We start from the raw sequence: 71,788 nt of genomic DNA, 5'->3' as shown, positions 1-71,788 counted from the left end.
GTTAATAGATGGATTTGCAGGTGGTTGAAACTTGTCTATAACACTTTTAAATAGTCTATTTAGTTATGATGATAATGTAAACATATGTAAGAATATTTAGAATTATCTGACAATCCTTTCCCACTTGCCCTGGCACTTTGGTGTTTGGTGAACATTTTGGTGCCAAGTAGTCTATTGAGAAATAGATCTCACGCTTTCTTCTTTCTTTCTTTCCTTCTTTCTTTCTTTCTTTCTTTCTTTCTTTCTTTCTTTCTTTCTTTCCTTCCTTCCTTCCTTCCTTCCTTCCTTCCTTCCTTCCTTCCTTCCTTCCTTCTTTCTTTCTTTCTTTCTTTCTTTCTTTCTTTCTTTCTTTCTTTCTTTCTTTCTTCCTTACTCTTTTTCTTTTGTTCTTTCTTCTTCCTTCCTTCTTTCTTCCTTTCTTTCTCTTTCTTTCTAACAAAGAGAGGTAAAAAATATTCACTTCATCACATTGCCTGGGAAGCCCTTTTCTCGCATTGTGTTCAACATGGCCTAATATAATAAAAAATGTAGGTTTTCTAGGCTTTTATTCTGAGCAGCACAGTTGAAATGTTTATATTTTATAGTGTTAGTATTTTGTTCACTTATCATTTATCCTGATTTAGAAAAGTCATAGCACAAAGAATTTATGTTGAGTTGCATGCTTATAAATACGTAAATGGTATTAAAAATCAAGGTAGGTCAAGCTTGTCATCCTGTTTAGGAGACTGAGGTCAGGAGGAATGCTGTTTGAGGCTAGCCCAGGCCAGAATATTTTGTGAGACCTCTTCTCAACCCATAGCTGGGTCCTGAGGCACACATCTATCATCCTTCTATGATAGGAGGCCTACAAGAAGTAGATTGTGGTCTAGGTGTGACTGGAAAGAACTGACTATCTCAAAAATAACCAGTGTAAAAAACAAGGACAAGGGGCTGGGAAGGTGGCTCAGTGATAGAGTTCTTGCTTTGCATGCATGAGGCCCTGGGTTCAATTCCTCCGTACCACATAAGCAGAATAAGTCTGAAGTGGTGCTGTGGCTCAAGTGGTAGAGCACTAGTGTTGAACTGAAGAGCTGAGGGACAGCGCCCAGGCCCAGAGTTCAGGACCCATGACTGACAAAACCAAACAAACAAAAAAACCAAGGACAAGAACAACAACAACAAAACAAACAAACAAAAAACCCCAAAACAATTGAAGGTTTGTCTTAGCAGTAGCTAAGCAAATGGAGGCCTAGCAAATGGAGGCCTCAAGTTCAAACCCCAGACCTGATGATGATGATGATGATGATGATGATAAGTGTGGAATGAGGGACTCATGCCTTATTCAAGTATGAGAAGCATTTTGTATGCTATTTAGTGAGCAATCTTCATTGTGCAGAATTTCATCCTTGCATTGAATGTGAATCCTTTCTGTGGCCACGTTAGGTCAAAATGGCTTCACAGAGATGAACATAGCCAATTTTCACATAGATCCAAGAAACCACAGGGCCTGTCGGAAGTGAGTAGAACTTCTAGGATGAAGAACAGCTAACAGGTACTTTACTGCTCCTCACTGTGCACTCTACTGCAGTCATGTGGCTGATACCTTAGCAGTGTACTAAACTTGAGTTCTTCATCTATGCAAGCTCTAGCCTCCTAATCTCTATAAACAACCATGCCAATAACACTTCACCTCCCAGGGTTGTGAGGATTAATTGGCAAGTGCCTGGAATAATAAGAGTTCTAAGCCAGGAGCCAGTGGCTCATACCCATAATCCTAGCAACCCAGGAGGCTGAGATCTAAGGATCACGGTTTGAAGCCAGCCTGAGCAGGAAAGTCTGAGATTCTTATATCCAATTAAGCACCCAAAAAACACCAGAAGTGCAACTGTGGCTCAAGTGTTAGAGTGCTAGCCTTGAGCAAAAAAGCTCAAGGAGAGCTACCAGGCCCTGAGTTAATCCCCAGGACCATCAAGGGGAGGTGGGAGGGGAGAAGAGTTCTAGTAGCCACCATTAATATACTTTATCTCATTTAATTCTCCCAATAAGTCTTTTTGGAGATGTTTGGTCTCAGGTTTATAGCTCAACAAACAGGCCTCTAGCAATGAAGGGAATTTTCCAGTTGCCTGAACCTGGGTTTGAGCCTAACTTGCACACTTCCAAATTGCCTTTACCACAACTATGGCACAAGCATGATTCACATGCTACCTGCTCCACCTGCAAATTCTTCCTGCATTTTAAAATTCTTGCCAGAATTAAGCTCTCCTCATGCGCTTGTTCATACCTTTTACTTGGCCTCCTGGACTGCAGGAATTTAATCTAGCTTCGTGTCATTTTTAGGATTGGTTTACTCAGGACACACCCATGGGTGGTGGTGGGAGAGTATCAGCTATCTAGAAACAATCTACTGTTCCCTGGCATTGAGCCCCCACCAAGTGAAGTCACCCAACTCTAGAGCCCCTTCCCAGAACACTCCCACCACTCCTTTTCCTTGGATGAGTCCCCAGGGACGCGCTGAAGTATTTGTTACATTGAATGGAATTGAATGGAGCCAGGAGATTCGGACTCTAGCTCCTGTCCTGCAGTTACACTGATTTGTATAAGTCATTTCAGCTCTCTGGATCTCATACTCTGTAAAATGGGATGGAGCTGTGTTTGGAATGAGTGTTTGTTGAAGTCTCATCAATCTTAAATATTCTGTGCTTTTACAGCTATAGCCACAGTGCTAAGCATAAGCCCTGTGGCCAGATTAAGTTGTTAGTAGCAAGCACTTCCAGAGATTCCATTTATTGTAATATATGGTCATGAATTGTAACAAGAAGGGGAAAAATGGACATTGAAAATAAAATATGCTATGGTTGGTTTTGCATTTTAAGGAATGCCATATTTATTAAAAAGAGACAAGACTATCTAGAAAAATACTTAAAATTTTTTTGGCAGTACTGGGGCTTGAACTCAGGTCCTCACTGTTGCTAGACAGGCACACTTGATCAATACCCTACCCCTTTTTGCATTTGTTTATTTTTGAGATAGTGTCTCATTTTTGCCTGGGGCTGACCTGGACTATGATGCTTCTGTTTTTGTTTCCACGGTAGCTAGGATGATAGACTCATACTACCATGTCCAGCCTGAAAAAATGTGAAAGGTGAGTCTCTGTCACCAAACTTCTTATAAAATTAAATTTGTTATGATTCTATTTTTATTACTTTTGTTCATTTATTACCTATGACACTTTGTTTTAGTCTTTCAGTGTTGTTTTAGAATTTAGAGCATACATCTTTAGGTCATAGTCTACCTTCAAGTGATGTGCTATTTTAAATGTGTATAAGAATAAGAAAATAATATACTTCCATTTTTTCTCTCCTGTCTTTTGTACCATTAATATTATATTTTATTTTTGCATTTATTGTAGTTCTACATTACCTTGTTAATTTCTGTTGAACAGTTTTATTCTTCCCTTCCATCCCCTTCCTTCCTTCCTTCCTTCCTTCGTTACCTCCCTCCCTTCTTCCTTCCTTTACTACTTTCTTCTTTATTTCTTTAATTTCTGCCAGTTCTGTGTACTGTCCTGAGTTTCCAGGCTAGCACTCTACCATTTGAGCCACAGCTCTACTTCTGCTGTGTGTGTGTGTGTGTGTGTGTGTGTGTGTGTGTGTGTGTGTGTGTGTGTGTGTGTGTGTGTGTGTGTGTGTGTGTCTCCATTGCGAGGCCTGAACTCTGGGCCTGGGCTCTGTCCCTGAGCTCTTCAGCTCAAGGCTAGTGCTCTACCATTTGAGCCATAGTGCCACTTCTGGCCTTTTCTGCTTATGTGGTGCTAAGGAATCAAACCCAGGACCTCATGTGTGCAAGGCAAGCACTCTACCACTGAGCCAGCTTCCTAGCCCCCTCCTTTTTTGGCTGGTTAATTGGAGATAAGAATCTCACAGACTGTCCTGTCTGGGGTTCACTTTGAACTTCAGTCTTCAAATCTCAGCCTCCTGAGTAGCTAGGATTATAGGCCTGAACTACCAGCTCTGGGTCACTTTCAGCTTTTTGGTGGTTAATGGAAATAAGAGTCTCATGGACTTTCCTGTCCAGGTTGGCTTTGAACCTTTACCCTCAGATCTTAGCCTCTTAAGTAGCTAGGAATACAGGCATGAGCCACTGGCACCTGTCTTGAACAATTTTATTTTAAACAGATATAAATCAGAAATGAGGATGGCATATCAAATGTTCTTCATTCTTTTGTATAGATCTCTTTTTTCTTCCTGTCTAGTGATGAATTTTTTCATTTTTTCTTCTGAAAAAAACTTTACTTCTTTGTTTGGTTCTTATATGATAGTTTCAGTGGGTATAGCATTTTGGGCTTGCATTTTTTCCTTTTTTCCCCATACTTAAAAAGATGTCACACTTTTCTCACTTGCATTATTTTCATCAAGAAATCTGTTATCCTCATCTTTGTTCCTTCTACTGTTATTTATTTATTTATTTATTTCTGGTCCTGGGGCTTGAGCTCTGGACCTGGGCACTGTCCCTGGGCTCTTTTTGCTCAAAGCTGGCGCTCTACCACTTGCGTCACAGTGCCACTTCTAGTTATTTTTCTGTGATTAATTGGAGATAAGAGTCTCATGGAGGGGCTGGGAAGGTAGCTCAGTGGTAGAGCGCTTGCCTTGCATGCATGAGGCCCTGGGTTCGATTCCTCAGCACCACATAAACAAAAAGAAAAAAAACCGGAAGTGGCACTGTGGATCAAGTGGTAGAGCACTAGCCTTGAGCTGAAGAGCTGAGGGGCAGCGCCCAGGCCCAGAGTTCAGGCCCCACGACTGGACCCAAAAAAATAAAAAAATAAAAAATAAAGGGCCTATGCAATGAGGAGTTCTGAAATGTAAGCATCATTTGTTTCAAGATAAGTCCACCACTGCCTCCCAGAAGGAGAGAAGATGAGGGGAAGGGACATCAGTTACACGCTGCTGCTGCTGTTACCAGCGGTCAGATGTCCCAAACCAATCTTTGGGCTGGTGGTATGGCTCCATGATACAGCACTTGCTCAAAACACATGAGGCCCTGGCTCCATCCCCACAAATGAAATAAAGTAAAACAAACTCAAATCAAAATGAACTCTTTCTTTTTGAAAGGTTTTAGATAGATCCTTTGGGGATCTCCCTGCAGTGTCCAATAGTAGAGTACTTTCCTGAAAAGCCAAAGCCTTATCTTCCAAGTCAGGTTGTGAACTCCCAGTTGGTTGTTCTTTTTGTTGGGGCCATAGGGTCGTCCATGAGATTCCTCTGAGGACAAGTCTTTTTTCTAAAGTCATTGATCAAGTGGGGCGTGGTGATGTATACCAGTAAATTCCACCTGTTTGGGAGGCAGAGACTGTAGGATGGCAGGCTGGCTTCAAATGTTGATCCTCAGATCTCAGCCTCCAGAGTAGTTGGAATTACAGGCGTGAGCCACTGGAGCCTGGCCAAACTTCATACCTTCTAATCCCCAAAGTTCAGGATGCAGTCACGTAGCCAGTGCTCTGAGGCAAGACACCAGCTACCTCTTCCTCCTCTGTGCACTGCTATCACCAGTAGCAGGAACACTGGTGGAAATGGAGCATTTCTGATCCCTAGTCTGGCATCTGATAGCAGTTCACTGTGTGTACTTGAGAAACTCTTTGCCATTCTGAGCCTAGCTCCTTTGGCTCACGGAAATGAACCAGCTGCTCTAGATATGCTCATGGATTTAGTAAGTGTGTATTTGAGCTCCTAATGTACTGGGGAATCACAGTAGCTCTCTCATTCTTTGGGATTTCTTCATCTAACTCCACCTCACACCTTAACAGTGATCCATCAGTCTTGGCTTCTGAGACAGAGGGCAAAGCATTGCCTTCTCTTGTGAGGAACTGTGATGGAATGGGTAAATTTCCTTTGAAGGTTTCATTGTTGTCTAGACTGTTTGTGCATGTGGACCTGGTCTGTCTGTCCTGGAGGCACTGCCTGACCAATGACAAGGGAAAGGTTTATTTGTAGATGCCAGGATGTCCCCCATGACCCTTCTCCATCCACCTCTGGGACAGGAAGCCCCAGGAGGAAAAAACAAAAGATGAAACACTGGCTGACTTCCCAGCCTCCAAGTGCTCAGCCTACTGTGCTCTGGAGCATGGATCCTTTCTGCCCAATGGATAGAGACCTTCTGCAAAGGCTCCTTTCTCGCCATTGGGCCCCAGGCCCTCAGTTCCTTTCCTCGGGATCCAGAAGGACTTAGGTGACGCAAAAGAGGAGGAAAGAAATGAAGACCAAATGTCTGGGAAAGGATGTGTGATATTCTTGTCCTGAACTCAGGGTTTGGAAGGGATGGAGGAAAGGAGGATGAATTAGCAGAAGGGGGAAATATTCTCAGGGGTTAAGGAATCGGATGACCCACCTTCTCTGACCTTTATCTATTTGTTACTATGGCCGCATTGGTTTCAGGGAGGGAGTAGGAATGGGAAGAGATTTCCAAACCTTGATTGTTATTTATGAAGTCATTTGGAATTTTTTTTTTAACCTGTGATGCCCTCTTGCATCTGTCACTCTTTTCTCAACAGCTTAGCTCACTTGCCTGAAAGTCACCAAATTGTATTTAACATGTCAGCTGTCATGCAGCTGACATCCATAGAAATTAAAAAAAGAAAAACGAAGAAAAAAAACAACAGGCACTTCCACTAGTTCATCAGCCTTCCTGCTAGGTTCTCTGCCTGAAATTACTCCTTATAACCCACATGGTGGCTGGAACGCAGTTTCATAGATTAAGGAGTATGTGTGTGTGTGTGTGTGTGTGTGTGTGTGTGTGTGTGTGTGTGTGTGTGTGTGTGTGTGTGTGTGTGTGTGTGTGTGTGTGTGTGTGTGTGTGTGTGTGTGTGTGTGTGTGTGTGTGTGTGTGTGTGCATGCGTATGGTCAGGACCTTGTGCCTGTTAGGAAAGTCATAGATTAAGGAGTATGTGTGTGTGTGTGTGTGTGTGTGTGCATGCGTATGGTCAGGACCTTGTGCCTGTTAGGAAAGTGATCCACCACTGGACCTCCACTATTAAACTTTTTCTTTGACAATGGAATCTTTTAAATGGAATATAGCATTCATACAAAAGTGTACAAATAATTGTTGAATACAATGAATTTCTGGAAAGTGCTCCACCTTGTAACTACCAGCCATGGGGAGAAATGGACCACTACCAGTATTGCAAAGGATTGTCTGGGCCCATCCCATCTTCTTCACAGTGGAAAGGTAACCACTATCTTGATTTCTACCATTATAAATCAGGTTTGCTGCTGGGTACCTGTAATGCCCTGTGATCCTAGCTGTTCAGGAGCTTGAGATCTGAGGATCAAGGTTTGAAGCCAGCCTGGATAGGAAAGTTCTGTTAGACTTGTAGGTCCAGATAGTCAGCAAAAAGCTGGTAGAGCTGTGGCTCAAGTGGTAGAGTATCAGCCTTGAGAAAGCAACAGCACATAGGCCTGGAGTTCAAGCCCAAATACCAGAAATCAGTTGATCGATCATCAAATTTTCCTGGTTTTAGACTTTAGTAGAACTATGAAGATGATGTTAGTTTTTTTTCCACTTTCATTAGATTTGTAAGGGTCACTCTAGTCATTGCAAGTATCATTTTCATTGCTATATAATATTCCAATGCTTAGTTTTATCTCAATGTCTTTATCCTCTCAACTACTGATGGACATTTTGAATTTTGTTTTGAGCCATTATAATGGTGCTGCTATAGATCATCTTGCACATGGTGTTTGATAAAAAAAAATAGAAAGGAAATGATTATGCAGGCATGTGTGTCATCAACTTTAGTATACATCATCAAACTGTTGTCTAAAGTAGTTATAACAATTACACTTCTGCCGGAATGCACAAGAGTTCCAGTTGCTTTGATGTCCTCATTTACACTTGATATTGCTTGTCTTTTTTGTATAGCTACTCTAATGAATAAGTGGTGGTGTTTTATTGTTGCAGAACAATAAGAGATAGAGTCTCAATGTTGTTTAGGCTGGTCCCAGACTTCTGAGCTTACATAATCCTCCTGCTTCAGCCTCCCAAGTACCTAGGATTGTTTTGGTTTGGTTTGGTTAGGTTGGTGCTGGGGATTGAACCTTAGGCATGCTAATCCCACACTCTAGTATGGGACTACATCTCTGGCCCTCAGAGCTATATATTTAACATTCAGATATAAATACATCACTTCTCTAGATCCTCATTGAAGGGTCCCACACATCCCAGGGGACCATGCAGAGGCAGGCAGGCACAGGAGAAAGGTGAGAAGCCATATTTCCCCCAATAAGGAGCACATAGCATCCTACACCATCCAGGTAGCAGGAGGGGTCTGAGGGAAGGAAGTGAGCTCAGGTGGGATTTCAGGTGGGTCTGGGTGGAGAGAGGGAGGGGCCAGCTGTATGGAGGGAACTCCAGGGATGGGAGGGGCTCAGGTCTGGGTGGAGCTGAGCACCAAAGGTGAGCATAATAATAATAATAATAATAATAATACTCATAGTTAACAGGATTAATCTCAAACTCCCTGATTTGGCATTTAAGATCCTAAGACCTAGTGATTTCTACTGACTTTTGCTTGCCAAATCCCACTTTCTGCCAAGCTTGATTGTGTAGGAAGTTGTGCTATTCTGCAATTATGCCACATTCTTTCATGCTTCAGATTCAGTCAAGTAGGTACATTTTCTTAGAACTTTGATTAAGAAACTTGTGCAGATTGGTCATGGTGGCTCACACCTGTAATCTTAGCTACCCAAGGCTGAGATCTGAAGGATCATGGTTTGAGGACAGCCCATGCAAACTTTCAACAGACCCGTTCTCAACTAATAGCTAGAGGCAGTGGTGCCTGTAGTTCCAGTTATGGAGGGAAGTGTAAAATAGAAGAATCTTGGTCCAGATTGAGGCCTGAGCAAGGCTCTATATCAAAGTAATCAAGGCAAAAAGGGCTGGAGGCGTGGTAAAGCCTTTAACAAGAATAGAACCCTGAGTTGAAATTTCAGTACCACATTAAGAACGAAAGAAAGAAAGAGAAAGAGAGAAAGAATGAAAGAAAGAAGGAAGGAAGGAAGGAAAGAAAGAAAGGAAAGGAGAAAGAAACAGAAAACAATGAAAAGGATAGGAAAAAAGATTAAGAGAGAGAAGGGAAGGGAAGGAGATGAGAGCGAGAGAGGAAGTTGTGCTGCACAAAATCAAAGGAAAAATCTTGTTCTATTTAGAAATGGTAAATTAAAATTAGGCTTTTACTTTATTAAGCTAAATGCTCTACCGCCCTGCCCATTACTGGGCTTGGGTTCTGCACCTCACAAATGGCATTTCAGGAAATGAAACTACTTTTGCCTTCCTGATAGCAGCTAAGTGTGTTAATACGAATGTAAGGATGCATAACATTGACTTGTTTGCATTATTCCCAATATTGATTAATGCTTGACTCCTAATATATAATTTGTTGTAAATGTTCCAACATAATTTCAAAATTGTTATGTATCAAGATAAAGGCTTACTGTGTTTATACTTTAACATAATGAGATTTTATTGGCTTTAGAAGGCTGCTTTTTGCTTTTTTTTTTTTTTTTTTTTTTTTTGCCAGTCTAGGGCTTGACTTCAGGGCTTGGGCCCTGAGGTTTTTTTGCTCAAGCTAGCACTTTAGCACTTGAGTCATAGTGCCACTTCTGGGTTTTTCTGTTTATGTGGTACTAAGGAATCAAACTCAGGGCTTCATGCATGTTAGGCAAGCACTCTACCACCAGGCTACATCCCCAGCCCCTGCAAGTTATTTTGAAGATGGAGTTTAGTCAACTTTTCTGCCTGGGCTGACCTGAACCTGGATCCTGCAGATCTTAGCCTCCTGAGTAGGCATGAACCATTGGTTCGTTCCTTCATTCCTTCCATTCCACCCTCTCCTCCCCACCCCCTTGGTACTGGGAATTAAACTCAGGGTTTTGTGTGTTGCATCCCTTGAACACAAGTGTATTTCATTTTTATATCAGATAGAGTTGAGGCTTATATTCCTTCCCCCTGGACTAACTTTGAGCCCCAGCACAGAACTATTATTGGCTACTTGGACACATTTCCAAGTTACCCTCAGTGCCTAAGGTCACACAACAGTTGGTAGCACAGCTAGAACTACAACCTAGGGCTCCCTGTGCCAACTTCCTGCTCTTTCCCTCAGCCCTTATCCTCTAAGCTCTGTAGTCACAGGATATATAGAAGAAGCAAAGGGTATGGAGCCTAGAGACATGATTTCTAATGTCTGCTTTATCACTTTGGAGCTTTTTGATCTTGGGCAAGAAACCCCATCTTTGAGCCTCAGCTGTCTCATCCAAAAACAGTGGGGCTTAGGACTGGTGATACGGCTCAAGTGGTAAAGAGCCTGCCTAGCAAGAGCAAGACTCTGAGTTCAAGCCCCAGGACTACCAGACGTAGAAGGAGGAAGAGGGGAAGGGAGGAAGAGAAGGAGTGTGGGAGGAAGAGGAAAAGGGTGAGGAGGAAGAACTAGAAACAGCAAACAATGTGAAGTTTGGGGACCACAGAGGAGAGGGGCTGAATTAGAGAGTGTGATCTCAAATGCCTCCAGCCAGGACTGGGGATTAGGCTCAAGTGGTAGGGTACTAGTCTATGTAATGAGCACAAGGCCCTGAATTCAAACTCAGTACTGGCAACAAAAACAAAAAGAAACCACATCAAATGCCACCGGAGGGTGTTACTGTTTCACATATCCAACTTCAGTTTGTTCACTGATAATTTGCTTCCTTTTAACTAACTGTATAATAGAAACATTTATTTGCATTGGGAAGAAAGAATTTTTGTTTCAATTTTCTTGAGCGTTTACCCCCACTTTCTGCTTCTCCTTTTTCTGGTTCTTACTGTGTTGTTTTTGTTTTTGTTTTTGTTTTTTTTGGGTCCGATCGTGGGGCCTGAACTCTGGGCCTGGGCGCTGTCCCTCAGCTCTTCAGCTCAAGGCTAGCGCTCTACCACTTGAGCCACAGCACCACTTCCGGCTTTTTTCTTTTTGCTTATGTGGTGCTGAGGAATCAAACCCAGGGCCTCGAGCATGCAAGGCAAGAGCTCTACCACTGAGCCACCTTCCCAGCTCCTGTGTTGTTTTTTGTAATGGAGCTGTAAATTATGTCCCAGCAACACAAACACACTGTGCATACTCCATTTTCACGAAGAATTGTGTTCTCTTACCTTCCCTTGCCTTAAAAAAAAAACTTTTAGTCCTCTCAATTTGGGTCTTAACTTTCCAATTTTTGTTGAAGATATGATCAAGAGATATTTCATTTATAAGAAATATATTTTCAAAAATAAGAACACAGGCACCTATCACATTATTCAATGGTAAAACAACGTGGCTTATGTTAGGAAGAACATAATGACAAAGACTTTGGCTCATGGTAGAGCATATGGCTTGATAGAGGATTCCAACCATACCAGGTGTGGTGATACATACCTGTAATCCCAACATTCCTGAAGCTGACAGGATTGAGAGTTTAAGGCCAACCTGGGCTATGTAGCAAGACTCCATCTCAAAAATAATAAATAAATAAAGCCCCAAATATTATTTTAATGAGAGATTTCTTATTCTTTATACCCAGGCAGTTTATTCAACTAAAATTCGTGCCATAGACTATTTTCTGATTGGCTGTTGAGATCCTGTCTTTCTCTTCAAGTTGAAGGGGCAGCAGCAGTTTCTTGTAGGAAATAGCAAAGGAGGGGTGACTCTGCCATCTGCTGTTTATTTGTGGTATGTACCCAGCAGTCCTTTATGAAAGTGCCACCTGGCACCCCCATAAAGGCCTTCCAGTAAGACTTGAGCTGGCTACTCAGTAACTAGATAACTAGATAACTTATCAAGAGAAACTTCCAACCCAAAAGCTGGTGGCTCATGCCTATAATCCTAGCTACTCAGAAGGCTGAAATCTGAGGATTGTTGTTCTAAGCCAGCTGGGCAGGTAAGTTCATGAGACTCTTATTTCCAATTAACCAGCAAAAAAGCCAGAAGTAGAGCTGTGGCTCAACTGATAGAGAACTAGCCTTTAGCATAAATGCTCAGGGCCTGAGTTCAAACCCCAGGCTCAGTGGGTATACATGTACATGCACATGTGTACACGTGAGTGCGCGCGCATACACACACACCCCCCACATACACACACACACACACACACACACACACACACACACACACACACACACACACCATCAGTACAGGCAGATAAGATGGGTAAAATGGGAATAGAGACAAATGATGGAGTGGGACTTCATACTACAGAATTGTTTTTATAAAAACGTCAGTTTGATTACTCATTAACTCCAGATTACGAAGAGTAACGGCAAAGAAAAGGAAGAAAAGTAATTTTTTAAAAAGTCCAGAGGGAAAAACTGTGAGAGCTAAGGAAGGGGTGGCATTGTCCATAGTCTTTACCTGACTTATGTAACTGTCACCCCTTTGTATATACTTTTATAATAACAATAAAAAAATTAAATAAAAAGTCCAACAACTCCAGCCTGCTCTGACTTGCTATGAAATCAAGATACAAGGCAGTTCATGAGCCAGGTGGATACTAAACGTTCCTCCCTAACCCCGGCTGGCCACCCCCCACTAGTCCATCAAGAATTCTGCATGGGTGGGGGACCAGGAAGTCTGAGTCCTAAGTGCAACCGGTTTATGGCTGTGCAACCTGGGAAAAGTCATGAAACACCTCAGGATTCTTTTTTTTTTTTCATGTTTATTTCACTCATCTGAACAAAGGAGCAATGGAAACAATCCTTTATGCTGAGCCAAGCTGTGTAGAAGCCGATGTCTGACGTCAATCATCTTACTGAGTCCTTGTGATCCCAAGGTATGGGCACTGGCCTCACCCCTGCTGTTCAGGTGGAGGTACTAAAGCTCTAAAAGTAGAGCTACACAGGGACAGAGCTATAATGCAAAGCCAGATTGTTTAATCTCCAAGATTTTTTTTTTTTGGTGCCAGTGCTGGGGCTTGAACTCAGGGCCTGGGCACTATCTCTGAGCTTATCTGCTCAAGGCTAGCACTCTACCACTTGAGTCACAGCTCTACTTCTAGGTTTTGGTTTTTGTCCTGGTGTTTAATTAGAGATAAGAGACTCGTGGACTTTCCTGCCTGGGTTGACTTTGAACCTCAATTCTTAGATCTCAGCCTTCTGAGTAACTACAATTACAGGTGTGAGCCACCAGCACCTAGCTAAGCTCCAAGATTTAAATCTCCCTAAAATCTCTCTAAATCTAAATCTCTCTCTGTCTCTCTCTCATTCTCTTTCTCACTCTAGCCTTTGCTCTAAAATGACTTACCTTGAAACATAGGCTTAAAATAATAATCATTTTTCTTCTTAGACTACAATTCCACTGTTCAGTAGAATACTACAGCCACATTCTGGTCTTGGACAAGTTAGCTAATCTCTGCTGGGCTCCCACAAAGGTCCTGGTGAGTTGGTTGGTGGCTGGATAATCTAGCATGACCTTGCTCACATATTTGTTAATTCTTTTCCGGTGGTTTCCTGTCCTCCTTCAGGCTAGCTTATGTTCATTGTTTGGTGGTTCTAGGATTCCAAGTATAGTAAGAGAAGAACAAGTCTCCATGACAAGCATAGTTCTAGCCATAGCAAACCTTTATGCTACCAGGGTCAGTGTGGAAGGGCACTTTCAAAAGGTGTAGGTTAAAGGGAAGGGAATAATTTGTAGCCATTTTTACAACCTGTCAAAACTGCTATGCTATACAATCTCTGTTTATTAGCAGAGTTGATCAGATGTGATAAAAAGCTTAGTGAACGTCTATGACTCACCATCCAAATGAGAGGTGTGGTTTAATTATTAGCATGGTATTCTACTAATATCTCAAACTCAATGTCTGATTATTATCTTTATTTTACAGATGAGAAAACTGAAGCTGAGAGAGATTAGGTGGCTTGCCGATGGTCATAAAGCCAGAATCTGAACAGAAGTGAAGGGCTTTCAACATTCCCTCTGTGCTAAGAAAATTAAGCCTTTATCCTGAAACCCATAGGGAACTGCCAAACTATGGAGGGATTTTAGGCAGGGAGAAACACAATCAGATCTGTATTTTAGAAATATCATCTTAAAAGTGGTGTTAAAGATTGACTGGAGCAGGGCGCTGGTGGCTCACGCCTATAATCCTAGCAACTCAGGAGGCTGAGCTCTGAGGATCACGGTTCAAAGCCAACCCTGGCAGAAAAGTCCCTGTCAGACACTTATTTCCAATTAACCACTCAAAAACTGGAAGTGGAGCTGTGGCTCAAAGTGGTAGAGTGCTACCCTTGGGCAAAAGGGCTCAGGGACAGTACCCAGGCCCTGAGTTCAAGCCCCACAACCAATAACAACAACAAAGATAGATTGGAATAGGGCAAGTCATGGCTGTTTGGAACAGAGATGAGGCTAGAGAAAGAGGGACATGAATTTTATTTTTGGTGACAACAGGGCTCAAATTCAGCCTCAGTCTTGCTAAGAAGATGCTCTACCACTTGAGCCACTCCTCCAACCCTTTTTGCTTTAGTTATTTTTCTAGTAAGGTCTTTCATTTATGCTTTGGCCTTCCCAGACTGCAGTCCTCCTATTTATGCTTCCTGGAGCTGGGATGACAGGCATGTAGCATCACACTCAACTTGTATTGATTGAGATGGTGGTGGTGGTGGTGGTGGTGGTGGTGGTGGTGGTGGTGGTGGTGGTGGTGGTGGTGTGTGTGTGTGTGTGTGTGTATGTGTGTGTGTGTGTGTGTGTGTGTGTGTGTGTGTGTGTGTGTGTGTGTGTTGGGGATGTCTCATGAACTTTTTGCCTAGGCTAGCTTTGACCCAAGATCTTTCCATTCTCCACCTTCAAAATTGCTCTGATTACAAGTGTGAGCTTCGACACTGGTCATGAATTTCTTTTTTTTTTTTTTAAGCAGAAAGACAACTTAAAGGAAACAAGACTGATGATAAGGAAGGTCTGAAATGGGGCAGACATAAGAAGATTAATGGTATGATGGAGAAATCTCCCTGAGGGGGAGAGAATAAAAGGAAACGAGGAGTCAGTTTGGGAACATTGACTATCTGACTTTTGACTCCATAGTCTTAGAAGAAAATATAGAAAGGTAAGACAGTGCATTTATTAAAATTCAGTGTGTGAAGACTGTGTATGTAGTAGCATTTGAAGCCTTCCTTTGGGGTCTCCAAAAGCAGTGTGACTTTCCAGTCTCAGCTGGGTTGGAACCTCAGATTGGTTCTATATATTATTCCTGAACTTCTCCCTCTGCCTCCCTCTACCATTTCTGGTCAGTGGGCCTTTGAAGAAAGCTTTTCTCAGTTAGGGTATCAGTAATGTTTGCCTTGATAAGACTATATAACAATTTCAGTGGTGGAAGGAAAAGTGGACAACACCTTCCACAAACAGCACTATAGTTCTTCAAAAGGAACCATATAGCAAAACAGTACTTAAAATTCAATTTCATCCATTCAGTTATCAGTCAACAAATATTTACCAAGAACCTATCCCATTGTAGCTTTGGCCAAGTAGGAGGCTGGGAATCCAGGATTGAAAAGGTCTTTGAAGAAGTCTCAGGCTATGGGAACCAAGGATCTGTGTATGGCCTTTGTTTCTGCAGTCAGTGCCCCTTGCTGAAGACTAAATGGAGAATGCTTGTCTTGCTGGTTTCTAAGACAAATGCCTATGGCAGCGTTTCCTCTTTCTATTGCTTACACAGATGCATATGAACTTCTTGATCCTCCTCACCTCTACCACCTCCTCATGATCAGAGTTGTGTTACCCTGTCTTCAGTTCTTGTTCATCCTCACTCCATTTTTGTGCCAGTCCTGGGACTTGAACTCAGGGTCTGGGTGCTGTCCCTAAGCTTATATTGCTCCAGGGTAGCACTTTGAGCCATAGTGCCACTTTTGGCCTTTTTGGTAGTTGAATGGAGATAAGAGTCTCACAGACTGATCTGCCTGGGCTGTCTCCAGACCTCGATCCTCAGACCTCAGCCTCCTGAATAGCTGGGGTTATAGGAATAAGCCACTGGTGCCTCGCCCTTCCTCACTTCTTGACTCACTGCACTCTGGCTAGTGTACCTCTTATTTCTCTGGCCAAGGTCACCAGAGACCTCCTAATGGCCAAATCCAAGGCATTCCTTTCAATGTCTACCCAATTCCGCTAGGAGGATGGATAGATGACACAGCTGGCGATTCTCTCAGAAAAACTCACTTTCGCTTTCACACTGAAAACAAAAAGAACCTCTGAGGGCTCTTCCCTTTCACTTCTCTTTTTTAGACATTTCCTCCTTTTTGTGCCCCCGAACTGCTGGTGTTCCCAGGAGGTCTATTTTTAGCTCTGACTCTGGGTGAGTGATAGCCTGTTACAATCTATAAACTGTATACTTCCCCAGTCTCAGCTAGAATCTAAGCATAGACACGTTCCACAGGGGACATGGCTTATTGGACATCTCCAATTTGGTGCCTTCTGCTCATTTCCTCTCTTATAATGTGGTCTTTAAGCCATCTGTCTGTTCACTTATCTGCCTCCAATCAGCACTAAATAAATCTTCTATTGGAATATATAGTCACAGAAAGTACTCAAGTTCACAGAAAGAATTCAAAAAAAAAAAAAAACCCAACTCAAGAATGAATGAATAAGATTGTCTGAGAAGAATTTGTCCTTTGGTAGTCCCATCTCCTAAAAAACATTTTTATTATCTGACACTTAAAAAAATTGAGGAGTTAGAGATATGTCTCAGGTCATAGAGTACCAGCCATGAGCAAAAGCAAGCCTTAGATACTGAGTGTGAGTCTCAGTTTTGGAGATGGGGGGGAGGAGAGAGAGAGAGAGAGAGAGAGAGAGAGAGAGAGAGAGAGAGAGAGAGAGAGAGAGAGAGAGAGAGAGAGAGAGAGAGAGAGAGAGAGAAATTGAGCAAAAGTTTAGCCATTTAGTATTTACAAAACAGAACTGCTATGAAAAACAAAATCAATAGAGGGTTGTTTTTGTTTTCTTGGTTTTTTCTTTCTTTTTTTTTTTTTTTTTTTTTTTTTTGCTGTTGTTTTGTTTTGCAGTGTTTGGGATCAAACCCAGGACCTTGTGCTTGGTAGGTAAGGGTCCATCCTTGAGCCACATCCTCAAACATGCAGTTAATGATGGGACAAAAGCTGTAGACAGTGATACAGTTGAGTTGTGGCAAACACACCTATAATTGGAGCGATGGCATATACCTGCCATCCCAGCTGTTCAGAAGGTGGAGGTGGGAGAATTACAGATTTGGGGCCATCCTGGCAAAGGAGCAAGATCCTGTTCTCAAAAACAAAATATAGAGCCAAATGCTAGTAGCTCATGCCTGTAATCCTAGCTACTCACAGAAGGCTAAGATCTGAGGATCATGGTTCAAAACCAGCTCAAGTACAAGTTAAGAGAGATTCAATTAAACACCAAAAACAAAACAAAACAAAAAACCAGAAGTGGAGCTGTGGCTTAAGTGGTAGAGTGCTAGTGGTGAACAAGAAAGCCGGGAAAGCTCACATCTGTAATCCTAGCTACTCAAGAGGCTGAGATCTGAGGCACAAGGTTTGAAGCAGCCCCAGCAAGAAAGTCCATGAGACCTTTGTCTCCAATAAACCACCAGAAAACCAGAAGAGGTGCTGTGGCTCAAAGTGATAGAGCAAAAGAGTAAAAAGAGCTCAGAAAAAAAAAAAAAAAAAGCAAGCAAGCAAGCAAGTTTAGGGACAGTGCCCCGGTCCTGACTTCAAGCCCCCAGGAATGGTGCGCGCGCACGTGCTTGCTCTCTCTCTCTCTCTCTCTCTCTCTCTCTCTCTCTCTCTCTTCTTTTTCTCTCTCTCTCTCTCTCTCACACACACAGAATCAAAGGTACTGAAGAAGCAGTAAAGGCCACTTGAGTCATTTCTCAAAGGAGATGACATCCCAGCCTGAAAATTAGAAGTAAAGGGAAAACTTGGAACTAAGCTAGACAACATGTCCTTTTACTGTATGTAAAAAAACACATGAGAAATAAACTCAGAAGGTTGTCATTGTTAAGGTTTTTAACTATACACAACCTAATAAGCCTTTTTTTTCTTTTTGTGATAGTTTTAGGGCTTGAACTCAGGGCCTGCACACTGTCCCTGAGCTTTTGTGCTTAAGGCTACCACTCTACCCACGTGAGTCACAACTCAACTTCTGGCTTTTTTGATGCTGAATGGACTTATCTGCCTGGGCTGGTTTAGAATCATGATCCTCAGATCTCAGCCTCCTGAGTAGCTAGAATTATAGATCTGAGCCATTGGCACCCCAATCTTCTTTTGAAAATGTTTTATTTGTTTTTGTCGGTTGTGGGGCTTGAACTCTGGGCTTGAGCGCTGTACCTGCACTCTTCAGCTCAAGGCTAGAGCTCTACCACATGAGCCACAGCACCATTTCCAGTTTTCTAGTGGTTTATTGGAGATAAGAGTCTCACAGCTTTTACTGCTGGGGCTGGCTTTGAACCGTGATCCTCAGATCTCAGCCTCCTGAGTAGCTACTATTAACAGGCATGAGCCACCAGCGCCTGGCTTGAAAATGTTTTTTAATGGGGAAAATGGTGGACGGGATGACACTGATCAAGATACATTATACACATAAATGGGTATGTTAAACTAAAATCTTTTTTCACAACTATTTGAAGATAATAAAGAAGAAAATAAAACAAAGTTGTATAGACTATTTTATGGAATGTACAGCTTCTAAGGCCAGGATATATTAATCTTCTTACAGCAGAAGAGACAAGACCCCCAGGGGCTATGAGAAGCTCACAGGAGCTTGTTCTAAATCACCCTATGACCTTTGCAAAATTAGCACCCCACCCCCACCCCCACTGTTACCAAGACTAAAGTAAGCCAAGATGAGGTTTGGATGTTGGTTCTCTATTTCACTTATACCACCCATCCTGTCTCTGACCACACTCACACCCAACTTTTTTATTCCTCGAATCAATCACCAGAACTCTCCCTCCCTCCCTCCCTCCCTTCCTCTCTCCTCCTTCCCTTCCTTTCTTCTTTCCTTCCTTCCTTCTTTCTTTCCTTTTTTCTTTCTTTTTCTTTCCTTCCTTCCTTTTCTGGTTTTCAGTAATAGGAACTGAACTCAGGCCACATGCTTTCTAGGCAGGCATTTTACTACTGGACCATTCCTTGCGCTTTTGCTTTGGAGACAGTCTTGCTTTTTTTTTTTTTTTTTTTTAAATCAAACTTGCTTGGACCATGAGCTTCCTACTTATGCTACCTGTCATAGCTGGGAAACCAGGCATGCACTGCCACACCCAAATATTTGTTCAGATCAGGTCTTAAGAACTTTTTTTTTGTTTGTGTGTGCCAGTACTGGGGCTTTAACTCAGGGCCTGGGTACTGTCTCTTAGCTTTTTTGCTCAACTCTGATGCTTTACCACTTGAGCCACACTTCTGCTTCTGGCTTTTTGGTGTTTAATTGGAGATAAGAGTCTGAGTTTCCTGCCAAGGCTGGCTTTGAACGTTCTCAGATCTCAGTTTCTTGAGTAGCTAGGATTACAGGCATAAGCTGCTGGTGCTCAGCCTGAGTCATTATTATTAATCTTGTGTTTTTTGGTTCTGTTCTGTTAGCCTATCTGGAATCCTATCCCTGGGACACTTGTGGTATCCTTGAAGTCCAGCAAGATGGTGGGTCTCTTTAAGTTACTCCTCCAAGACTCCCTCCTCAACAGGAGGCCTGCCCTTCTTTCCTACTCTGGGTTTGAAGATTCTGCCTGAAAGTAGGAACTCTGCTCCTCATCCTGCCCCAACACTGATCCCTGTCTGAATGTCAATTATTTTTGAGAGTAATATGGAGATGATAGGAAGAAAGAGCCAGGTTAGCTTTCTCTTTTTGAGACATGGAGGCTGAATTTTTATCCAATAACTCCCATTGCTGGTATCACTTGGCAGCCATATTTCTAACAATGTTGTATGGATTCCTTTGGTCACCAGATAGGCCAATTGCTGGTTCTGATTTCTGGAAACCAACTGTGTTGTCAACATGAGGCACCCCAGTCAAACTTAGACCTTAGAAGTTTTCCTTGGAGTTTGTTTTTAAAGAAGTATCATTTCAAGTATAGGCAGAAATTTACTTTTATTTAGGCTTTTATTTTGCTTCCTATCTTTTTCAAACTCTACTCATCTAATCCATCAGCAGTAAAAAAAAAAAAGTTCAAGTTACTTAGATCTCTAAAGTCCCACTTCAACTGTCTTATTTTAAGCCACCATAATCTTTCACTTAAAAATCCATAGAAATGTAAGCTATATGACTGTTACTGATTGTAACTGCATTCTCAGCAATCCACTCAGATTGTACCTGACATTTTGTAGGCATTTGCTGTCTTGAATTTATAATACAACAAATCTTCAAAGTGGGCACCATTATTGTTCCCATCTTATAGATGAGGAAATAAAATCCTGATAGTTAAATAATTTACCTAACCGCACATGAAGTAGCAAAGCCAGGATTCAAATCCAGGCAGTGGACTCAGAGCCTGCTTGCTTATCCACTATGCTGCAGTGTGGAACTACACTGGCTTCTGCTGAAGGCCTTTATTAAATTTTGTTTTCCTTTTTGTTCTTCCTTCCTTTCCCTCCACTTCTCTCCTTTATTTCTCCCTCTCTTTCTCTCCCTGTTCCCCCACCTCTTATCTTTCTTTACTAGGAGGAATTTAAGTTGAAATTCTCCAATCTGAAAACTATTCAGGTTTTCCTGAGAACAAAGTTCAGTGACTTTTCTCACAGCCTTGGGGCTTCTCCCTACGTGGGCCTCTATTCTGCTGATGAAATTTTCCTTCCCAGTAAATGCTCCAGCCTGTCTCTCTCTCTCTCTCTCTCTCTCTCTCTCTCTCTCTCTCTCTCTCTCTCTCTCTCTCTCTCTCTCTCTCTCCCTCTCCCTCTCTCTCTTTCCCTCCTGGAAAACCTTCTCCAATATCTCATTTATGAAAGAGCGACACAGGCAGTGCTTTATCCCAGGCTGCACCACGCTACTAAAAATACGTGTCTTTATTGTTCAGTGCCTTGTCCCAGTGCTTAGGAAGGAACTGGGACAGAACAGGGACTGAACCTATTTTGGTTAAATAAACACAGCAAATAGCAAGGAGGGACCAAATGGCGTTAGGAGAGACCCAACAGGGTATCGTGCATGAGCGCCACCACTGAACATAAACCCCAGCCGGCAAGACTTTGTGCAGTTTACTAGTGGAAAGGCTGCTTCTCCTAGAGGTGAAGTATTTGGTCCGGAGTCACTCTCTAAGTGCCAGAGATGTCACGGAAGCCTGGCCCGCACTTAGAAGACTAAGAGCATAACCACGCCCACCTCATGCCGTCGTTCGCGACTTCGTAGCTCCGCCCACTTCAGCCTGCACGCTCCGCGCTCAGGACAAGTTTGGCCCCCTTACGGCCGCCGTAGCGCGTCCGCCCCGTTACCATAGGAAACGACCCGAGACCCGGGAAGGAGCGAAGTCGTTTCCCGCCGGCGGGAGCTGTGGTTCTGGCCGTCAGAGGGGTCGGTGCGGTTCAACGCTGCAGCATCATGGCAGACCAGCTTTATCTGGAAAATATAGACGAGTTCGTCACAGACCAGAACAAGATCGTAAGGAGGCCAGAATGGAGAAGGCGGGCCTGCGAGGGGGTTTCGGGCCTGGGCCGGCCGCCGGGGCCTTGACCCCCGGTGTTTGCGGCCTCGTGGGGAGCTGGCCGCGGGGAGGCCGGCCAGTCGCTTGCCTCGTGCCCAGGGGCAAGCGAGGACCCCGGCGGAGGGCCGCGTGCCCGGGGTGGGCGTGCCGGCAGCTTGGCACCCTGCTCCCGCCTTTCTGGTCAGGCCCGAGGGAAGAGGCGTCGCCGGGGAATTTTTCTAAGACGTCCCGACACTCGGGCATCCAGAGTCCCAAATCTGCAGTGACAGACTCAGTCCCTTCCCGGTTGTGAGACCTTGTTGTTCAAGATCACGACCATTTCCTCTTCCTGGAAATTTAAATATTGATTGAGGCGTGGCCGGCCCCCTGGCGCTGGGCTAATCCAGTGAGAGGCTGGCTGTGGGCAGCCTGGGCAAATGAAGATGATTGAGGGCCTGCTGTGCACCCAGGCGCACTGGGTAGTCCTTACGGAGAAGGGGATATAAAAGCAAGAGGGACCAAGTAACACGTTTATGTGTCATTTGTGAGGGATAGGGACTTTTGGAACCTTAAGTTGGTCTCCTACTAATGCTAAGTGTGGCACCTTTATCCAAATTTTAATAGTTTTCTCTGTGTTGGAAGCTCAGTGTTTAGAATTGGAATTGTGTGCTTACGTGTCCTAAGTCTTGCATGGCTGATTCTCTGCCACTTGAGCCACGGCTCCAGCCTGGCATTTTGCTAGTTAATGTGGAGATAGATCTTCCACAGGCTGGCCTAGATGCTCGGTACCTAGAATTACAGGGATGAGCTATCAGTGCCTGACTGGAAGTGTTTTAGAGCAGGGCATACCGAGTATGTATATCCAGCTTGCCCTTTTAGATTCTTTTTCATTATTTAGTCTGTTAAGCAAACTTCTTAGGAAATACTTTGGTCCTACTTGCTCACATGGTTCTTCTAAACTACAGTGGCATAATCATCTAAGAATAAAGAATTTTTAGGAGTGGGCCCTTGTGATTGATTTACACTCTGGAGTCAATAAAACTTAAGGAATTGTTTTTTCTTGCAGGTGACATACAAATGGCTGAGCTACACTCTAGGGGTTCATGTTAATCAGGCAAAACAGTAAGTCCAGTTTTCTACCAATTTTAATGACATGAGTTTTTTTTTCATTGTTTTTAACTACGCACATTACTTCTTAGGTGACAACTTTTTTTTTTCTGTTTCCCTGGGTAATTGGAAAAGAATACTAGTTTTTATTACCTTGATTTTTTTTTTTTTTTTTTTGCCTCTTTTAGGAGATGGGTGGACTTGTATACAAATGTATGGTGATAAATTCACTGGATTTATTTGTAGGCCTGACTCTGGTTAACATCACGTTGTTATTTCAGATTTATTAAGTGGACTAGTCAGTCCAGTTTATAACTCAGATTTATGTCTGTTGTCTTATGTCTTCACTATATTTTCTTGAGTGCTTCTTAGGCCCATCCTTGGTTGTTACTCATGTTTCCATGAGGGCATCGGCTGTTTGGCACAAGCTATATAATGGTGTAAGACAGAAAAACTAAGTAAAACTAAAAGAGAGTGTTTAGGATGGCAAAGCATGGCCCTTGTTGAGTTTTGATATATTATTTTTCCTTGCTGAAACTTGAGGGCAAAAGGAGAAGCCAAGTTTTTGAAATAACTTTCAAGTTTTTTGACCTTAAAGATGCAGATTATTTTTGTACAGCATCTTCAAAATAAAATATATTTTTTAAAAGATGCAGATTATTGGGGCTGGGGGTTTAGCTCAGTGGAAGAGTGCCTGCCTGTCCGAGCGCAAGGCCCTGAGTTCGGTCCTCAGCTCTGGGAAAAAAAAAACAAAAACAAAAACAAAAAACCCACAAGGCAACAAAAGATACAGGTTATTGTTTATGTCCTAAGGAGAAGATTTGGTGAACTAGCTGAGGACACATATTTGGAGGTTAAATGCTCATTTTGGTTTGCTTTCTTCCTAAGGATGGCCTGAGGAAATTTCTTTTGAGTTATAAGAACATGCTTCATGACAAGTCTTAGGAAGACCTTGAGCTCTAGAGAAGTTTGATTTGCCTTTATTTGGGTTAATTTAGACAGATCTAGGGGACTCATTTGGCAGTTTCAGGTCCTGAAACTGCTGGCTTATTTTTGTTTCTGATACTAGAAATTGAACTCAGAGCTTCACACTTACTATGCAGACATCTTACCACTTTAGTCATACCTCCAGCTCCTTTTTGTATTATTTTTGAGATAAAGTCTTACATTATGCCTGGGCTGGCCTGAGTTTGATCTTCCTACTTGTGGTTTCTTGTGTCACTGGGCAATAAGCTTATACCAATGTACTCAGCTATTGGTTGAGATGGAGCTGGAGAACCTCTTTTTACCCAGGCCAATATTGAACCATAATACCACCACCACCACCACCACACACATACACACAATCACACAATGACACAGTTTTTGCCTCCTAAATAGCTAGGATTACAGGCTTGAGTCATTTTGCCTAGCTGCCGGACTGGTTTTCACTGAGATTGCCCCTAACCAGTTCCGACCCAAATTCAAGAATCCTCAGTTACTTTTGGTATGGAGATTTATAAGTGACTTTTTAAAAAATTAGTTGTAGTTATAGATGTTTATGAAGTGAAGCAGCTGTTACTATATACATCTGTTGGAGTTTAAGATGCTTATTTAGGATTGGGATTTCCTTAACATGAACTAAAGATGCATATGATTTTCTATAGTTTGCCTGGCTACATATAGTTTTTAATAGCATTTACAGTGTCTTAATGCCTACTTGACTTCTCAACTTCATCCCATACCACTTGCTTTCTCACTATATTAACAATATGTAAACTTCTGTACTATTATCTCTACCTGGAAGTAATGACTAGAGGTATGGCTCAAGAGTACCTGCCTATCCAGCACAGGAACCTGAGTACTGAAAAAAAAGAAAAATAGATTTATTGAAATACAGTCACATGCTATACCCATTTAAAGCATACAATTTAATTATTTTTAATATATTTATATAATGTATATATATTATATATGATAATATATGTATATTTATAGAGTCATGCAAGTATCACCATAGTCATTTTCAGATATTTTCATCACCCCAAAGTAAATCAAATATCCATTAATAGTCATTCATCATAATTTCTCCAACCTCTACTCTTTCTATCCCTAGACGGCTATTAGTTTCTTTTTGTCTATAGATTTGCCTATACTATGTATGAAATCATAGAATGTATACTCTTGCATATCTGATTTCTTTCACTTAGTATAATATTTTCAAGATTTGTCCAAGTTATTGCATTTATCACTACTTAATTCCTTTTTGTGGCCAAATAATAATGCATTGTCTACTTTTTCCTAGTTCTAGGTCTGCCATACCCAGGCTATTTTTACTGGGTTTTATTGTAATTTTTTTGTGCTGGTCCTGGGGCTTGTACTCAGGACCTGAGCTCTGTCCCTGAGCTTCTTTTGCTCAAGACTAGCACTCTAGGGCTGGGAAGGTGGCTCAGTGGTAGAGCGCTTGCCTTGCATGCTTGAGGCCCTGGGTTCGATTCCTCAGCACCACATAAGCAAAAAGAAAAAAGCCAGAAGTGGCACTGTGGCTCAAGTGGTAGAGCGCTAGCCTTGAGCTGAAGAGCTGAGGGACAGAGCTCAGGCCCAGAGTTCAGGCCCACGACTGGACCAAAAAAAAAAAAAAAAAAAAAAGACTAGCACTCTACCACTTGAGCCGCAGCACCACTTCAACTTTTTCAGAGTAGTTTATTGGAGAAAGAATGTCATGGACTTTTCTGCCTGGGCTGGCTTAACACCGCAATCCTCAGATCTCAGCCTCCTGAGTAGCTAGGATTACAGGTGTTAGCCACTAGTGCCAGTTGCACAGATTATTTTTGAAACAGGGTCTGACTTCCTGCTTGTGTGTGAGTCTGGACTATCTATCATCCACTTATTTTAGGCTTTTGTTATAGCTGAGATTATGGGTATATGCTATCACACTCACCTTCTTCCATGGAGTCTTGCAATTTTCTGCAATTTTCTGACGTGGAACCAGGGCCCTCTTGACCTCAGGCGCTCATAAAGCTATGATGACAGGTGTATACCACTGCATCCACCTGTGCCTGAAAAGAGATCTTGTGAGCTTTTTTCCTATGTAAGCCTCAAACCATGATCCTTCTGATTTCAGCTAGAATTACAGGAATGGCCATCAGTACATGACTTGGTTTTGATTTGTTGCTCTCTAATATCTAATGATATTTTATGTGTTTATTGGCCATTTATATATTTTTGAAGAAATACCTATCCCAAAATTTCACCAATTTTTATTGGATTGTCTTTTTACTGTTGAGTTTTAAGAATTGTTTATATATTCTGGATATAATATTATGACCAGATAAATGATTTGCAAAATCTTTTTCTTATTCCATAGGTGGTCATTGCACTTGCTTGTTGCTGTCCTTTGAAGTACAAATGTTTTTATTGTTGAAAGTGTCCAACATACTTATTTTTTCTTTTGTTGCTCATGTTTTTGATGCAGCCTATGAAGGCTGTGAAGACCTTTGCTTATGGATTTCCTTCCTTCTTTCCTTCCTTCCTTCCTTCCTTCCTTCCTTCCTTCCTTCCTTCCTTCCTTCCTTCCTTCCTTTCTTTCTTTCTTTCTTTCTTTCTTTCTTTCTTTCTTTCTTTTTCTTTCTTTCTTTCTTTCTTTCTTTCTTTCTTCTTTTGACTCAAGGACTTGCTGTCCAGGCTGGCCTTAAACTCACTCTGTACTCCAAGCTGGCTTGGAACTCATGATCCTTCTGCCTCTGCCTCCCCTTTTGTGTTTTTTTCTAAGGGTTTTGTATTTTTTTTCTCTTATACTTAATTAAATGATTTGTTTGGAGTTTATTTTTTGGTGGTATTGGTGTTTGAATGCAAGGCTTTGCACTTGCTAGGCAAGTGCTTGACCACTTGAGCCATCACCTTAGCGTTTCACTTTAATTTTTGAAAGGGTGTCACTGGATAGGCTCAGTCCTGGCTTGGCTTTTACTGTAGTACTCATATTGTTGTGTTTTTTTTTTGTTTGTTTTTAATGCCCACCTTGGGTCTTGAACTCAGTACCTCGGTGCTGCCCCTGGTCTGTTTTGCTCAAGGCTAGTGCTCTACCACTTGAGCCACAGTTTCACTTCTGTCTTTTTCATGGTTGATTGGATGTAAGACTCTCAAGCACATTCCTGCCTGGGCTGGCTTTGAATCACTCTTCTCAGATTTCAGCTTCCTGAGTAGCTATGATTACAAGCATGAGCCACCAGTGCCCAGTTCTTCCTATTATTGTTTTTATTGTTATTTTGGTGCTTGCTAGAAGTGCTTTACCACTTCCTTCACAGCCCAATCTTTCTGGTTTACTGATTGAGGTGGGGGTCCTGATAATTTTGTTTTCCTGGGTTGACCTCAAGTCACTGTCTTCCCAGTCTACCTCCAGATTAGTTATGATTATAGGAGTGAGCCACCATGTCATGCTAATTTCTTTAATAATTGCTAATTGTCACTATATTCAAGTTTTTTGTCAGATTATATGTTTGCTAAACTAAAAAATTCATATTAAGACTACACTAAAACTTTCCGATTATTAGTTCAAGGCAATTTTTAAATGAGGAATGGAATTTGTATTACTCATGTCTTCTAGGAATAATTTGGAGTTATTTTTTCATGCTTGGTGTAAGGAAAGAGTGAAATTTGACTTGTATCAATATAGGTATCCATTTGTCTAGCACTTGATAATTCTTACTACTGTCTGGTATTTTCTTTTTATTGTACTTGTCTTCTCTCACTAGAATATATGCTCCTGGAAGGCCGAAACTTTGTTAATCTAGTTCACATTGCTCAGCTTGTTATTGTGCAGATAATAAATCCCCTCAAAATTTAGTGGTTGCAAATAACTTTTTTTTTTTTTTTCCATCCAGACGTGGGGCCTGAACTCTGGGCTTGGGCGCTGTCCCTCAGCTCTTCAGCTCAAGGCTAGCGCTCTACCACTTGAGCCACAGCACTACTTCCCGCTTTTTTTTTTCCTTTTTGCTTATGTGGTGCTGAGGAATCGAACCCAGGGCCTCATGCATGCAAAGCAAGCACTCTACCACTGAGCCATCTTCTCAGCCCTTTTTTAACACTTAAGAGTGTTTAGAATTTTGGACACAGTGGAAATGGTACTGACTAAATGACCTGATTTGCATTTTTAAAACATCACTGTGGCCACAGTGGAAAAGGAAAGGATAGAAGGGGACTTAACACTTGGAATTGGAATAGCCCACTCAGGAGATTCAAGGGTCATGGAGATAAGAATTACTCAAGAGGAAGAGCTGATTGAGACTTGGCCACTCACTGGATAGGGAGACATTCAGAGCAATGACACCAAGTTTCTGGCTTGGTGATTTGAGCAAATGATGATGATGTCAGGGATTGATGAAGCCATCAACATGAATAAAACAGACCAAGGAGAACCATAGAAGTAGATGACCAAGCATAGTTCATGTTCCAGAAAACCCCCTCAAGACCCAGGTAAACTAGATGGCTACTCACTAACAGAGGGAAAAGATGGCTAAAGCCACAGCTACAGCTAAGCAAAAGGAAGAGAGGAATCTGCAGGAAGGAGTGCAGAGGCAGTTGAGGAGAACCAGGAGACTCAGAAGCTAAGGGACAATTCAGGAAGAGAGTGATTAGCAGTTTAGGTTATATTTCTCTTGATATTTAAATTTTTTTCTTTTGCTATCCTTGGCAGAAGTATGACACATAGAACTCTGTTTCTTGAAATAAAATAAAAAACGATAGGTCTCTTTTTGCTGTTAAACTTTTAAGTTATGGGAGAGAATCAACTTGTGATATTTGCTGGATGAGAGGAATAAAAATGAATGAAAGGATTTTACTAAAAGCAAATTTTTGCATTTAATGTTGGTTATCTAAGATTAATGAATATTCTGGAAACTGGGTAGTAAAAGTAAACTTACATTCTATAGTTATTAGTAATTAAATCTGAGTAATTACAAAATTAGAATTACAGAATAGACATAGGTGATTGTAAACATAATAGGTTCATTGCTTTCTTCTTTGGGGGGGGGGCAATACTGGGTTTGAACTCAGGGCCCACATCTGCTTGGGTTGCTTTCCCAGCTGACACTATCACTTGAGTCATCCCTCTGGCCCTGTTTTATGTAGGTTATTTCAGAGGTAGAGTCTCATATGGGCTGGCTTCTAGCCATAAACCTTAATGTTTTGGAGTACCAAAGTCTTAGAATTTGTGGAAAACTTTGAATCAAACAAGAAAGTCATATTGTCAGGCACTGGTGGCTTATACCTCTAATCCTAGCTTCTCAGGAAGCTGAGGTCTGAGGAGTGCAGTTCAAAGGCAGTCCGAGCAAAATAAGTCTGTGAGACTCTTATCTCCAATAAACTACCAAAGAAGCTGGAAGTGGAGCTGTGACTCTTGTGGTAGAGTATCATCCTTGAGCAAGAGAAGCTCAGGCCCTTAGTTCAAGCACCAAGGCCCTTAGTTTAAGCCACTGTACTGGGGGAAAAAAAACAAAAAACAAAGCCCCCCATCTCCATTTGCTAATACTTTGAAGGGGGAGAGAGGGTAATAGGAATCCCAGGTTAGGAGAATTGAGTCTAGTCTAACTTTATTGTTTAATACCTCAAGATACTAAGAGATCTAGAAAAATTATTTTATACTAGATTCTATAGCTAGCTAATTAATTTACTGTGGATTTGGTATCATGTCCATTATATATCATTGCCACTGTTCTCATGCAGGCTCTGGTTCTCTTGGCCGGTCATTATTTTATTTTACTACTTATTGTGTCACTGCAAACTCAGACTCAATGTTTCACCTAAAGTCTATCTTTTGTAAAAAAAAAAAAAAAATATATATATATATACATAATATATACACAAATATGTATGTATGTGTATCTGTATAGACTGAACAAAAGTTCTGCTGTTTAGAAAATTTAATGGACTATCAGATTTATTTATTTATTTTTGCCAGTCCTAGGGCTTGAACTCAAGGCCTGGGCACTGTCCCTGAGCTTCTTTGCTCAAGGCTACCACTTTATCACTTGCACTACAGTGCCACTTCTAGCTTTTTCTGTTTATGTTGTATTGAGGAATCAAACCCAGGGCCTTATGCATGCTAGGCAATTACTCTACCACTAAGTCAAATTGCTGGCCATATCAGATTTCATATATCTAACTTTTAAGACATAAATTAAGAGTTGATGAGATTCTTACTAATGAATTCTCCCTTCTTTGGAACAGGATGCTGTATGATTATGTTGAAAGGAAACGGAAGGAAAATTCAGGAGCCCAACTGCATGTCACTTATTTGGTGTCTGGAAGTCTTATTCAGAATGGACATTCTGTAAGTTCTCAGAATTTTATAATGAACTAAAAACTGTTACCTAATATCCAGGGGAGAGCAAAACACAGATTCAGTATTAAGAAAGTTGAACTGGGATATGAACTGGATATGCTTCAATTATTTTTCAGATATGGGCTCCCATTTGTGCCCAAAATTGGACCACGGTCCCTTTTACCTATGCCTCACATGTAACCGGGTTTACAGGCATGCACCACCAAACCTGGTTCAGTTGAGATGGGTTCTTGCTAACTTTTGCTCAGGCTGACTTTGAACTGCCACTCTCCCAGTCCCTGCCTCCTGAATAGCTGGGATTATAGATATGAGTCACTGTGCCTGGCCTATAATTTTGAATGCTTACTTTGGTAGCTTTGTAGCTTAAGTTGCTGACAGACTGGGGTTTTAGCCCCAGGACTTAGTTAATGCAGTATAGTTAGGAGCATCTTTATTCTCCTGCATCTTCTTTTTACATTATTATCCTATTTGGTATCTGTTAATCTGTCAACACCGACACCTGCTGAATTTTCATCCATCTCAGTAAAGCTTTCTTGGTCTGCTGACTTTACCTTTCAGGAGCACAGAGGTCATTCCCTGTAGAAGGTTTGTTCTATCCCACACCAGTGAGCCCTGGTGACTTTGATTACCACCTCCCGCACCCTCCTTGCCCCCACCTCGTCCCTGCTTCCTCCCAAAGTGTGGCATTATGTTCTCAACTTTCTAAAGCCTTCTACCACCACCTATCCCATGAGTCTTGGCTCAAGGATCAGGTTCCTTCTCAGAGATCTGCTAGTATGTGTTTTGTTCTTCTCTTCAGACTTTCCCAAAAAATTACAAATTAAAAACCCTGACTTAAATACTGGGAATTGAATCCAGAGCTTGGTACATGCATTGTCAATGAACTGCACTCTCAGCCCTGGGTTTATTTTTTAGAAAGTGCCCCAAACGTGAGATTTAAAACTAATCATTTTATTTTTTATTTTTTGGTGCTGATCCTAGGGCATGAACTCAGGGCATGGGTGCTGTCCCTGTGCTTTTTTGCTCAAGGTTAGCACTCTACCACTTGAGCCAAAGTGCTACTTCTGGCTCTTTCTGAGTAGTTTATTAGAGATAAGTGTCTCATGGACTTTTCTGCCTGGGCTGGCCTTGAACCATGATCCTCAGATTTCAGCCTCCTGAGTAGGCAAGAGCCACCAGCACACAGCTAAAACTGTAATCTTAATTTAGTAATTTAGAAGCAAACTGCTGGTGGGATCCGATCCTATATTTCTGTAGCCATCAGTTTTTCTTTCTTCATAAGCTTTTGGTAAGCCAAATGATAATCAGAGGTATTTACAAGTGTGGAATCATTTGTATTATATACCTGAAACTCTCAGATAAACTTGCCATCAGAAATCTCTTCCTGTATCATTCTGAAGTAGATGTCTTCAGTTTGCAACTGCATGACATCTTTTCTGTTCCTGAGTTTAAGGAACTCCTTTCTCTCTCTTTAGAATCTTCAAATAAGTGTAGTTTTCCTTGGGAACCATTGTGTTCCTTTAAAGAACAGCTTGGCTATCTCATATCTGAAATATTCCTAATAAGAAGTGTTTCAAATTTTGGATTTGTTTTAGATTTGAAAATATTTGCATATATATAATGAAATACTTTGGGGATGGAACTCAAATTTAATTATGAAATTCATTTAAGCTTTATACAAACACATACTATACACATACACATATCTAGTACACATAGTCAGAAGTTAGTCTTATGCAGTATTTTTAATTATGTCATGCATGAAACAAAAGTTTCCAAAGTGATTTCCATTTTGGGAATCATATCAGTGCTCAGAAAGTTTCAGAGTTTGGAGAATTTTCGATTTGGGTTTTTGGACTAATAACCTGCTATGGTTTTTTTTTTTTTTTGGCAGGGGTCACCAATCTTTGAGAACTTGAAAGAAAAATACATGTTAACATTTAAAAAACTTAAGAGTTCTGACTAGGATCTAAAATTAGTAATTTATGTTTTAGAATAATGTAGATTTTATTCTAATATGACAAGAACTCCTAGTTTGGGATTGTTAGATTATCTTTAATGGTTGATATTTGAGACTTAGGATTTTTGCGTGAGTTCCTAAAAGTGCATAAAAATTTTATTCCAGAACACATTTTTCTGTACAACCTGTAATCTGTTTTATTAGTCAGCTTTTTGTTTCTATAATAAAGTAACAGATAATCAACTTAAAAGGAAGAAAGGATATGGGCACTTGTAGATCATGCCTGTAATCTTAGCTACTCTGAAGGCTGAGATCTGAGGATCATGGTTTGAAGCTAGCCTGGGCAGGAAAGTCTGTGAGACTATTATTTCTAACCACCAGAAAACCAGAAGTGGTGCTGTGGCTCAAAGTGTTAGAGTATTATCTTTGAGCACAAAAGCTCAGAGCCAGTGCCCAGCCCCTGAGTTCAAGCCCCACAACTGACCAAAAAAAAAAAGGAAGAAAGGTTTATTTTGGCTCAGGATTTTAGAAGTTTTAATCCAGGGTTCATTGGCCCCATTGCTTCTATGTATTGAGGCATTATGGTAAGAGACATGCCAGAGGACACCTTCATCTCATGGCTAGAAGCAAAAGAGAAAGAGTCTAGGGCTCTACAGTCCTTTTGAAGGGCATGCTCCCAATGACCTAATACCATCCATTAGGCCCCATGTCTTACAGTTTCTGTAATGCCAAGCCAGGGCCTAAGCCTTTAACACATGGGCATTTGAGGACCACTTAAGACCCAAATATAGCAAAAGTTAGAAAGCTGTGGCTTGCTTATGAAGTACCTTCTATTTTTAAGTTTAAGAGGACATTTAAATTCTGCTCAAAGTGCTTTTTCAAACACAGTCTTTTTTTTTTTTTTTTTGGTCGGTAGTGGGACTTGAACTCTGGGCCTGGGCGCTGTCCCTCAGCTCTTCAGCTCAAGGCGAGCGCTCTACCACTTGAGCTACAGCGCCACTTCCGGTTTTCTGGTGGTTTATTGGAGATAGGAGTCTCACGGTCTCTCCTGCCCGGGCTGGCTTTGAACCGCGATCCTCAGATCTCAGCCTCCTGAGTAGCTAGGATTACAGGCGTGAGCCACCAGCGCCCGGCTCAAACACAGTCTTTATTGGACTCCTCATATAAAAATTACATTAAGCCAGGTACTGGTGGCTCATGCCAGTAATACTAGCTGTTTAGGAAGGTGAGATCTGAGGATTACAGTTTGAAGTTAGCCCAAGCAGGAAAGTTCTTGAGGCTCTTATCTCCAATTAATCACCTGAAAACCTGAAGTGGAGCTGTGGCCCAAAGTGGTATAGTACTAGCCTTGAGTAAAAAGGCTCAAGGGTAGCTCCTAGGCCCTGAGTTCAAGCCCCCTGACTGATCTGAAAAAAGAAAAAAATTAAGAATGAGGTTGCTGGGGCTGGGAAGGTGGCTCAGTGGTAGAGCGCTTGCCTTGCATGCCTGAGGCCCTGGGTTCGATTCCTCAGCACCACATAAGCAAAAAGAAAAAAGCCGGAAGTGGCGCTGTGGCTCAAGTGTAGAGCGCTAGCCTTGAGCTGAAGAGCTGAGGGACAGCGCCCAGGCCCAGAGTACAGGCCTCACGACTGGACCCCCCCCCCAAAAAAAAAAAAAAAAAAAAGAATGAGGTTGCTGTTGTTGGAACCACATGGACTTGTGGCACTCCTTACAGCCTCACCAGGAAGCACTGGAATTGCCTATCAAGTATGGTTGCTAACCCATGCTTTTCTCATAATATCAGATTTTATTTTTGTTTTATTTTTTCTAATTAAAGTTTTAATGTTTCTTTCTAGAAAGGAAAAGAGCACTATAGGCTTGGTATGGATTTATTTTAATAAAAATAATTTTTATTTTTCTGATAGTCATGATTATTTATAAAAAATACTTAACTATGCAGAAAGCAGAACCTCCCTCTAATCTCATTCAGGAAAGTTTCAAGGCAATGTTTGTTTAAGCCTCGTTTTGTGATTTAGGTTAGAGGTTATCAACCTGATATATCGATTATGAGTTTCTCATTAGCTTTTCCTGTAGTAATGTTTAGCTGAGATTGATTTTTATCATTGTCTGCATTATTAATTCACTAGAGATGATAAAGTATTGATTTTTTTATGTGTACATTCTTCTAATGTTGATATGGACTTATTTCTAACAAATCAGAATGGATTTTATTCTTCTGTGTGGTGCCAGGGAATGAACTCAGGACCTTGTTCATACTAGGCAAGTACTCTACTACTTGAGCTATGCCTCTAGCCTCAAATATACTTATGTACTTTTTTCTTGTTTTTTAATTGTTATTATAAAGGTGATGTACAGAGGGATTACAGTTACATAAATCAGATGATGAATACATTTCCTTTTGGGCAGTATCACCCTCAAATATATATATTTTTAAAATAACAATATGGTGATGTTTTAATTTTTGTGGTGTTAACTGACGCTGAGCATGGTGGCAACCCATCTGTAATTTCAGCATACAGAAGGTGTAGACAGGAGGATAACAGTTCAAGACCAGTCTGGGTTCCATAGCAAGACTCTGTCTTAATACTGTCTATAAGTTTAAAGGGTTTACTCCCTGCCAGCTCTAGCTTTACGATGCTGACCTCCTTATGCTTGTGTTTACCTTATTATCAGGAACCCAGAATCAGAGCACCACTCTGGTTTGTATTGTTAGGCACCAGCAAGGTGGCTTTTCCGCTCTGTTGTTTGTGTACATTTTTAGTATCTTATAGCAGTGCTTAGGCACACCAGACTGTAGTTTTTCTCTGTAGGTATAAAAATTTCCAGAGCTCTTACTGAAGGTCTGCATGGTTTTTGAGTGATTAGTTCTTAATACTCTTTTTCTTGTAGGTTCTTTTAGTGTGCAGTTCTTTTTAAGAGAAAACATATAGTCATAATTCAAATTTATGGTTAATTTTGAAACAAGTTACTTGATTTTTATACTGCTCTTTTATCTTAGAAATATTGGTGGCTCCTAATATATATGTTTTAGCTAAATGCATGGGTAAGAAAAGCCAAATGTATATATAATATTTGTGCCTGTGCTATGACTTGAACTCAGGGCATTGAGCTTGCTTTCTCATGGCTAGGATGCTACTATTTGAGCCTTTTCTCCAGTGTGACACTCTGTTATATTGGAGACGGAGTCTCGTGGAGTTTTTCTGTCCTAGCTGACTTTGTACCACTCTTCTCTGATCTAAGCCCCCTGAGTAGTTAGGATTACAAGTGTGAGATACTGGTGCCAGGCAAAACCAGTAGTTTTACTGATAATACAATTATTAAAATGAATTTTAAGGTTTTTTTTCTTATAGTCAGGTATGTGAGTGCACACCTATAATTCCAGCACTCAGGAGGCTTAGCAGAATTGTGTTCAAAGTCTGGGCTCTGTACAGTCAAAAAAAGCAAACAAAAAATGTATGTGTATATATTCATAGTTGCTTGTCTATAGTCAGGTCCTGCTAAAACACTAATTGTAGTTAATCTACCAATGTACTATCTATAAGTATTATTTGAAGCCTTTTCCATTTTGCCTTTGATTTGTTGGTGCCCTAGTAGTTGTAGGTCCCTAGTAGTTTTTGTTTTTTTTTGTTTTTGTTTTTTCTTCTTAGGCTGGTGTTGGTGCTTAAACTCAGGGCCTGGGCAAGGTCTCTGAGCTTTTGTGCTCAAGGTGAGTGCTAATGCTCTACCACTTGAGCCACATCTTCACTTCTGACTTTTTTTTTGGGGGGGGGAAGGGTGTTAATTGGAGATGAGTCTCATAGACTTCTGCCAACGGTGGCTTAGAACTGTGATCCTTAGATCTTAGCTTCCTGAGTAGGATTGTAGGCATGAGCCACTGGCTATCTTCTCCTTTTGTTATTGTGTATATTTTTAACATAAACAATTATATATTCACATTACCCTTTTTCTTAGATAAACATTTACTGTGTAATCTATTTTACTGTTTTATATTTTTATTATTTGAGAAATTATAGAAATATTTATTACAGCCACATAGGACTATAATGGTAGATTCACCTTAGCCGATTTAGTAGTCCCTTTTTGAGTTTATTTGTAATCTTTGGCTGTTAACAATAGTGCTATAGTAAATAACTTAGTGTGTATGGGTTTTGGGTGTTTTTAATCTGTTCTAGAATTATATTTCTAGGGGTAGGATGGCTGAGTCAAAGGATAAATGTATATGTACTTTCATTGGATATTACCAGATACTTTTATTCTCACCAATACGTTTCTGTCTAGCACATGCATACATGTTTCAGGGCTATTTGCTTTCCTTTGCTTGGATTAGTTTGTTCCTGTCCATTTTTTCACAAATGTTTGTCTTTAATCTGTTTATTTTTACAACCTTTTGTGATAGAAGTTGGAAATGTTTTTCTCATTTCATCATTTAGTTTTGTACTTCGTTTAGTTTTTTGTTTTCATCCAAAAGTTGTTAGTTCTTATAGATTATTTCAATTATTTTTGGATTTTGAATTACAGGTAGGAAATATTTCCTTATTCTTGGGTTATCTCATGTTATAGAAGAAGGCACCTGTTTTCTTCTATTGGATATCTTATCTTTTTACTTTGATTTGAAAATAAATTCTGATCCATTCAGAATTTAGTGCTGATAAGTGGTATGAGACAGATCCAGTCTTTTTCTAGTTCTGTAGAGTTACAGAAGCATTCTCACTAAATCATGTGCTGATTTGAGATGCTGTATTTTATTATGGTATTGATATCTGTACTCTTGTTTTAATCTTACTGAGATTATAAATGGTGTCTGGCTTTATTAATCTGTAACTTTTTCATGTGTGTGCTGATACTGGAATTTGAATTCAGGGACTCGTGCTCTCGGTTGGCTTTTCCACTCAAGGCTGGCACTTTACCACTTGAGCCATGTTGTCAATTCTGGCTTTTTGCTAGTTAACTGGAGATAAGAATTTTGTGGACTTCCTTGCCCAGGTTGGTTTTAAATCACAATCTTCAGGTCTCAGCCTTCTGAATAGCTAGGATTAAAAGTATAAGCAACCAGTGCCTGATTTAGCATTTTAAGGGTACTCAGTGTTTACCTAATTTCATATCTAAGCACAATTGGATAATGGGACAGGGAAACTTACTAATGGCCAAATTTAGTACTTTAAACATTAACAAAGTGTTATTTCCTTGTAGTGCCACAAGGTTGCAGTAGTGAGAGAAGATAAATTGGAAGGTAAGTATTTTAGCAGTGTAGCAAGTCTTTCTTCTTTCCTCTTATGGCATTTATGTAGGAACACTATATACCATCCTTAACCTTCTGAGCTGTAACTGAGGAACCCTATTTTATTACTAGTTTCAGAAATATGTTAAATAAAATATGATACTGCATCTGATTAACTTCCCATTTTTAGGGCTAAAAACTGCTCATAGTTATAAAGCACTTGTATCACAGGATGACAGAACTCATGACAGACATACAAAAACCATCATACCACAAAGGACATTTCATCAACAGGCAATAGTGTCTTGTGTTCCATAACGGGTTGTTCAAAAAGAATATTTTCCTGAAAGTTAGCCTTTTAAAATAAGTCCTGCTGACTTAAGACTATTAGTGCTGCTGCTGCTCTATTGTTTAAAAATCCAATTCAGGTCAGATGCCAGTGGTACATACCTGTAATACTGGCCACTCAGGAGGCTGAGATTTGAGGATCTCCGATAGAAGCCAGCTAAGACAGGAAAGTCTGTGAGACTCTTTCCAGTTAACCACTAAAAAAACTGGATGTGGAGCTGTAGAAGAAGAGTCTAACCTTGAGCAAAAAAGCTCAGTGACAGTGCTTAGGCCCTGAGTTCAAACCCCAGAACTGGCATATGTGTGTGTGCGTGCGCACACACACACACACGCACACACAAATATCCAATTCAAAAACATTTCCTAAGAATCAGGGTTCTTCCAACTCAGATGCCCCTCAGTAGAGGAATGGATCAAGAAAATATGATACATATATATGTATGTACATATATATATATATATATATATATATATATATATAATGGAATTCTGTGTCTCCATCAGAAAGCATGGCATTGCCCCATTTGTTAGGAAATGGAAAGACTTGGAAAAAATTGTATTAAGTGAAGTAAACCAGGCCCAAAGAAACATAGGTCCCATGGTTTCCCTTATTTACAATAACTAGTATATGTCTGGAACAAGCAGAAAAGGTCAAAAGCTATGTACATATGACCAGATAAGATGATGTTAAGCGAAATGAACCCCAAGATAGGGACACAAGTGGTCTTTTCTTGTTATTGTTTCTAATGTATTTATAATGTACCATGTGATTTTTTTTTTTTGTTTCTTTGTATGTTCCTCCTCCACAGTATAACCCCTGTTTTCACTGCATTTGATGTTGGTGTCCTGCATCTTGTGTATACACTTCTCTAATTTGGGGAAGGGAAGGGAACAAACAAAATGCTTAAGTAGGGATACAGGTTGACCCATTGTAACAATGAGATGTACAAGACACTACGTTGAAAAACAAACTTTACAATTTAGGTGTGGGGGGAGTGTAGTTGTGGAGGTGGGAGGGAAGGGATGGTAGGGAAAAAACAAAGGAGGAGGCAACATTGCTTGTTAGAAATGTACTCATTACCTTGCTCATGTAACTGTAACCCCTCTATACAGTATTTTTACAATAAAAAATGTATAAAAAAAGAATCAGGGTTCTTATGCTCTTCATATATTCATCTCATCTTGGGATGAATTTCCACAGTGAGAGGCAAAGATTTCTGCAGTGATTATCTACTATGCCAACCTGGGCAAACTAAATTTAGGATACATAAATGAGTCCTCTCAGGAGAGATTATTTAGTTCTATTTAACTGGTTAAGAAAAAATCATCGTAGTCATCATCAATCATCAGTATTTGCTGAGTGTCCACTGGATGAGTGATACTCTTACAGGTGCTGTGCTTAGAAATGACTCATCACCACCTACCTCTACATCATGTCCTCATTGCAGACAGAAGAGTATATGTGGCTCTTTGGCCTTTTAGAGTTTTTTAGACCACTGCAGATTGCAAATGGTTTTAATGTTGAAGGGTTTCTTGTTAAAGTCCCACATGCCATGAAGTTGTGTATTAACAGACTGTTTTTCCTGTTGACTTGTAGCAGTGAAGTCCAAGCTAGCTGTGACTGCCAGCATCCATGTGTACAGCATCCAGAAAGCTATGCTAAAGGACAGTGGGCCTCTGTTCAATACCGACTATGACATCCTTAAAAGCAACTTGCAGAACTGTAGCAAGTAAGCTCCTTAGTGTTCCTTGTGGGCTTCTTTACAAATTGATTTTGTAAGATGTTTATACAATGGCTGCCTCTTCAGAGTGAATGCCAAGTCTAGTAAAACCCCATTTATCTTGCAGTAAGACACATGTTTTATTAGTACATCATAAGGTGAAAAATAGCAGTCACAACCCATATTGAAAACCCCAGTGGACTCCCCATAAATCTATTTCTCATGTATTTATCCTGTCACCACCACCAGAAATGCTTGTTGTGCCCCACTCCTCCCTTCCCCCAGTCTCTGCTTGTGTAAATTCTACCCATCCTTCAGGAGCAAGTTCAAATGTTGTCCTTCAAAAACCTGTTCCTGAAATTCTGAGCTTTGTTTTTTTATTTTCAAATTAGATGTAATAGTACCTATTTTGTGGGATTGTATTAAAGGTTCAATTCAGTGCTCTAAACATATGCGTACCTACTAAAACACATGTGGTAATTGGAATTTATTCAGCAAATATCTTATGAATACTTATGTTTCACAATGTAGAGAATATGGCCTAGTCACTTGCTCCCAAGATTCTGAGCACTGAGAGTCTGGGTGGCAGCGTTCTAATTGGAGGAACAGTATGGGAAGATTTTGGCTAGCGGGCACTTACCCCACTTCTGGATGAGTATAATGAGGTAGCAAGACAGAGAGGTTTCTTAACAGTTAGGACAGCTAAATGGCCTGAAGGCCCAACAGAAATAACCAGACAAAAGGGTGGGAGAGTACAAACAGAAAAGAGGAAATGATGCAAATACGTACAGTTGGAACTTAGTGAGAGGTAAGGGATACTCAGGAGATTGGAGTCAGGTGATGCTTTCACTACTAAGATAAGGAATGGAGACTTTATCTTGAGAGCACTTAGGAGCCACTGAAAATTTCTAAGCAAATGGGATGAAATTATAAGAACCACATTTTAGAAAGATGACTGGCTGCAGTGTTAAAAGTAGAGCAGAGGCCAGGTGCCGGTGGCTCAGGCCTGTAATCCTAGCTACTCGGAGGCTGAGATATGAGGATCTCGGTTCAAAGCCAGCCCGGGCAGGAAAGTCCATGAGACTCCTATCTCCAGTAAACCATTAGAAAACCGGAAGTGGTGCTATGGCTCAAGTGGTAGAGTGCTTCCCTTGAGCTGAAGAGTGCAAGGATAGTGCCCATGCCCAGAGTTCAAGTCCCACTACTGACAAAAAAAAAAAAAAAAAGTAGAGCAGAAAGGAAGCAAGGTCATAAGGGAGAAGAGTTCCAGGGAGGAAATGACAGTTGTCTGCAGTGCAGTAGTGAGTGGTATTGGCTATGTGATTATATACACATAACTATTGAGCCTTTGTGAGCCTTTCCTAAGAATATCCTCCTTTGGTCTCACTATGTGAATGTTTAGAGGCCTGTATAATTTATCATGTCCGAATGTAATTTTTTTTTGTCTTTTACCATCCATTGGGTTTATTTATAGATTTGTAGGCACATTCTAGTTTACCACAAATGAGGGAAACTACGCAAACTACGTTTCTTGGGGTCTGGCTTACTTCATTTAATATACTTTTTTCTAAGTCTTTCCATTTCCTTAGGAATGGTACAATAATACCATTTTTTCTGATGGAAGCATAGAATTCCATTGTGACTATATACCACATTTTCTTGATCCACTGGTCCACTGAGGGACACCTGGGTTGATTCCATGTTTTGGCTATGATAAATAATGCTGAAGTCGACATGGTTGTGCTGGTGGCTTCAGTGTGGCCTTGTTTGTGGTGGAATTGCTGGGTCATAGGGAAGTTCTATGTTTAGTCATTTGAGGAACCTCCATACTGCTTTGCAGAGTGATTGAACAAGTTTACATTCCCACTCATCATGTAGCAGTGTTTCCTTTTGGCTACATCCTGGCCAGCATCTGTTATTGTTAGTTTTCTTGATAATGGCCATTCTTAACTGGGGTGAGGTATCATCTCAATGTTGTTTTGATTTGCATTTCTTTTATGGCCAGAGATGTTGAACATATCTTCATGTGTCTAAGAAGTCTCTCTTTAAGTCATTAGCCCACTTATTAATTGGGTTTTTGTTTCTTTGAGGATTTGGGGGTTTTTTGGGGGGGGGGCTAGTTCATTTTTTGAGCTCTAAATATATTTTAGAAATGAGGCCCTTGTCTGATGCTTAGCTAATAAAGAGCTTCTTCGATTCTGTGCGCTTTCTGTTTATCTTGCTAAATTTGTCCTTTGCCATGCAGAAACTCTTCAGTTTGATGCGGTCCCATTTATTAGTCTTTCTTTGATTTGTTGTGATTCTGGATCTTTACTTAGGAAGTTTCAACCAGTACCTATGAGCGCTAGTATTTCCCCTACCCCTTCCTGTAATATTCTCATAGTATCTGGTCTTACATTTAGGTCTTTGATCCATTTGAATTGATTCTGGTGCAGGGTGATATATAAGGATCTAGTTTCAGTTTTCTAAATGTGGATAGCCAGTTCTGCCAGCACCATTTGTTGAAGAGGCTATCTTTCTTCCATCCTGGTAAACACTATTTAATGATTGTGTGTGTGTGTGTGTGTGTGTGTGTGTGTGTGTGTGTGTGTGTGTGTGTGTGTGTGTGTGTGTGTGTGTGTGTGTGTGTGTGTGTGTGTGTGTGTGTGTGTGTGTGTGTGTGTGTGTGTGTGTGTGTGTGTGTGTGTGTGTGTGTGTGCGCGCATGCGTGCTGGGACTTTTTTTCTCAAAGGCTGGTGCTTTATCAATTGAGTGACACTGTTATTTCCAGCTTTTTCTAGTTAATTGGAGCTAAAAGTCTCATGGATCTGTCTGCCCATGCTGGCTTCAAATGGGGATCCTCAGATCTCAACTTATTGAATAGCTAGGATTACAGGTGTGAGCCATTGGTGCCCAGCAGTGATAGCAGTTTTTTAAGGTTGGGCTGAAAGACAGGGACCCAAGAGTTAGCAGCCACAGATAATAGGGAAGTCACAAGAATGTGTGGGGTTCCAGAAGCTAAGGGAAGAGTTTGAGGAAGGAGGGACTGCTGGACATGGTCAAATGCTGCTGAGAAGCCAGGGAAAACAAGAACTGAGAAGTGCCTGTTGAGTGCAGTGATGGCCTTAGGAAAAGCATTTGCATTGAGGAAGTACATCTGATCAGCTGAAGAAACAAGGACATGAAGAAGAGAGGCAGCGCAGAAAATGTGACTGAAATGGAGAGAAAGAGGGAAGAGACTAAAGAGTATGTACAGTTTTCAAATTGAATATGATTTGAAGTTATATTGTTGGGAGAGAGTCCTGGAGGAGGAAAGGCTGAAGACACTTGGGGAGACAAAATAGCAGACAGAGATAGTCCTGGAGGAACAATAGAATACAGAATTGCCAACATGTGGAATTGTCACTTATGAATCTCACAGGAGTAGGAATCATTTTGTTATCTGCATACATCAAATGGTGCTTGGGACATAGTAAGCCTTCAATAAACAATTGTTGAATAGAAAAATGTTGAACAAAAAACAATTAGTTGTAGATAATAGTTCTTTTAGTTCAGGACTTAGGAGTATAATGTCCATTTAAATATTAATAAATAATTACTTAGCCAGAGAATATAACTTAAAAGCCCAGTGAATCTGGGCTTGTAACTATTAAGTTCAAGAGAACATTAATACCCCTGATAGGTTTCTGTAAAATATATTATCCATCTATCATCTATCTATACACACATACACACACATTACAATCTTGTCATAGCATGAAACAAGCCAGCAAGAGTAAAAGTAAGTTGGAGATTGAAAATGCAGTTTGCTTTGGGCCCATTAAAACAAACAGGACAAGTAGAAGTATGGTAACAGAAAGCACTTCAGTGAAACCTTACCTAAATACTTGCAGTATCCTTGGTAGAAAATGTGAGGAATTTATCTCTAGTAAAGAAGTTTGTCTTTCGTCCTGAAAATTATGGGCCACCTGAGATCTGACTCATGAGTTGTATATTTTAAGAAATGCTGTAACAGGAAGAAAATCGCAGTTTCAGAATTGAGCACAGATTCTTCTCTTTTCGGACCTGGTCCCAGTCTAACATGGTCTCCTCCTCATTGCCAGTAACCGGTCCTGACCCTAAGGTGTGGAATGCAGACGCAACAGAGAAAGAGTTGTTGTGGGGCCAACCTTAGGTGCTGACAATGAAATAAAACATGGCTCTTTCCCACATACATGGAAGCCTTGCAAGGCCAGAGAGGAAGACCAAGGGGTAAAAGTAAATTGTTTCCATCTGTCCTTAGCTCCAATACAGCAGAGATTGGATTAATGAAAGGCTTTTTGCTGTGGACCATAATGAGTCAGTTGACTGTTTTGTAGTTTGGGGATTGTTCAGTCTGAAATGAAATGTTAGGTCAAGGATATTTTCCCCGCTCTTAGGCCAGTTATTCTAGCAGTCAGTGTTGAAGTTGTGCTGGTGATCTCTGATAATTCTTCTCTCCATGTATTTTCTGAATCATCCCCCATTTCCCACCCCCAAAGAGATACACTAAGGAAGGGGGAGAAGATAGAATCTCCCTCTCAGCCACTTTTTTCCAATGTCTTTCCTGCAATGTGCTGCCTTACACTGGCCATGTGCTGGGTGCCTGAAGTGTAAGATGAACAACTGTAATGAAGTCTCCTTCCTCCAATGAGCAAAAGCAGGGGAAGTTAAATGTTTTCCTTTGTTAGAAAATGCTGAGAAACCAAGAAGGCTAAATGCGTATCCATTCACACTGCAGAATGTTCCATTAAGGATCTATGTGAAACTGGCACAATCAACAGAGATCAGAGAATAAGAGAAGAATAATGTTCCCTTTAACATGCCATACAAACTATTCACTAGTGTCTTTGCTTGACCTTCTGCATAATTACTTGTCTGGTGCTGTAAGTTGGTATTACTGAAATTAGGAACAAATGACTAAAGGATAAGTTATAAAAGCCAGTGGCTCTGTTCCCTGTTTCCTCTATGTTTTAAAGCACGATCCATTCTGGCAAAAAGAGTTGCCAGGAAACTTGTTAATATTTAAAGCTTTTAGTTTTTATTCCATCAATGTTTATTGAATGCCTAGCTCTATAAGAGGAATGTCTTCAAGGGATAACCACTTGGTTTTCCACCAGTGGTAAAATTACTAAATATTTTATTATTGTTTGCTGTCATTTTACTCTTTTGAATTAGAAGGCTCCTGATTCCAGTCCTCGCTCTGTTGTTAAGTAGATGTATATCTTACTTTTATATTAGGGTAGAAGGTATTACATTAAAAAAGCAAAAGTTTGAAAATAAGGTTTGATACTGACATGGATAATTTCTATCCTAAGGTTTAGTGCCATTCAGTGTGCAGCAGCAGTTCCCAGACCTCCTGCAGAATCTTCCTCTTCCAGAAAGTTTGAGCAGTCAGATCCTGAGGCGTCCAGCGAGACACAAGTCAATAATGAATTGTCCACCAATGGTCATAGCCCACCTGCCTCCAAACAGGTTCCTCAGCAGCCCAAAGGAATTATGGGAATGTTTGCTGCCAAAGCTGCTACTAAAACCCAAGATCCCAACAAGGAAACCAAAACAGAGGTTAAGGAAGGAACGAATGTAAGTCTTCTTTGAATATGTCTTCATTATAGCATAGAATGGGTTTCTAGTTGTGTGTGATAGTTTCTGTGTACTTTAGTTATAAAAGGTTCTGATATTTGATTCTGATTTTTCCACTTTAGTCTGGGCCCTTTAATACTTTGGATTCTCATCAAAAATCATCCCTTGGATAATACTTCCCACCAAGCCTTGGGTTGTTCTCTTGTAATAGAGATACCTGCCCTTTGCATTATAAGAATGTTGTGGACTCTAGTTGAAATAATACATGTGACAACTGCTCAAACAATTGTAACGATCAAGGAATTGTGTATTAATGTGCCAGCCAGCATTTTACAGTCCAGCCTTGCTACATATATGCCTTCTGAGTATATTTAACAATCTTAATACATTGTAAACAATTTTTTGGCCTTTTGTCTTCATTAACTTCTTTTTTGTTTGTTTAGTCACCTGAGCTAACTTGAGAGCATTGACCTTAAAAACAATAACAACAAACCAGCAAGGTATGATGGCTCATACCTGTAATCCCAGCTACTTAGGAGTTACTTGGGAGACAGGAGAATTGTAGTTTGAAAGCTAGCTCAGAACAAATTTTGTGAGACTTGATCTTAACAAAAATGCTGGGTATGGTGAACTGTGCTTATCATTCCAGCTATGTGGGAAGCCATAAATCAGAAGACTGAGGTCAGGCCTGTCAAGTGGTAGAGAATCTGCCTAGCAAGTGAGGCTGTGTGATCAAACCCCAGTATTACTACTAAAAAAGAAAAAGAAAGAAAAAAGGTGTTGGAGGCATGGCTTGGGTAGTAGAGTACCAGTCAGTGAGCAAAAGGGTCAAATACCAAGTTTGAGTCCCAGTCTCCAACAACAACAAAAAAATGATAGTACTCAGTATTGTTGTGCATACATACATAGGTATGCATAGTACTATATTCTCAGTACTTAGAAGGTTGAGGCAAGGGGATCACAAATTTGAGGTTTGCCTAGGCTACAAAGTGAGCTTGAGGCTAGCCTGATACCCTATCTCAAAAAACAAAACAAACAACAACCCAAACATCAAAATGCTATCTTAAAAATCCAGAAAACTGAAATTGTTGTTAATTACTATTTTTGAACTTCTTTCTACATGTGGAAAAGAAAAAGATGGAGGAAAACAAAAACACTTTTTGAATTCCTTCTATGTGGTCATGGTTTGATCTTTATGTAAATCCTCTTATTATTTGAATCTTGTCATTTTCAGATCTACTTCTGATGACTAAAAGTGTTATAGTTTGTCCGCTGTCCGCTGTTGTGTAGTGTACCACACTGCCTCTGATTTGTTTTAATTCTGTTAATCTTAATAGTTTGCAAATGTGCTTGGAAAAGTTTAGATACATACATGGATAATTTTTGTAAAAGTTCTGAGAAACAAAGCTTTAGAAATTAATATCTAGTTACTGTCTGGTCTAGACCATTGTTATAGTAGATTAGTTCTTATGTCTACCATCTCTGTTACTGAAGAGATAGTACAAGACAAGTACAAGGGCAGCCTAAATGCTGTGAAGAAAGTCATGTATGTGTTCTTTTCTGTGCTTTTAGGTGTCTACAGCAGGCAGCAAAGCACCAGGAAAGGGGAATGTGATGAGCAATTTTTTCGGAAAAGCTGCTATGAGTAAGCATATTCTTACTTTCCTTTGATTTGTGTTTGATATCTGTTCAGTAATACATCATACCTGAGGCAAAGGCCAATTTTGTGCCTAGCCATACATTCTCTAATATAAATTTACCCTGTAATGACTAATGTACTAATGAGTTTAACGCGTGGCCCATGAACTGCATGGGTGAGCTGGGCTCAGTTAATATCTCTTGGAGGGTAGATTGATTATACTATTTCTGCTTCAAATTTCCTGCCTAAAAAAAAGAATGAAATATTTGTTTCATGGAGCTCTTGAAAATGAGAGTTTAAAACAAATGGTGTTTAGCTTCCATTTCTTGTATTGGGAACAAGAAATGTTTCTCCTCAAACCTGGTTATACTAATATAAATCCTTGTTAAAACTTTCACCTTGTAAAACTTACCTTTTTGTGATATATCCTTAAATGGGGCTTTTCTCAAGGGCCTGTGATTTTGCATAGAAGCTGGGAAGCTTTCATCCCTCCCTCCAGTGACATGTTAGAGATAAATTCAGGGCCTCACACATGTGAAGCAGGACTGTATGACTCAGTAACCTGCATTAGTCAAGGCTATTTTCTCTTGCCAGTAACACACTACAGGCTGGTTCTGGGCACTGAGGACTACAAATGCACATATGTGCAGTGTGCTTTACTGCAGAGCTACATGGCTAGCTCCCCTGTATTTCCTAAGGGTTTGTTTACTCTGACACATTAAAGCTCCTATTGAATGTGTGTACATATATATTTATATATGTACACATATATATATCTGTATATATATATAATATTGTGCATATAATTACATATGGATATATGTATGTATATATATGTAATTTTCTTTTTTTCAATTTTCTTTTTTTTTAATTATGAAAATAGTGTACAGAGGAGTTACAATTACATGGGCAATATAATGAGTATACTTCTTTTTTTTTTTGAGATTAGTTTTTTTTTTTATTGTGAAAATACTGTACAGAGGGGTTACAATTACATGGGCAAGATAGTGAATACATTTCTTATCAAGCATTGTAGCCTCCTCCTTTGTTTACCCTTTCCATCCCTTCCCAGCCTCATGAAAGGAGTCTGTTTAATGGCACAGCAGTGTAGATTGTAGATGCTGGCATCCATTGCCTTCTGTGACCTTGGTTATTCCTATATCCCAGAGAACCACAAAAACAAGTCTTCTGTTTTAGTTAATTTCCACATAGGAATCAAGTACTATGCATGCACTGGAAGGATCCAGGTAGCAATTTAAACTTATTTATTTTTTGAGAAAGCAGAAATCTTTATTTTAAAAACTACTTCATTAACAAGATTTTTTTTTTTTTTTGGGTCCGGTCGTGGGGCCTGAGCTCTGGGCCTGGGCGCTGTCTCTCATCTCTTCAGCTGAAGGCTAGCGCTCTACCACTTGAGCCACAGCACCACTTCCGGCTTTTTTCTTTTTGCTTATGTGGTGCTGAGGAATCAAACCCAGGGCCTCATGCATGCAAGGCAAGTGCTCTACCACTGAGCCACCTTCCCAGCCCCCAACAAGATTTTTTATGGAAAGAAACAATACTTAGATATTTTTCATACTTCCCATATCAAATTTACATCCCCTGGGGTATGTGACAGAAAACTAGAGGAAGCGGCTGGATAATTAGGGCACACTTTTCTTGGAGCATAGATTTTTACAATGATTTTATGGCATTTTGTTACATGCCTGTGCAAAAAAAAAACCAGCTCTGAATTCTGCCTTTCCATGGTAGCCAAATCGGTGATCAAGGGAAGATTGGGATGATGGTATTTTATTTGCCATGAAAACCTTCAGGGAAGAACATTTTTCTGTGCCCAGAGAATGTAGAAAGTGCAATGCTGGAAGGTTATTGAAACCACTCCCCCACCCCCTGCACAGGAAGGCTTCCTGCTTCTGTGATGGAACATCATGCTGGTGGCCAGTCCTGGTGCTGGTGCTGCTACCATATGCAGTCAGATTGTGGCTTCTTGGCAGTTTTGATAAGGGCCACATATTTGTGTGTGTGTAACCTTAAGAAACTGAAGTTTTACATTATTTAATTTGTGTGATGTGAATGTTTGGTAACTATAAAACATACGTATTCTATATAAGTGTACATTTATTTGTTTGTTTGTTTGTTTATTTGGTTCCTGTCCTAGAGCTTCAACTCAAGGTCTGGGTGCTGTCCATGAGCTTCTTTTGCTCAAGGCTAGTGTTTTACCACTTCAATCACAGCTTCACTTCAGTCTTTTTTGGTAGTTTAGTGGAGATGAGAGTCTCACAAGCTTTGAACTGTGATCCTCAGATCTCAGCCTGATCCTCAGATCTCAGCCTCCTGAGTAGCTAGTATTACAGTCATGAGCCACAATACATTTATTTCTATTTAGTTAATATTGATTGAGCAACTACTATATGTTTGTCACTATTAGGTATTGGTGGTATTATTGGGAAAAAAAGGCAAAGTCCCTCCCCTCATGGCCTTTATTGTCAATTGGAGAGACAGAGAAGTAAATACATGGGAAAAATGATTGTGATTGCTAGGCAGATGTTGTAATGGTATAGAATAGAGAGAAAGGAGAAGCTTAGATAAAATACAAGAGTTCAGTATTCACCTAGTAAAATCACTTGCAAAGTAGATTTAATGTATTTTTAAGAGCTTTAATGTTCAGAATAAAATTATGAGGTTTTCTTTTTTAAATTATATTTGACACAAGACAAGATCATTGCAATGAAAATAAAACTTGGAAGCTGGATGAAGAAAGCTCATTGTGGGATTTGAACCGTATAAACTTAATGCTGGACAATAGCAGATGTTGGCAAAGATGTGGAGAAACTGTAATATAGTAAACTCACTCTTCCGAACATGTGGCAATACTTTAAAAAGTTAAACAAGGATTACTCTTTAATTCCAGTGACAGGTATCTACTCAAGTTAATTAAAACTATGTCCACACAAAAACATGTACAAAATGTCCATAGCAACATTTTTTGAGTCAAAAAGTATAAATGACCCAAAGGGTCATCATCTGTTGAGTGAAGGGTTATCAACTGTTAAATGAATTAAAAAAACATAGTATATATACAGACAATGGAATATTATTCAACTATACAAAGGAGTGGAGTTCTGTGATTAAACATGTTTTATTTCCTAGTGAGTTTGGGATGTTTTGGTGGGAAAGTTTGAGAAACATTAATACTTGAGAACAGTAGAATTGAAAATTCAAGCAAGACTATCACTACTGGGCTAGTGGGTTTCCAAAATCCATGTTTCCCATTTAAATCTTTAAAAGTGTAAATATAATATAAATTATTGTACTAACCTGTACATAGTTCTGCTGTTTACAACTTGAATACTATTGTGTGACATTGCTTACACTGAGTACAACAAATTATGCTTTCACAGGTTATATATGCTTTCACAGATAATAAGATTTCATAAGTTATGTGCTTTCACAAGTTCTCAGATAGGCCCATTTTGCTTACATTTGTCAGTCCCACACTGCACAGTTATGTTTGTGTGTAAGTTTTGGCTTGCCATAAGGAAAAAGGTCAGGACTGACTTAGGTTCATATCTTGGCTCTTTTTCCTGTCAGTGTTACTTAGGTAAGACACTTGATGTTACATCCTTTTATTTACATATTAATTTTGCTCCCTACCATCCCTTCCCTCCTACCTCCCCAACTCCCCCCGCCCCCACCTCCAACCCCTACCTCCTGCCACCAAAGTTGTAAAGTTCGTTTTCAACATAGTGTCTTGTACATCTCATTGCTACAATGGGTCACCTGTATCCTTATTTCAGCATTTTATTATTTCCCTTCCCCTTCCCAAATTAGAAAAATATATATACAAGATGCAGGGCACTGGAATCAAATACAATGAAAACAGGTTATACCATGGGGGAAGAATATACCAAAAAAAAATCACATAGTACATTATAAATACATTAAAAACAACAGCAACAAAAATAAAGCCTCATGTCCTTATCTTGGAGTTCATTTTGCTTAGCATCATCTTATATGGTCATATGTACATAGCTTTTGATCTTTTCTGTTTGTCCTAGGCATATACTAGTTATTGCAAATAAGGGACACCATGGGACCTATGTTTCTTTGGTCCTGGCTTACTTCACTTAATATAATTTTTTCCAAGTCTTTCCATTTCCTAACAAATGGGGCAGTATCATTCTTTCTGATGAAGGCATAGAATTCCATTGTATATATATGCCACATTTTCTTGATCCAGTCATCTACTGAGAGGCATCTTGGTTGGTTCCATGTCTTAGCTATGGTGAATAATGCTGCGATAAACATAGTTGTGCTGGTAGCTTTAGTATGATTTGTTTGTGATGATTTGGGTAAATGTCCAAAAATGCCTGGGTCAAAGGAGAGCTCCATGTGTAGTCTTTTGAGGAACCTCCGTACTGCTTTCCAAAGTGGTTAAACAAGTTTACACTCCCTCCAACAGTAGGGTTCCCTTTTGGCCACATCCCCTCTAGCATCTGATTTGGTTATAGCCATTCTAACTGGGGTGAGGTGGCTAGAGAAGTTGAGCATTTCTTCATGTGTCTGTTGTCCATTCTTATTTTCTCTTCAGAGAAGTCTCTTTTTAAGTCTTTAGCCCACTTATTAATCAGGTAGTTGTTTCATTGAGGATTTGTTTTTGGAGGTTTTAATTATCACTATTTTTTTAAACTGTGTACTCTTACTACCTGTGACTCTTCATTTTCCTCATTGGAAAAATGAGAGAAAATGCTATCTCACAAGGTTGATTTTTTTTTTTTCTTCTAAGCTTTGTTTTTATTATCATTTGACTTGGGGCTGTAATACAAGACATTAGCAGGAGGCAGAAATGAACCACTCCAGCCCAAGTAGTAGTTGGAAAGGAGAAGTGTTTTCTGAACAGACCTTGAGCTTCTTTAGGACAAGGACTGTTTTTTACCCATTTGGCTGTTGCTCCTAACATATTCCCTGGCACATAGTAAGTAGGTTGTTGAGAGTGAGAGATTGATACTGATAAGGCTGTATATCATCTGCAATACTTTCTTTGTAGGTAAACTTAAAGTCAATTTGGATTCAGAACAAGCAGTGAAAGAAGAAAAAGCAGTGCAGCAGCCTTCAGTGTCTGTCACTGAAGCCAAGTTGGCAGCTCCCACAGGCCTGAAGAAACCCAGCAAAAAAGCAGAACCTGTTAAGATGCAGCAGAAGGAAAAAAAATGGTAGGAAAATGTTGTCCCTTGCGGGGGAAGAATGTCTGCTGGGGGATAGGTCTGCTTGGGCTTATTGACAGCAGGCAGTTTTCAGTTGAGTGGTAAATCCTACTTAATGCCTTAGGGATACAACTGTACAAGCAAAATGAAGAGAGAAGCTTGGTAGCTTTTCTAGTGAAGTAGGTCTGTGCCATCAGCCAGCTTTGGTGATTTATGGCATCAAGTCATATTTTTGTCCCTGCTGATCTAAATTGATTATCTTTCCCCCGCTACTTCATTTTAAATTTGTGGACATTGCATAAGAGCTGAGTGTTGTGCGTGGGCCTGTGTGCATTACACTCCAAATTGCCAAATGAGAGGTTACTGTTTCCAGTCAAATTTAAGAGAAAAAGGTCTTTGTTTTTTTTTATATCAATGAGTTTATTTTTCAAGTGGTAAAATGTAATTAGAAAAGAAAATAAAAAGCATACAAGCTGTTAAAAATGGATCCAGGAATTTGAGACACTACCTCATAGTTGGTAGAATTAGTCTGTTGAAAGAAATTCTAAAAGACACTGTCAGCACTGATAGGCCACAAAGAACTGACTTTTGTGGCAAGGTTGGGACAACTTGAGTAGAAAACATCAGCAAATGGTGATGTTTCTGAGGCTTAAGGCTCTGTCCAGTAACCCAACTTATTCCTAGGGACATGTGGTACAGCTGGGTTAAAATGTCCCCAGCCATGGGTTGATCATTATTGCCAGGAATGCACTATCTACTAGATAGGATTGAAATTGCAGATTTTTAGTAGATACCCTTTACCATTGAGAAAGTTGTTGTGACAGCTTTCATCATGAATGGTGTTGAATTTGGACAGATGCTTTTTCTGCATTTATATTTGGTGTTAATATGGTCAGTTATACTAATTGATCTTAAAATAGCCTTGCATTCTTGAGATTAAACCCTAGTCAGGAGGCATTGTTCTTTTAATACATAGCTAGATTAGATTTGTTACTATTATAGTAAACAGTTTTTGCTTCTGTGTTTATGAGGACTATAGGCCAGTTGCTTTCTGATAATCTTTTTGTTTAGTTTTACTATCACAGTCATGCTAAATTCATAAAAGTAGTTGAGAAGGGGTTTTGCAGGGGTTTCTGCAGGAGTTTGGGTATATTTAAGAAATATATGTATGATAAAATCCCTTAGTGAATTTGGGCCTTGGCCTACTCCTGGATTTTTTTTTTAAACAGGAAGGTGTTTATTGTAAATGACTCCTTTTTCTTTTGGCAGTACTGGAGATTGGACTCAGCGCTTTGTGCTTACTAGGCAAGTGCTTCATCACTTGAACCACATTCCCAGTCCTGTTGTGAACTTGATTCCTTTACATAGTGTCATTCAAATTTTCTCTTTCTTGGATCAGTTTTGAGTCAGTTGTGTTTTTAAAGTACTTTATTTCATCTGAGCTATTGGGCTAACTAGCATAAAGTCACTGGTAATACAGCCTGTCCCTTAAGCATCTGTAAACCTTCAGTCAGCACTATAGAGTCCATCACTGTTTCATTCCTGATTGGTAAAATGTGTATTTTTGTAAGTCAGTTTTATAGTAGGCTTATTGATTTTAGTAGTCTTTTCTTCAAAAATAAAACCTTTGTCTTTGCGAGGGTTTTTTTTTCTTTATATTTTTCTATTACATTGATTTATGTTCATACTTTAAAAAATTATTTCCGGGTCTGGGAAGGTGGCTCAGTGGTGGAGTGCTTGCCGTGCATGCATGAGGCTCTGGGTTTGATTCCTTAGCCCACATAAGCAGAAAACGCTGGAAGTGGCGCTGTGGCTCAAGTGGTAGAGCACTAGCCTTGAGCTGAAAAGCTGAGGGACAGTGCCCAGGCCCAGAGTTCAGGCCCCATGACCAACCGAAAAAACAAAAATTATTTCCTTTTGGTATAGGGCAGGCTCCATTGGGGGAATAAGTACCAGCAAGAGTGGGGAGGGACTAGTAAAAAGGGTGAATGAAAATGGACCAATGTTACCTATTAGAGTGGTTTTCATAGGCAGAGAGTGGGATGATGAAGAATGTGATAGCGGTTGATAGGGATATGTTATATGTGTGTGGGGAGATGTCACAATGAAACTCCTTTTTACAACTAATATACTTTAAAAACTATTTTCCTTTACTTATTTTGGGTTTGGTTGTCGTTATTTGCTTATTATCTTTAAGGAGTTGTATAAAGGAGTTACCATTCAAAGCAATTTATGAATACAATGTGTCTTGGTCAACTTACCTCTTCAAACATTCTCACTCCTCCTCACTCCCTCCCCCTTCTCTCACTTTCCTTAATTTTGTAAGATAGGCATGGAGGTTTTGACTACATTTTCCCCATCTTCTCTTCATTCGCCTACCTCTTGCCCCTTGACTCCCACCTATCCCAGTTCCTGGAGTTTATTTGTTAGCCTTTCTAAGGGATTATACTGGTTTAGTCTTTTTCTAATAAAAGATAGAAAGAAAAGTTGATAGGGTAACTGAAGACATTACTTAGTGACAAAGACTATGAGTTAAATGTATTTATCTCTAGCATATAAATTACTCACCGATCAAGTGAACAGTGTGGTAGAATATCCAAAAGTTCTGAAGTAACAATCTTATGTCCCACAACATTTTATTTGTCCATTAAAGTCTATCATATTGCATTATAACTAGTGGTGTTGGCTGGAGCTTCTATTTTGGGTCTTACTATGTAGTCCTGTTTGGCCTTGAATACATTATCTTCCTTCTTCAGTTTCTCAAGCATTAGAATTATATGTACCCATCACATCTGACTGGCCAGATCTTTTTTGTTTTGGTAGTGAGACTTGAACTTAGGGCCTGGGTGCTATCCTTTAAGTTGTTTGCTCAAGGGTGGTGCTCTACCACTTGAGCTGCACCTCCCTTTGGAATCTTTTTGGTGATTAATTGGATATAAGAACTTTTCCAATCCAATCAGCCTAGTGTGGCTTTGAACCAGAATCCTCACATCTCAGTCTCCTGAGTAGTTAGCATTACACAGGAATGAGTCACTGGTACCTGACTGGCCAGAGCTTCTTGAGAACAGTATTTTTTTTTTTTCTGATCCCTGTTTCTTTAGTGTTTATTGAAGACTTTTGTAAATAGGAAGTAGCTGCTAATTTGATGCTTGTTAAATGCTTGAAAGGGAAAGTAAGAAACCTTTCTTGATAATCTAGTTGTAGCTTCCAATGGTCTGTAGAGAGCTAGAGAAATGTTTTACTCTGGTTACCCTATAAAGTGATCTGGTTGTGGGAGCTAGCAGTATATACTTAAAAAGAATATTTGTCTCTTGGACTTTTTTAGCCTTTGGAAATAAGACCATGGTTTATAAAGCTAGATACATAGGAAGATAGGAATATTTACATGTTCATTCCATATAACATGCTTTATTTATTCCTGGATAGCGAAAGGGGGAAGCGAGTAGAGTTATCTGACGATGAAATAAAGGAAACTGAAGGCATGAAGAAAAAGAGGAGAAGGATCAAACTTCCTCAGTCTGATAGCAGTGACGATGAAGGTGGGCATTGTTTATTCATTTTGGGCTGGGATCAATTCTTATAATGCTCAAAGAGTGAAATATGTATTTATTAGGGTTACAGTGAGAGTTGAAACCCTAACGTTGAAAGAATATAGCACCTATTTCTGTTTGAAATCTACTTTAGCTTTTGATCAGAACCATGATCATTTGTTATTTTGTGAATTAACCAACACAAAGAAAAAAGGGATAAACATGTTGTCTAAAATGTTTTCTTTCTTTTAATAAGGGGATATTCTTTTAACTACTTTCATTTAATCTGAAATCATATATGGTGTATAGGAAGAGCCAGAAGAAAAAGGCACCTAGGCAAAATTGATGTGCTAGGTATCTCCACCCTAGAAAGCATGCTTTGAGAACCAGGGGTTAAAACCTTGAGCAGCTGTTAGCAGTTCTCCAAGATGTCATGGCCTAAAACATACAAACCATTTTAGGTAATGAGGGAAATGTAGTTCAAAGAAATTCAGTGTCACACAAAGGCACATGGACAAATACAAATAAACAGATAATAAGAGGGATTCAAGAATAATGAATGACCAAAAGAACCTGTTATGCTGTCCTAGGACAAAACTAAAAATGTAAGACTTGCCAGGAAATGGTATTAGAAGGACTAAAGATAGTACAGAGGTTCTCCCCAAAAGGAAGAGTAAAAAAATTAGAAAATGGATTTGTATGTGTGCAAAAACTAATGTAAAACAAGTATGAGAGAAGCAGGACCAGGCAGTTGAACCTCTTAGAAAGTAACTTTCCAACTCTTAATGTTCATGGATAAATGTCAAGGCTTGCAGCCTCTGGTGCCCTGTGAGAAGGCAGTGCCCTTAAGAGTTGTCTGGCAATGTAGGCATTGTGAGCATCCCAGAGAGGAACTTGCTACGTTCTCACTTTGGGTCATTTGTCAAATGCTTTGACTAAATTTACTGAAAAGGAAGAATCCTAACTATGTGAATGAAAGAAAGGCAATCAAGGAAAGCTCTGATCATTTAAAGAATGAAATAAAGTCCATATAGATAGATGAAATAGAGTAAACTTAGGACTGTCTTTTTTTTTTTTTTTTTTAGTCATGGGGCTTCAACTCAGGACCTGGCCACTGTCCCTGAGCTTTTTTTTTTTTTTTTTTTTCTTTTTCTTTTTTCTTTTTTTGGTCCGGTCTTGGGGCCTGAACTCTGGGCCTGGGCGCTGTCCTTCAGCTCTTCAGCTCAAGGCTAGCACTCTACCACTTGAGCCACAGCGCCACTTCCGGCTTTTTTCTTTCTGCTTATGTGGTGCTGAGGAATCGAACCCAGGGCCTCGAGCGTGCAAGGCAAGCGCTGTACTACTGAGCCACCTTCCCAGACCGTCCCTGAGCTTTTTCACTTAAGGTTAGCTCTCTACACTTTGAGCCACAGCACCACTTCTAGTTTTCTGGGGGTTAATTGGAGATAAGAGTTTCAGAGAAGAAGTGGCGCTGTAGCTCAAGTGGTAGAGTGCTCGCCTTGAGCTGAAGAGCTGAGGGACAGTGCTCAGGCCCAAAGTTCAAGCCCGGGCTAGCTCGGGCTAGCTTTGAACTGTGATCCTCATACCTCAGCCTCCTGAGTAGCTAGCATTAAAGGCATGAGCCACCAGCACCCAGCTAGGACTATATCTTCATTGGAATAATTGTCCCTATTTCCAATCAGAAAAGAAGTTGGTGGGAAAAGTCTGGAGAAGGTTTTAAAACCATCAGCCTAATATATTGGAAATAGATGATATAATCTAGTATTAGTGCAGGAGTCAGCTCTTAAAGCAAGGAAGTACTGTGGTTAATTGGGCTTCATTACATTCTTCTAAAATACTCTCTGTAGTTCTGATCTGTAGGCCACAGAAATAATAACACCCTAGGGTGATTAGAAATATGAGTGGGGTGGTTTAGTTTGGAAAGCAGTAAAAGTAATGTGATAGAGGTGTGCAGCCTTCAATAAGAGATGGGAACAAGGGCTCTAGAGTTTTTCCTCTGGCAACAAGTTTTGGCATTTGATGAAATTTATAAACCTCTGTCATTTTATTCTCAAATTTCTTTGTCTCATCACCAATAGGATTTTAAACTTTTACACTATGCTTCATTTATTCCTGTTGTGTTTGTGTTATACTGGTAATGTGTTATTAGCTCAATCTGCTGTCGTAAGTTTATAGTTAGCAGAGGAGCAGCAGGAGCAGAGAAATTTTCATGGACTCTGAAGTCAGACAGACTTGGTTTCTATCTTTCCTGCACTGCTAATTGTGTGACTTCAGACAGGTTTCTTCACTTCTGTATCTTTGTTTCGTGTGTGTGTGTGTGTGTGTGTGTGTGTGTGTGTGTGTGTGTGCGTGTGCGCGCGCACGCGCGCACCAGGCAGGGCCTGGGCACTGTCCCTGAGCTTTTGTGCTCAGGGCTAGTGCTCTACTACTTGAGCCACAGCTCTACTTCTGTCTTTTTGCTAGACAATTGGATATATAGAGTTTCACAGACTTTCTTGCTTGGACTGGCTTCGAACTGCAGTCTTCAGCTCTCAGCCTCCTGAGTAACTATGGTTAAAGATGTGAGCCATCAGTGCCTGGCTGTTTCCTCCTTTCTAAAATCAAGATGGTACCACACAGGTTTTTCATGATCAGCAAATAAGATGATTGATATGTCACACCTCCTTGGGGTGTAGTGTACTTGCCTTGCAAGCATGATACCCTGAGTTCAAAACCCAGTACCACCAGAAAACAAGAAGAAAAAAAAAGATGTCTGCACTAGTACTTTGACAGTACTTCACACAGAGTATCTGTTCTTGTTGCCAACCACTCTTCTGTTGCATGTTTAGTCAGTGTTGAGCAGTGGTACTTATATCTACTAGAACCTTTCAGAAATATCTTCACCTTCTTGCTCGGACTCTACCACTGAAGCTTCTATTTCTTCACCTGGCAATGTCATAAGCACCTCTAGCAGTTCTCCATACTCTCGTAAAGCAAAAGAGACCAAACCCAGGAAGAACATCAATAATAATATCTACATAGCTGGAGAGTATATTAAATAAAATTTCTGCAGATATGTTTTAAGTATTTGCTAATATTCTCAATCCTAGCAGGTGGAGAATGTTTATAAGCAAATGATTCCCACTCTTTAAGTAAGGAGTAAGGATGGGTTTACTACTGTTATTTCCACCATAGTGTGATATTTAAATTTTACATTTTGTTTAAAAGATTAAAGAATAACGTGGCTTGGATGTTTATTTTTAATGTGTTAATTTCTTGAAATAAACAGATTAATCTAAAAAAAATTGACTCCTAGGAAGCTATGAGTGCTTTCCAGGAATTCTAATTCCTCATCTCTGCCAGAGAAGTCTTGACAAACAAGTGGTTCCACTGCTGGATGCTGAAATTAGCTTGACCACAGTACTTATTCTGTCCCAACAAAATTGTTTTCCTCAGATGATGTTTGACTACTTAAGTGCCTTTCATCAGAAGAGTGGTAGATTTGCTTCAGATATATTTAACACTTACTAATACAATCAAACTTTTTATGGTATCATCAGGGAATAAATGAGGAGTTTTCACTGTGTGTAACATTTCTAAACATGTATACAGTATATCCGGATCAATTTCACTCCTTATCTCACTTTGTCTCATCCCTTTACATCAGGCATATCTTAGAGTTCTGTCACTAAATATGTGCTGAGTCCTAGTGCTGGCTTGATGATAGAATAAAGCAGGAAGGCACGCTATCCGTTCTTCCCATTCTGGCATATAAATATAAATATGAGCAAGGCTGTTTTATTTTTTCTAATTTCTTTGAACCTCAGTTGTATAAGACTGTATAAGATAGTGATTTCTGGGGTTAAAAGAATGTTCCTGAGGTCTAGAAAACTGCAGCTTTTTGTCTCAATATTTCTCAAAATGTTTTCTTTTGAAAAATTTAAACAAAGTAATAGATACAACATTTGTAAAGTCAGCTAAACCAAGCTTTCTCATGGAAAGCAATTTCTGCCTTCTCAATTATTTGATTAGCTTTTCTCTTGTCAGTGTTCTCCTGTTTGCTTTCCATATATCAGGGATTTCATGAAATTTCTTTGTTAAGGGCTCTTGACTCCTCTGTCCTCTTCCAATGTACTGGGTTATAGAATCTAATTCCTACATTTGGCATTTCTCTTAAGGACATGCCGAAGGAGGAGGGAGGCCTATGTTGTCTTCTTTGACCTGGATGTTCCTCATTCCAAATTTATTTCAGAAAGTGATTATTTTCATTTACTTGAAACAAAACAAAACAACAACAAAAAAAACCAGTTACTGTTGCTCTGTGTTGAGTACCAAGGGAATTGTGGCAGCCCTCCTCTTTGGAGCCAGAGCCTGGGGGGAATGTGGGTAAACAAACAGCTGCATGCACTGCGGTGAGGGGCTAAATGGTGCCACTGGGATTAAGTGTTTTCCTTGGGTAAGTCAAGTGGTTGCAGAACTGGAAATAGAATGAGAACACCTAAATTTATTACTGTGAGTACTCACAACTCTTTTTCTTTGGCTTCTTCACTGCCCAAACTCCTCCAACCACTCTAACATACATCTGTCCTTGTGGCCTGGCTTTCTGAATATCTCTTTCTACATAACAGTGGGCAACTGGTTCTGGGATGTGACACTTCTCTCACTTAAGCTCCCACTCTGTGCTAGTGTCCCAGAGCTGGGTTAATAGTTGGACCTCTTTTGTATTTCTGTTTCTTGTTTTCCAGAGCTTATAAAGTGGGCCTGTACTGTTTTGTTCTGGCTCTTGTTCTGCTTCACCTCTTCAGATCATTTGGCCATGAACCCTGTACTGTCATAATTTTTACACTGACCTAATCAGTTGGGAGAAATTCAGATCCAAGGCTTGTGCTTAGAATTCGAATACAGCCAGGAGATTCAGGGAGCAGATGAAGCTAAGTATCTAACCCTTCCCTCTGACCAGCAATCCTTTTGTGGTGATTAAGAAAAAGGTCAGTTGAGGAGTCTTCACTTTTCTTCTAATGGGTCTTTACTAGACTCACTATTTCTGTAACTACTAAGAAACAATGAGATCCCTCTTGTAGCCCTCTCTTCTCTGGTGATTTCATGCATAGCATTATTTTCTCCTACTCTCAGCAGAACTTGGTCAGTGAGGCAGTCATCAGAAATTGTTCCCATGCAAAATAGTCTTGGTTGTTAGAATATCACTTCAGAGGTGACCTATCCCCCACCCCCCAAACATCTCAAATGATTGCAAGTAGTCCTCAGGTCACAATAACAAAGCCTCTGGCGTGGACCATCTGGATGAGGGTTGTCTTTGTATTTTGTCTTGAGGAGAAATGTCTGGTCATGAATGGTAAGGCAGTGTGGATAGAGAAAGCTACTGAATCAGATGGACTTGGGTTTTAAAACCCTCCGGTCTCCATTACAGGCTTTATGACTTTGGCAAGTAAAGAAATCTCTCCAAACTTTTATGTATGTGAGAATTGTATGTATAAAATAACATAACACATAGTAGGAGATCAGTGGATATTTGTAAACCAACTTTGTGCTCAGACTTAACCTGTAAAGTAAAACATCTGGTTAAGATCATCTCTGAGATTCTTCTAAACTTGGATAATTCTGGATCCTCTGGTTTTGGTTATAAAATTGATGTGTATTGAAAGATAACTGCAGCAGCCTTGGCTATCATGGATCATGAATTACTCCATATAAAATGCCCCTTTCTAGATGTAGAAGTTTAGCAATGTTGGCAGAGAAGGCATTGTAGCAGCTAGAGCTTGCAATTCTCTTATCTAAACTTATTTCATTTTTTTCAGTCTTCCCAGACTCTCCTGGGGCTTATGAAGCTGAGTCACTGCCCCCACCTCCTCCTGTATCTCCACCTCCTGATCCAGTGCCAAAGACTGAACCTGAGCCTCCTGTCAAGGTAAAAATTCACTGGTAGAGCTTGCTGCCTGAGGAGGATCTATATAGTTTGCATGCTGATCAAGACTTGCTGTAGACTTCACAAAAGCCAATAGATGGCTCTCATCTCATTCTACTTCCTACAGGTTGACTGAGTGGGTATTCCCTCTCTTCTCACCTGAAGGGAGATTCTTCTATAGGACATAGTCTCAGGAAGGTTATGGAGGTGGGTTTGGGGAGCTGCTTTGTTTTTCATAGCCTTCACCATCAGGGCTGTTGTGCTACACTGCAGTTGGAATTAAGGGGGGCGGCGGGGGGGGGGGAGATAGAAGGAAACAATGAAAGAACTTGTGTCTAGCCAGGTTCTGGTGGCTAACATCTATAATCCTAGCTACTTAGGAAGCTAGGATCTGAGGATTGTAGTTTGAAGCCATCCCAAGCAGGAAAGGCCATGAGACTTTTATCTCCAATTAACCAACTGAAAATCAGACATTGAGCTTTGGCTCAAAGTGGTAGAGTGCTAGCCTTGAGCAAAAAAAAAATCTCAGGAACAGTACTCAGGGCCTGAGTTCAAGCCCCATGACTCATGTTTGTTGCTATTGTGGAAAAGGGCTAGAGGAGAAAAGCTGGCAAATGGGAACATAGGGTTTTCTTTGCTCTTCTGCTGTGTTTTGTTTATATGTATTAGTGTTGATAATGAAATATTGAGAAAACGAGTGCTAATGTTTTTAACTTGTACCCATTGGCTTTCTCTTAATTCATAATTAAGACTTATTTAATTCTTGCACTGATCTATTAGCCAAAGAGAAGAGGGGGATGAAGGATTGGTGGAGATATAAGGGAAATTGATGTTAATTCCTGTTATAGATTGACTATAATGTTGAAATGTTAAAGCTAACATACCAACATATGACATATCATAGCAGGAGCCTAGGTGGAGAAGCCCATGATCTGATTTAGGGGTCACCCCTTTAATGGAGGACAGCCCCAATCTTCCACTAAAGTTCTTGTAACAGTGAATTGTAGTGGTCTGCTATCCTTGCCTCTTCTCCACTAAGGTCCTTATCCTGTTTGTCTTTTTTTTTTTTTTTTGGTGTTGACACTGGGGCTTGAATTCAGAGTTTGGGCACTGTCCCTTAGTTATTTTGCTAAGGCTAGTGCTGTACTACATGAACCACAGCTCTACTTCAGGCTTTTTGGTTAACTACAGGTAGAAAGTCTCATGGACTTTCCTACCCAGGTTGGCTTTGAACCTCTGTCCTCAGATCTCAGATCTCCTGAAGAGCTAGGATTACAGGTGTGAGCCACTAGCATTTGGCTCTATTTGGCCCTTATTGCTTGAGTGGATCCATTTCTTTCCTCGGCATGCTGCTTTCTTTCTCTGAAGCAATGAATAATCCAGCCTCTGTATATGGAGAACATAGCTTGTCCGTGTGGTAGGACTTGTCTTAAGTGTAGTTTCTTTTTCAACTTTATCATAATGGAATATTGGGGAGTGATTGTTAGAGATTTAAAATCTTTTGTTACTTTTTTTTTTTTAATAGCTTTGTCTAACTTAATACTGTGTCCTTTGATCTTTTAGAGTTCAAGTGGAGAAAACAAAAGAAAACGAAAGCGTGTCCTGAAATCTAAAACCTTTGTGGATGAAGACAACTGCATAGGTAAAACAAAATGTTGGCTTTGAATCCAGAGATGAGTTATTACCATAGAGAGGAACCAGAATCTCTGATAGAGTCATATGCACATATGACACAGCTCTGTGTGCTGCTATTGCTGCTGCCACTTGGAGTGGCAGAGTTAGAGAACTCCAGGTGAAGTCAGAACACCTGGGCTCTTGTTGGGACATAGGCCATAAAAGTAAGCTTTGACATCTTGGTTAAAATTTGTATTTGTATCTGGGCACCAGTGGCTCATGCCTGTATCCTAGCTACTCGCGATCTGAGGATCGCGGTTCCAAGCCAGCCCGGGCAGGAAAGTCCATGAGACTCTTATCTCCAATAAACCATTAGAAAACTGGAAGTGGCATTGTGGCTCAAGCGGTAGAGTGCTCGCTTTAAGCTGAAGAGCACAAGGACAGCGCCCAAGCCCAGAGTTCAAGCCCCATGACCGACCAAAAAAAAAAAAAAATTGTTTGCTCTGGTGGGTTTTCTTGGTCTTTACCATGGAGGTAAAATAATCTATTTTGCCTATTGGTAGGGTTGTTATGAAGAGTCAAGTGAGATAATCTGAACTTAGGGTATTCTTACAAACATTGAGAAACATTTGAAAACTTTTTTAGGGTGATTGTTTTATAAATTTGAGCAGTGGGAAAGCAACTTCTCAGTTGAAAGAACCAAGAATCTTCTTGCCAAGTGCCACTGACTCACACCTATAATCCAAGTTACTCAGGAGGCTGAGATTTGAGGATCTCAGAAGCTAGCCCAGGCAGAAAGTCTGTGGGATTCTTTTTTTAAAAATTGGTCATGAGACTTGAACTCTGGGCCTGGGTGCTGTCCCTGAGCTCTTTTGTGCTACCATTTTGAGCCATAGCTCCACTTCTAGTTTTTGAATGGTTAATTGGAAATAAAAGTCTCTCATGGGGACTTTTCTGCTTAGGCTGGCTTCAAACTGTGATCCTCAGAGCTCAGCCTCCTGACTGGCTACAGTTACAGAAATGAGCCACCAGCACCTGGGTGTGAGACTTTTTATCTCCCAGTAACCAGCAAAAAGCAATAACCAGCAAAAAGCTAGAAGTAGGGATGTGGTTCAAGTGATGGAACACCATTTTGAGTGAAAAATTGTAAGGAATATCACCTAGGACCCAAGTTCAAGCTTCAGTAATGGCACCCTCAAAAAAAAAAAAAAAAAATTCCCAGACGGGCACTGGTTGCTTAGGACTGTAATCCTACCTATGCAGAAGGCTGAGATCTGAGCATTGCAGTTTAAAGCCAGCCTGTGCAGGAAAGGCTGTGAGACTCTAGCTCGAATAAACCACTCAGAAAACTGAAAGTGGTGCAGTGGTTCAAGAGGTAGAGCACTAGCCTTGACCTGAAGAGCTGAGGGACAGTGCCCAGGCCCAGAGTTCAAGCCCCATGACCAACAAAAAAAAAAAAGAGAGAGAGAGAAAAAATATCCCTCTCCCCCACCAAATCTTTGGTGTTTAATCTTATTTGTTCTAGATGAGTATAACTCATCCACATCACTTCCCTGGTTCTTCCTCTTTGTGAGCCATGTTAGGAAAAAGCATGTGCTTGCTACAAAGGCCAGGAGAGGAATTAGAACTCAGGCTTTGAGTTATTAGCTGTTTCTACTCTTCTCATTATTATACCAGACTTGTGAGACTTCCAGCATTTAGTACTTGTGGTCCAGTGAGATAGAGCCCAGCATCCAGTACTATGCCCTTGTGGAGTTGACCTTGTCAATCTCTTGCCCGTTGAAGCACCTGTTCTTGTTTCTCTTTGTTGCACTTGGCCCGGCTCATATCTCTTAGAGAAAGATGCCCCATCCCTTCTTGATGTTCCTTTCTTAGTTCAAATTTCTATATTTAAAAGATTGATTAGTTCTTCAGAGTCAGCAGAAATAATTCCTAGACACCATGGCTATTAAAGCTGGAGAAGACATTCTGTGGCTGTGTGTCCTGCCCCACTGTCCCCTCCTCCAAGTCCCCTGCTATGGCCTCTTCCATGGCCTCTGCCATTTTGATCATAGCACATGATTGGGGAAATACATTTCCTTAATGTAGACATCAGTAACTTTGTGTGCCAAAAGTACCTGAGCTTGTGAATTCTGAACTTTGAGTGGATTTGTTTTGTTATTTCAAGACAGTGGTTTGGCCATGGGTGGAAATATGTATTTACTATTGAAGTTCTTACTTTTCTCCTTTTACTTGGAGAAAGACAAGTATTGGTGCAATATCACCTTTGCTCCTACCCTCAGAGAAGAAAGTAAAATATTTTTGTGTTCATTAGATATTTGTGGCTAATTACTGCTTTGTTTAAAACACAGCACTTGAGTTGAGCTAGGTGTGGAATGTTGTCATACAATCTCCAGCAGGACTGTTAAGAACCTTGAGTGCAATGATACATAATTCTTTCAAGTAAGGATTTTAGTCCAAGCACAACCTAATGAATGAATCTTGGCTCTGGTCACTAAGAAAAAAGTTCCGCTTTCCTCTGCTTTAGAATGTTCCAGCACAGGGGCCTTGCTTGCTCTGTCCTGTGCTGGATCCCCTTGGTTCTGTGGGCTTAAAAAGCTAATCTTGCCTTCTCTGGGAATTTACAACAGGGACTTGAGAGAAGATTGGTGAACTTGTAGACAAGAAGTGATTGTCTAAGAGCATAGCAATTGAATGAAAAAAGAATCTGATATGCACAATAACACATTTTTGTAATGGACAGTGGCAGGTTGTTCAGCTACAATAAAAGTTCTGTGTTTTTGAGTTGAAATCTCTTTTGTTGTGTAATTTGAGGTTGTTCTACCTTTGCATATAGAAACCCTCTTTTTTATTTTCAAGGTAAACCATGTGTACTGCTTAAGATACCTTGTTGGTGCTGCCCTGCCTATTTTTCAACTCCCCCCAAGTAATGTATCCTACACAATCAACATGAAGGACTTCATAAGAAGTAAAAGCTCAGTGGCAGTAGTTCACACCTATAATCTTAGTTAAGATCTGAGTATCCAGGTTTGATGCCCAGGCAGACAGTTTTTTTTGGGGGGGGGTGGGGAGGTCCGGTTGTGGGGCCTGAACTTTGGGCCTGGGCGCTGTCCCTCAGCTCTTCAGCTCAAAGCTAGCGCTCTACCACTTGAGCCACAGCACCACTTCCAGCTTTTTTCTTTTTGCTTATGTGGTGCTGAGGAATCGAACCCAGGGCCTCAAGCATGCAAGGCAAGCGCTCTACCACTGAGCCACCTTCCCAGCCCAGGCAGACAGTTCTTAGACTCATCTCTCATTAGCCAGCAAAAAGCTAGACGTAGAGGTATGGCTCAAGTGATAGAGCACAAACCTTAAGTGAAAAGGCCAATCTGGGGCTGGGAATGTGGCTTAGTGGTAGAGTGCTTGCCTAGCATACATGGAGCCCTGGGTTCGATTCCTCAGTACTACATAAACAGAAAAAGTCAGAAGTGGCACTGTGACTCAATTGGTAGAGTGCTAGCCTTGAGCAAAAGAAAAGAAGTTCAGGGATAGTGCCCAGGTCCTGAGTTCAAGCCCCAATACCAGCACCAAAAAAGAAAAAAAAAAGTGAAATAATGAGCTACTTCGTGCTCAAGTGTGGTATTGTAGACACACTGCCATTGGAACATGGAGTTCAGTGTATGAAATAGCAAAGGCATATACTACCAACGAGCAGTAAGCCATTGCCTTAGGTGACTATCAGTCCTAACTTGAGATGTTGAATAAATAACACTCAGAGATTTGTCCCATTAATCAAGGTACATAATACTTTGGAAGATGCATGTGAGATGAGAGAGGTATTCTGGGATCATGCTTGTTGAACTAATAGTATTTTATGGACATTCCCTAAGAACCCTCTCAAAAGTAATACATTTCTTAGTTTGCTGACTTTGTGTTACCTGAAGTTAAAACTTTTGGTTTAGTAGGCTGGAGGTACGACCTGAGATTCTGCATTTCTTTTTGTCTTCTCTTTTGGTACTAGAGATTGAATCCAGTGCTTGCTGTGTAAGTAGTTTACCATGGAGCTTCAGCCCAACCTGAGATTCTGCATTTCTAATACACTGATAGGAGATTATAATGCCTCTGGTCTGGGGAGCACAGTTTGAATAGGAAGGCCTTCTAAATCACTACTTTTGTTTCTTACTCTAGCATTGTCCTTTTTTAAAACAACTGTATCCTTTAATAGGGTTTGCTTGGGACTGTTGCCTTCATGATGTAGATTGCTGAATCTTGGGTTAGTAGTCATTCAATGAAAAACAACAGTTGAGAAGCTAACGTTCAGCCCTCTGTATTTAGGATATGCACAGTGAGGTCACAGACCAGGAAAATCAGCAGTGGGAATAGGCAGAAACTATGGTGAGGAAGATAACACTCAAGAAACCAGTCAGAGAATGGTGTTAGGTGTATGAGTATGTGTTTGAGGTATACAATTCAAATGTAGAACTCAGAAAGCTAGCCAATATGACTTAATAACGGCCCATTCAGTGGCTGGAGACATAGTAAAGAAGAGGGCTCGGTGCTAATTCTCAGCTCCATTTAAAAGGTGTGAGAGCTTTAAGTCCCACATGTTTCCTAGCTGAGACTGGATATGCTGTCCCAGGAGAAAGTTTCCTGAGTACTGCACCAGGAAAAAAATCTCATTCTCTTGATAATGACTCGCCCCACCCATGTCCCATTGTTTCCTTGTTCTAGTGACTGAAAAAGTCTATGAGAGTGAATCTTGCACTGATAGCGAAGAGGAAATCAAGACGAAGACACCCTCTGTGCACAGGCCTCCTGCCATGACTCTGAAAAAAGAGCCCAAAGATGAACGGAAGGGGCCCAAGAAAGGGGCTGCTGTGGGCAAAGCTAGCAGACAAGCATCCATCACTGGCTTCTTCCAGAGGAAATGAACTGCCATCTGTGCCAGTCAAGACATGGAGTGGTCAGAGGACAAGACCAAGAAGTATAAACTCTCACTTACTGTGTAAGTTCACTTAGTGCCTCGCCTCATCTGGATCAAAAGACTGTTCTTCCGTCTTGTGAGGCTTATTCATTTCTGGATTTTAATCAAAAAAAGTCACCAGAAGCAGGAGGCAAAATAATATTTAAAACGTTTTGTTACCTTTTAAAGACTATTTTTTGTGTGCTGGTCCTGGGGCTTGAACTTTCTTGTGTGTGACTAGGTGCTGTCGCTGAGCTTCTCTATCACTTGAGTCACAGCTCTACTTCTGACTTTTTTTTTTTTTTAGTAGTAGTTTATTGGCGATAAGAGTCCCACAGACTTTCCTGCCCCGGCTGACTTTGAACCTTGTTCCTCAGATTTCAGTTTCCTGAGTAGCTAGAATAATAGACGTGAGCTATTGGTGCCCAGCACATTTTTAAAGCACAGTCTTTGACCAGTGTGAGAAAATTCACTCCAAAATTAAATTGGGATTGATTGTATAGTTATCCACTGGACCCCACCCATTTCTTTCCTCTCTTCTGTATGTGTGTGAATGTTTTTGTCCATGAATTCTACTGGATGTGTTCACCACCACCATTTCTTCTTCTCCCCACTCTCATACTTTGTCCCCTAACCCCATAAACTGTTTTCTGTAAATCTATTCAGTCTTTGTTGGACTAAAAGCTGAAAAAAAAATCTTGTTGTAACTGTCTTTCTCCGTACCATAGAACACACTGACACCTGGCTGAGGACCAGGGCATTACTTGTGTTCTTCCCCTTTGACAAAAGCTTAATTAGTGGTTAGAGGAAGGCCTCAGGCAGAGCACAAATACAAATTTAATGACGAATCCAACTCCAACAAATTACTTAGAGTCAGCATGGATATGAGAGGAGTTGTCCTGTTGCTGACACAGGTGTGCTAATCCTATGCTCTATATGATTTCCTGCTCCCCTTTCTTCCATTCTCAGTACCTAGAGAGTAAAACCCATAATGAGATGAAGACTAAAAAGACACTCTGTATGGATAGTGTACAGCATCTACAAGGAAATGGGACCTTCAGAAACAGCAGTTTTCCAGGAAGTCAATGAACTTTCGGTATCCATTTACACACAGATAATACTTCGTGCAATTTTAACTTGCCCATTTCCAAGAAGGGCTGACTGATTAGTGGATCTAAACAATAAATAAAACATTTGCTTTTCTATTTGTAGAAATTATCTGTTCAGATGGTAAGTATCAAGCATTCTGACTGGGCAGGCAGTGGGTGAGACCAGTAGATGGAGTTATGTGGCAGTGATCTGGCACAGTGAGCTCCAGGGATGGAGATGCAGACTAGCCTGCTGCTGGGACTCTCCCATGGCAGACAAGGGCCTTGTGATTTCTCTTCCTGCCTCAGCCTGGCCTGTGTCGTTAGCAAGTAGTCAACTGTAGCCTGCTGAAGATTAGGATTGTAACTGGCCTTGAGATTAACTTGAATTTCTTTAGCAACCATGGACTTAATGGTTAAGACCAGCAGCTTGGGGGAGGAGCCCTGGCATCAGAACAGGACTTGGGAAGGCAGAGGCTCTGTATAACAGGCTTTATAAAGGTTGACATACTCCAAAACCAATTCTTTTTTTAACAATGAAAAGGAATGGAAAGCATGGCCTTAAAGCTTGATGAGAAAATTTCTGGAGAAGAATCCCTTTGTTTTCAATGGTTATTTATGTCATCCTCTCTAGTCATTTTTCTAAATGAAAGTGGAAAATCGAAAGACAAGTTTTTTGAAAAGTTATTTTGCTGGGCTCTGTAAGAAAACTGACTGAATTAGAAAAATCTGGTCACAGTTGGAGTTCCATCTTTCAAAGGATAACACACGTCCTGCGATCTCTATGCCTAGCACACAGCATAAACTCTGAGCTGTCTGTGACAGTAATTATTGAATCGTGGCTTTATTTCTTGATTTTATACAGTACTCTCCCACGTTACCCACATGAATTAAATAAATTTGAGAAGTTTTAAAACAGTTTCAAACTGAATGCCTGATGACTCTGTTCCTTGACAGACCAGCAACAGTGCGTGCAATTATCTAAACTTTGAATAGGAACAAGGGGTTTTCATTTTATGTTGCTAAAAGTGCATACCCATGGTCTGTTTGCTGCCTCCATCAGTTTTTCAGCCCTCTGGGAAATCTTAGTTTCAGCCAACCTCATTTCTCAGTTCATTTAGAGAAAAAGCTCATCCAGGTCTTGTCCTTGTATTAGTTTGGCTTCATCACTTGCTCTCTGACTTTGGGCAAATATGAGCCTTAGGTTCTTAATAACAGAGCTAAAATGAGTTACTGTGAGCCAATTGTGAGCCAGTGTTTATGTATAAATTTGTTCCAAGGTTGCTCTCACAGACAGCAGCTTCCTTTCTGATATCATAAATGATACAACTGGCTACCAGCTTGAAATATTGTCAAGGATTTGACCCAAAGGCTGTACTCTCAAAGGCATTCTACTGTGTATCCAGCCATAAGGGGAAGAGAGAGTTATTGCTAGTTTATGAAAGGCTTTTAAAGAATTAACTTTTTTTTAACAGGAAGAGTGGTATTTATAGATGGCAATGCAATATTTACTATTCATTAAAACATTTGTTGTGTTATCCACTCTGTGTCCAGGCCTCGTTTAGGCACTGGAAGATAGAATAGAAACCATAGAATTTGTCTCTGGTCATCAGGACCTCTGAAAGAGACACGCCAGTACAATGGAGCTAGTGTCTTATGTGAGTCCAGTGACAGAAGCACAAAGGTCTTCTCCCAAGTTCTAACCAGGCTCGACCCTGCTTGGCTTCTGAGATCACCCAAAAATCAGGAGGTCTAGCTGTAGGTGGCATGGGGTCTTCTGTGAGTTCTTAGAGGGTGAGGGTCATCACAGTTTTCTGAAGGAGAGGGAACCAAACAATTCTTTGAAGGATGAGGATTTTTTCTAAGTAAAAAGGAATAGGAGCCAGGTTCTGGTAGGCTGAGATCTGAGGATTGCAGTTCAAAGCCAGCCTGGACAGGAAAGTCCATGAGACCCAATTAACCACCAAAAGGGCAGAAGTGGAATGGTGGCACAACTGGTAAAGTGCTAGCCTTGAGCAAAAAAAAAAGCCCCGGGACAATGTGTAGGCCCTCAGGCAGGCACCCATACATGTGTGCATCCGTACACACAGGAATGGGAAAGATTTCTCAGGTAGGAGAGCTTGTCAGGAATGCAAAGAAAGGGACTGGGATGGAGACAACTCCAAAGACTAGAGTTTGGAAACAGGGAACTGTACTAAAAAGAAAAGATGGAGTCCTGCTAAGGAGTTTGTAGATAACAGAACCAAATGAATAGAAATAGAGGAGTGAAGACCCAGGTTGATTCCTCACTAATAGTAATTGCTGGCTTTTACTATGCTCTTGTAGGACACAATGGTATCTCTACCCATATGTGCACGTTGTATCTTAAGTCTAGTCATGAAAATTGTAAATAGGATTAAAGAAAACTATCATGGTTAAAACAAATGGTCCTTAATTCTGGCAGCCAGCATAGACACTTGCATTGTTCTCTTTTCCTTCCCTTCTCCCTTATTAACTCAGATTTCTTAAACAAAAATTCATTTTTAAAAAGTAGTTTCAACAGCTAGTAATGCTCTGTTGCTCTCAGTAACGTGAGCTTCCACTCACCTCCCTGAAACACAGTTGGGGTGCGAAGTTGTGGGGAGGATGGATGGAACAATTCTCTTTTCTATCTTTGTTTCTTTAAGAAGACATCAGTTATTATAGAGGAGAGCGAAAAGAAAGGCCTTATAAGGAAACTAAATAGTTTCTTCAGGACATGAGTAGAATGAGTGCCTAATAATGTATTTGCCAGAAATGTACTCTGTGTCAAGACTCGTTTTGGTAAACTTGTCTCCTTTCATTGGTTCCGGGATCTGAGTATGCTGTAATGCAGCTTTTACCACCATGAAACCCAGGGGCTGCCTCGTTTTGTTGGGAGACGGCAGTATTGCTTTCTGAGTTATTGCCCTGGCGGCTCTGTAAATTAGCCCATGCTGTCACCATGCCCTCTCTGAAGGGCACATTGTACCCAAATAACTGCATTTAGGATTGCCTCTTGCCACTCCCTA

At 40.4% G+C, this 71,788-nt stretch overlaps 1 protein-coding gene across 2 annotated transcripts; it reads left to right on the top strand.

The window, feature by feature from the left end:
- The first annotated feature begins 21,400 nt into the window (after positions 1-21,400).
- Positions 21,401-69,677, top strand: Pold3 (DNA polymerase delta 3, accessory subunit). 2 transcript variants are annotated; one of them, XR_011374950.1, is made up of 13 exons: positions 21,401-21,566; positions 22,655-22,710; positions 29,899-30,001; positions 37,164-37,203; positions 39,137-39,269; positions 44,576-44,840; positions 46,413-46,485; positions 51,527-51,692; positions 55,110-55,222; positions 61,009-61,118; positions 62,679-62,757; positions 67,440-67,713; positions 68,641-69,677. XR_011374950.1 is itself a non-coding variant. In XM_070035018.1 (12 exons), exons 1-12 carry the CDS (start codon positions 21,507-21,509, stop codon positions 67,637-67,639), a joined length of 1,398 nt encoding a protein of 465 aa, XP_069891119.1. In that variant the 5' UTR covers positions 21,401-21,506; the 3' UTR covers positions 67,640-69,677. The 2 variants fall into 2 exon arrangements, 1 of the variants encoding a protein (XP_069891119.1); XM_070035018.1 differs by having other exon boundaries at positions 67,440-69,677.
- Positions 69,678-71,788: the final 2,111 nt, after the last annotated feature.

This window comes from Dipodomys merriami, unplaced genomic scaffold, assembly GCF_024711535.1.
Source record: "Dipodomys merriami isolate MVZ:Mamm:240054 unplaced genomic scaffold, mDipMer1.0.p SCAF_25, whole genome shotgun sequence".
Classification (NCBI taxonomy): Eukaryota; Metazoa; Chordata; class Mammalia; order Rodentia; family Heteromyidae; genus Dipodomys; species Dipodomys merriami.
This window is presented reverse-complemented; position numbering and strand designations above follow the sequence as displayed.

What these genes read in the sequence shown, in the direction of transcription:
- Pold3 (XM_070035018.1), top strand. Translation starts at nt 21,507, where the DNA reads ATGGCAGACCAGCTTTATCTGGAAAATATAGACGAGTTCGTCACAGAC. An exon ending in AACTTGCAGAACTGTAGCAA is followed by an intron (nt 39,270 to 44,575) that starts GTAAGCTCCTTA and finishes TTCTATCCTAAG; the next exon opens with GTTTAGTGCCATTCAGTGTG. An exon ending in AGGTTAAGGAAGGAACGAAT is followed by an intron (nt 44,841 to 46,412) that starts GTAAGTCTTCTT and finishes CTGTGCTTTTAG; the next exon opens with GTGTCTACAGCAGGCAGCAA.